Here is a 72089-nt window from a genome sequence, read left to right as displayed (position 1 = left end):
CTGCTAGCCGCTCCAGGAAATTTGCAATATGCCATCGTTGCGGTCAAGTATTTCTCCAAGTGGGTGGAGGCGATGCCACTCATAAACATAACATCGAGAAATATACATAAATTCTTGTGGCAGAATGTCATATGCCGTTTCGGAGTCCCGCACGAAGTAACAGTAGGCAACGACACTCAATTTGATAGTGCAGGATTCAAACACTTTTGCGAAGGTCTGGGGATCAAAGTGCTTTTCGCATATGTATACCACCCATAGTCTAATGGGGCCGTCGAGAGAGCGAACGGCATCATCTTCGCTGGTGTCACGAAGCGCCTGCAGGGACTGGCAAAAGGGAAATGGGTCGAAGAGTTGCCTAAAGTATTATGGTCATTAAGAACAACAGTAGCAAGACCAACCGGTTTCACACCTTTTTGCCTCCTCTGTGGCGAGGAGGCAATGACCCCAAAGGAATGAAAAAACAAATCATTTAGGGTCGTGAACGAACTAGAGCAAGGCAAAGAGTCATCGTCAAAGGATGCCCTCGAGGAAATGAGATTGCAGGCCGTTGAGAATCCGGGCAGATATCAACAGGAGACAAAAAAATGGAGAGACAAGAATATATCCGAAAAGAACTTCGTCCCCGGAGATTTGGTGCTTCGAACATTTGGTAATGCATCATCAGTGGGAAAGCTACAGAGCAAATGGGACGGTCGTTTCTTAGTCAAAAGGTCTTTAGACCCGGCTCATATCACTTGGCTAATATGGAGGGTGAGGAGCTTCCACATACTTGGAATGCAGACAACCTTCGCAAGTTCTACGCCTGACAGTGATGGCAACCAAAATGAAGCTTGTGTAATTTTTCTTTATGCGATTTTTCTTTTCATGTAATCAAATTGTACGAGAACTGCACTCTTTTCCTCACAGGGGGACCCCTTCGTTAGGGGGTGAAGTTTTTAATGAAGCAGGAACACTTGTAAATATCGATATAGTAGAAGTACCCCCAGAAAATATTGCTTATTTTGAGTATTGGTAACTTATCGTCGAAGTGCGCCAGCCTAAGAGCAGGGTGACACACCAATCGATGAAGTGAAGGGCCATAGGTAGACGGCACAACTAGAGGTGCGAAGTGTCAAAGAAAAGAGATGTACACTTTCAACCTTAAGAAAAAAATAAAAAAATAAATAAACATATATAAGAGGCCGAAGTGTCGCTCACCTAAGATAAGGCGATGCACTTTGAGCTAAAGTCAGGGGCTAAGAGTGCCTGCCCCCGCACTGAAGGAAAAACAAACCTTCGGAAGAGAGGCCGAAGTGTCGCTCGACCTAAGAAAAGGCAACGCACTTCGATCTAAAGTCGGGGGCTAAGAGTGCATGCCCCCGCATCGAAGGAAAAACAAACCTTCGGAAGAGAGGCCGAAGTGTCGCTCGACCTAATAAAAGGCGACGCACTTCGAGCTAAAGTCGGGGGCTAAGAGTGCCTACCCCCGCACTGAAGGAAAAACAAACCTTTGGAAGAGAGGCCAAGTGTCACTCGACCTAAGAAAAGGCGACGCACTTTGAGCTAAAGTCAGGGGCTAAGAGTGCCTGCCCCCGCATCGAAGTAAAAAACAAACCTTCGAAAGAGAAGCTGAAGTGTCGCTCGACCTAAGAAAAGGCGATGCACCTCGAGCTAAAGTAGGGGGCTAAGAGTGCCTACCCCCGTACCAAAAGAAAAGTGAACCCTAAGACAAAACTGCACTAAGAGCGTCCGCTCCCAAACAAAATAAATTTCTATCAGCCGAAGATACCTGCGACCAAAAATCAGGGAGAGGGGACGGCATTTTCGAAAAAGCAATTCTCTGGCAGTCGCAGGTATCTGCAGCAAAAAATCGGGGGACGACGTTATCCAATATTAAAAATTCATCTTTGCCGAAGCAACGCCCCACATGAATAATCGAGAATATCATTCTACGAAGAAGTCTTCGCTCTAGTAAGCGACAAGGCATTCCTAACATCCGAAAACATTGCGAAACGCCAATATGTCACTTCAAGCATGATGCCACCGAAGTGCACACAAAAGCAAAGTAGTAATATTGTAAATGCAAAATTTATTACGCAAAGTGGTCAACATCAGGATCAATAAAATCCTTATACCATCGACTAAAAGCAAACTGAAAGGCTATGCCTTCACTTGCATGAAAATGCATGGTTGGGGCCAAAGTGATGAGGACATCACTCTTTCGGATACACACACCAAGTATTCCTCCAACAATAGGTCCATTGACACGAGCTCGTGCACGTCAACTAAATCATGAGGTGAGCTCGTTCCTTAGTGTTCCTTTATATTTTGATGAGGATGGGATGCTACTGAATAATTGTGATGTATTGTTACTTAGGAACACGGGAGAAGAACAGCAAGGGCGCCCAAGCCAAGGTGGAGGCCCAATCCAGTTCGAGTCCGTTTCGGAGTCCAGGACCAGTCCGCACTAAAATCATCGCCCAGGACGCATACGGACTCCGTTTTTGACGTTCTATACATGGTTGGAAAGCTAAGGAGATAAGCTTTCTAACGGTACTGGTCCCATGTCCAAATTCTTTCTGAGTCAACAGAAATTGTCGAAACAAGTGGACATCCAGAATCTATCACGGTGCTGTGCCACCATCTTTTGGGCCGTTGGGCCGTGTATCGTGTTGGAGTCCAATAGGGACGCGTCCAGGGGTCCTTGGCCGACCCTAGTCTTTTATATACAGTAGCCGCCGCCCTAATTAGGGTTGGGTTTTGCTTAGACATTGATCTACACACAGTTATGAGATTTTCGCTTTTGTTCCGGACCGACTAGGCCGCCGCAAGTGTTTGTGGAACCCCGACTTCGAGTGCTTGAATTCAATTCGCAATATTTCAGATTGCATCTTCTACGTTCTTGCTTGTGTTCTCGGTACGCTTGCAGGGATTGAGCCTTCTTGGCGAGGTCAACCGCGCGACACGGTTGATAACCATCGGAGATGTGGTGTAGTGATTGCAAGGGAGACGATCTGTTCGGGTCGAAGCCTTTGTATCATCAACGTCGAGTTCTCCACCCACCGACTTATCACTACCTATCGGAAGATCAGGCCAACATTGCTCATCAACTGGTATCAGATTTTCAGGTTGCCTGTTAGGTAATTTCGTCTTCCCCTTTAGATTAGTCTGTTTTTCATTACCTAGAGTCCAGAAAAAGCCAAAAAAATTCCGTCAATTTCCGCTGCCCTAGAACCCTTTGTGACTTTGTAATTTTTGTTTTCAGTTGCACGTTGTTGAGTTCGTGTCCGTGGTCGAGTCTTGTTGCTGGTTTTAGAGTCGTGTTCTTGGTCTTTAGTCAACACTCCGTGCTGCTTTGATCACGCCGCTATCCCATCGCCACCATCCCCACCAACAAGTCGAGCCACCACATTACTCGATTTGCCACCGCGAGCCGCCTTGTGTTACTTTCCGCCACGCCAACCCTAGATAGGTCGCAAGCCGCCTTGTTTCAATTGCCCTGCCACCGCTGCCATCCTTGTTCATCTCGCAATCCTATTGCTTGCAATACCTTAAAGAGGTCAATTTCTGCATGAGTTGCTTGAAAAAAAAACCCTAACTCGATAGGGGTTCAGTAAAACGGGCATAACTTTCTCATACGGACTCAGAATCAGGCAAAAAAATTTTTCACGGACATCTACAGAAAAAGTTACATCCGTTGCTCCCCCGCTTCACCGGGTTCCACCGAAATTTTTTTCCCAAATTCGGCTTGGAAGATTGAGTATTCGAGCCGCGAAGTTTCCGCACGCTTTTCAAAGAACGTGCTTGATTTTCTGTAGGCCACATCTTGCTTCCGTTGGAGCTGAAAATTTCTGTGGTTATTGCTTGTGTGCTCCTAGTTCAGAAAAAAAATATATGTTTGCTATGTCTTTCTCTGATCATCCTTTTTAGCTTTATTTCAGCTGTTGTGCTAGGACTAGGGACACGTGATAGACCAGCAACTGTGATTCATACTTTGGACACTTATTTAACTTTGCTCTTCTAATTACAATTATTGCTAATCCTTGCTACCATATTGTGCCTTCCAAGCTCCACCTCCTTTGATCCGAACAGGTTCACTCTTGCAATCATCCCACGCTTCCACTGTTGTTCCTCCTTGCTGCGTTGGTAAGAACATTTGTAAGAGCGTGGTAAGACACTTGAGTGTGTGTGATTCCACCTTCCACAACCTAGTAGTTGATAGGGATAATATTTGTTGTCCTTTGTTTTCTACTAACCATGTTAGGTGATGGCTCTCCGTCGGATTTTAAGGATTGTATATCCAAGGAAGAACTCAACAAAGCCTTGCAGGAGCATACTAGGCTATTGACAGACATTAGAACAAGCATTGCTAACCTCGTCACGCGAGTCAACGACCTTGAGTTGCGACAGCCACCACAGGATGATGACCATTCACATGATGATGATGATGGTACTAATGATGGTGACCAAGAAGATGGTGAGGTTTTTGTTGGGCAAGATGCGCGTGCTGAGTAACGTCCTCATGCTGAACAATTACGTCGTGGCCAACAACAACGTCGTCAAGGTAATGGAGGTAATAATGTTAATCGCAATGGTCGCGATGATCCTTATTCTAAGATTAAGTTTTCAATGCCTCCTTTTGATGGTGCATATGATGCTGATGCTTATTTGAATTGGGAAATGACGGTTGATCAAAAGTATAGTTCTCATATGGTTCCTGAAATGCATAGAGTTAGACTAGCCACTTGTGAGTTCACAAATTATGCTATTATTTGGTGGAATGGTCTAGTTTCTAGTGGCTTAGAACCTGAATCATGGCCTAGACTAAAGCGTGCCATGCGCAATAGATTTATTCCTCCTGATTATACACGTGAATTGAAAAAGAAATTGCAGCGCTTAAATCAAGGTTCTAAATCTGTGCATGATTACTATCAAGAGCTTCAAATTGCTATGCTTCGTTGTAGTATACAAGAGGATGATGAGGATACCATGATTCGTTTTTACTCCGGGTTGAGACGTGAAATTCAGGACCTTGTTGATTACAAAGATTACAATACTACCAATAGATTGTTCCATTTTGCTATCTTGGCAGAAAAAGAACTGCAGGGTCGACAACAGGTGCAGAAATTGCGGAACAATTTTGGGAGTACATCTACTTCACGAGTACCACCGGGACAAGCAACAACATTCCCTTCTACATCTACACGATCTGCTGCCCCCTCCTCCAACACTCGGACGCGTTCAGCAGGAGCACCACAACCATCACGTGAGGTGAGTAAATCTACTGTTTCGCAGGATCCAATGCCACGCTCTTCTTCAGGTGCAGCTACCACGGGTCGTACAACGGGCATTGTGTGCCGTCGCTGCCAAGGTATTAGCCACGTCATGAAGGATTGCCCAAGCCAGCGAGCATACTCCGCAATAGCAGATGGTGGATATGTTAGTCATAGTGATGTCGAGGAAGAATATGCATTTGAAGCTAATCTTGCAGCCGATCATGACATGGATAGTGAGGGGGAGGAGATTAGTGGTACCGCTGCCACGGAGAGTTATGCAGCACGCACCTTCATTGTGAAGCGAGTTTTGAGTTCTCAAATGGGGCAAGCGGAGCAGCTACAACGCCATAATCTATTCCAGACATTCCTCATTGTCAAAGATGCACGTGTTCGTACCATAATTGATGGCGGGAGTTGCAACAACCTCTTGAGCTCCGATCTTGTGAATAATCTTTCCTTGCCAACACGTGCACATCCTCATCCATACTACATTCAGTGGTTCAATAATAGCGGTAAGGTTAAGGTAACACAATCTGCGAGAGTACATTTTTCTATTGGTTCCTACCATGATTATGCTGATTTTGATGTAGTGCCTATGCAAGCATGTGCACTTTTGTTAGTCCGTCCTTGGGAATTTGATACCGATGCTACACACCATGGTAGAAGTAATAAATACTCTCTCATGCACAAGGGAAAGAAAATCTCTTTGCTTCCTTTGACACCTGCTGAAATTGTGCAATGTGATAAAGCTTTAGCTGAAAAAGAAAAGAAAGAACGTGTTTTGGAATCTGAAAATCAGCAAGTAGCTCAATCTGTTTTTCCACCTAAGAAAGAGAAGAACACACCTAGGTCCGAAGGCATTAAGTTAAAGGGTGGTGTTATGCTTGCTATTAAATCTGACCTTGCTGAAATTCAAGATAATGATACTTTGTGCTATGCTTTCGTATGCAAAGAGGTTTTATTTTCAATTGATGATATACCTAGCTCTTTGCCTGCTGCTGTCACTAACCTTTTGCAGGAGTATAAGGATGTCTTTCCAGCTGAGATACCCCCGGGGCTACCACCATTGAGAGGGATAGAGCACCAAATAGATTTGATCCCGGGAGCGACTTTGCCAAACCGCGCTGCATATAGGACCAATCTGGAGGAGACTAAGGAAATTCAGCGACAAGTCCAAGACCTTTTGGACCGTGGGTACGTACGAGAGAGCCTTAGTCCTTGTGCTGTTTCTGTTCTTTTGGTTTCTAAGAAAGATGGTACATGGCGCATGTGTGTTGATTGTAGAGCCATTAATAATATCACAATAAGGTATCGTCACCCTATTCCTAGGCTCGACGACATGCTTGATGAGTTGAGTGGTTCTATTATTTTCACAAAGATTGACTTACGTAGTGGTTACCACCAAATAAGAATGAAATTGGGAGATGAATGGAAAACTGCTTTCAAAACTAAGTTCGGTCTATATGAGTGGTTAGTGATGCCTTTTGGTTTAACTAATGCACCTAGCACTTTCATGAGATTGATGAATGAGGTTTTACGTGCTTTCATAGGAAGATTTGTGGTGGTGTACTTTGATGATATTTTGATCTATAGCAAGTCACATGAAGAACACATTGATCATCTACGTGCTATTTTTACTGCTTTGAGAGAGGCACGTTTGTTTGCTAACCTTGACAAGTGCACCTTTTGCACGAATAGAGTTGCTTTTCTTGGCTATGTTGTTACTCCACAGGGAATTGAAGTGGATGAAACTAAAATTAAAGCCATCAAGAGCTGGCCGACCCCTGGGACTATCACACAGGTGAGAAGCTTTCATGGCCTTGCAAGGTTCTTTTGGCATTTTGTGAGAGATTTCAGCACCATTGCTGCCCCACTCAATGAGTTGACAAAGAAGGACGTTCCGTTCCAATGGGGGCCAGCACAAGAACAAGCTTTTAATACGCTGAAAGATAAGCTTACGCATGCACCTCTACTCCAACTTCCGGACTTTGGTAAGACTTTTGAGTTAGAATGCGATGCTAGCGGCATTGGAATTGGAGGAGTGCTACTACAAGGAGGTAAACCCGTTGCTTATTTTAGTGAGAAATTGAATGGGCCATCTCTTAATTATTCGACTTATGATAAGGAGTTGTATGCTTTAGTGCGAGTTTTAGAAACATGGCAACATTATCTTTGGCTTAAGGAGTTTATTATTCATTCTGATCATGAAGCTTTGAAACATATTAGAAGCCAAGCCAAACTGAACAAACGTCATGCTAAATGGGTTAAATTTATAGAGTCTTTTCCTTATATCATTAAACACAAGAAAGGTAAAGACAATGTCATTGCAGATGCGTTATCCAGACGTTATACCATGTTGTCCCAACTCGATCATAAGATTTTTGGTTTAGAAACAATTAAAGGATTATATGCTACTGATTTGGACTTTAAAGATGCTTTCGCACATTGTAAAGAAGGAAGAACTTTGAATAAATATGTGCTGAATGATGGATTACTATACCGTGCTAACAGGCTATGCATCCCAGCTAGCTCTATTCGCCTATTGTTCTTGCAGGAAGCGCATGGAGGTGGTTTGATGGGACATTTTGGAGCGAAGAAGACCGAGGATGTACTGGCTACTCACTTCTTTTGGCCTAAGATGAGGCGTGACGTCGAGCGCTACGTGGCACGCTACACTACTTGCAATAAAGCTAAGTCTCGCTTGAACCCACATGGACTTTATATGCCTCTTCCTGTTCCTAGTGTGCCTTGGGAGGATATTTCTATGGATTTTGTTTTAGGATTGCCTAGGACTAAGAGGGGGAGGGATAGTATATTTGTCGTTGTGGATCGTTTTTCAAAAATGGCACATTTTATACCTTGTCACAAGAGCGATGATGCTACAAACATAGCTGATTTGTTTTTCAGCAAAATCATTCGCTTGCATGGAGTGCCTAACACCATTGTTTCGGATCGTGATGCAAAATTTTTGAGCCACTTTTGGAGGACACTTTGGAATAAACTTGGGACAAAGCTGCTGTTTTCGACAACATGTCACCCTCAAACCGATGGACAAACGGAGGTTGTGAACCGCACATTATCCACCATGTTGCGGGCTGTTTTGAAGAAAAATTTGAGGATGTGGGAAGAGTGTCTACCCCATATTGAGTTCGCTTACAACAGATCAGTTCACTCCACCACCAAGGTAAGTCCGTTTCAGGTAGTGTATGGTTTTAACCCCCGTGCCCCTATTGATTTACTTCCTTTACCAACATCCGAGAAATTGAATTTTGATGCTAAGACACGTGCTGATTTGATTCTAAAAATGCATGAGTTGACTAAGAAAAATATTGAAAAGATGAATGAGAAGTATAGAACTTATGGTAGCCAAGGTCGGAAACATATTACTTTTGAAATTGGTCGCAAAGATAGGTTTCCTGATTTGAGAAAGTCTAAATTGCTGCCTCGAGCTGATGGTCCTTTTAAAATTGTGGCAAAGATCAATGATAATGCATATAAGCTTGAGTTGACTGCAGATTATGGGGTTAGTCCCACATTTAACATTTTAGATTTAAAGCCTTACTTGGGAGAAGAAGATGACATTGCGTCGAGGACGACTCCAATTCAAGAGGTGGAGGATGATGAGGACATCACTCTTTCGGATACACACACACCGAGTATTCCTCCAACAATAGGTCCATTGAGACGAGCTCGTGCATGTCAACTAAATCATGAGGTGAGCTCGTTCCTTAGTGTTCCTTTATATTTTGATGAGGATGGGATGCTACTGAATAATTGTGATGTATTGTTACTTAGGAACACAGGAGAAGAACAGCAAGGGCGCCCAAGCCAAGGTGGAGGCCCAATCCAGTTCGAGTCCGTTTCGGAGTCCAGGATCAGTCCGCACTAAAATCGTCGCCCAGGACGCATACGGACTCCGTTTTTGACGTTCTATACATGGTTGGAAAGCTAAGGAGATAAGCTTTCCCACGGTACTGGTTCCATGTCCAAATTCTTTCTGAGTCAACAGAAATCATCAAAACAAGTGGATGTCCAGAATCTGTCACGGTGCTGTGCCACCATCTTTTGGGTCGTTGGGCCGTGTATCGTGTTGGAGTCCAATAGGGACGCGTCCAGGGGTCCTTGGCCGACCCTAGTCTTTTATATACAGTAGCCGCCACCCTAATTAGGGCTGGGTTTTGCTTAGACATTGATCTACACACAGTTATGAGATTTTCGCTCTTGTTCCGGACCGACTAGACCGCCGCAAGTGTTTGTGGAACCCCGACTTCGAGTGCTTGAATTCAATTCGCAATATTTCAGATTGCATCTTCTACATTCTTGCTTGTGTTCTCGGTACGCTTGCAGGGATTGAGCCTTCTTGGCGAGGTCAACCGCGCGACACGGTTGATAACCATCGGAGCTGTGGTGTAGTGATTGCAAGGGAGACGATCTGTTCGGGTCGAAGCCTTTGGATCATCAACGTCGAGTTCTCCACCCACCGACTTATCACTACCTATCGGAAGATCAGGCCAACATTGTGCTCAGCTCGGCGGTTAACTAACGTCGAAGGGCTAAAAGATTTCCAAAATGCTTTGGTCCTAGTATTCATGGCATCGTGCGCTTTACACTTCGCATGTCAATACCACTCAAGCTTAACATCAGGATGACGGCGGCAAAACGATTCCCAGCAAGACCAAGACACAAAAAAATTGTCCCTCATCATGGTAACGGGGACAGCCTCTTCGGCTACCTGCGCAGTGTCCAAAGGGAAGGCCTGCGTACAGAGCGCAACAAGTCAAGAACATTTCGTAACAAATATAATATGTATTACGTCGTCAATTTATAATATATGGCCCCATCATATAAGGAATAATCAAAACAAAATGACACTTCACGCTGAATCATCACACCTTCCCAGTATCTTCGGCCACCGCGGTTGTAGCTTTAGACGAGGGATCATCCCTCGCCTTCTCCTGCAAAAGAAATATTTCATAAAAAAAAATGTACGACCAAAAAGACATCAAAACCAATAATATGAAGCAACATACTCGCTACCGGTTCATCTTCGTCTCTCGGAGGGCGAGCTCGCGACCGTGTTTACACCAATAGTTGGTGGTAAACGATCGGGCAGTGGTCTTCGACGCCCTCGTGACGGCCGAAATTGACATGTCTATCGGGTACCAGAAGGTAGGCTTTTGAAGCGCGGTATGATGGTCACAGCCCGTCATTTGAATTGACTGGACAAGACTCCTGGTAGCAACCATCACACAGAAGTCACCATACAGCTGAGCGGCCGTAAGAAGGCTCCCGCTAGTTTCACTGATCCAACTTATAAGTCGGCCCAGCCCGACAAGGTTGATTGTTGGGGGCGTCGCTGAGGCACCAATACCTTCGAAGGTATTGCTGATAGCTTCGCACGCAGCGACAGCCTTCAGCTCAAGCTCCCCAAGCGTGTTCAAAGCATCTTTGGAGAGAGCCTTCACCTCGCTTAGCTCTCCTTGCAGCTGCTGTGTCTTAGCACTCTCTGAGGCGCAAAGCGCTTGCACATCACATACTTGCGCTTCAGAAGACTGCAAGTTTTGGTGCAAGCATTTCACTTCCTCTTCGGCCACTTGTTTCTCCGAGCGAAGGGCGCTGAGTTCCTTCTCAAGTTGTTCCAAGCATGACTCAGCTTCCCTCGCTCGACGCGAAAACTCATGCTTCTGGCCTTTGGCTTTCTCAACACGCTTCTGTAGCATATCAATTTGCACGTCCGCACTCTGGGCGCGGGCTTCAGAATTCTCTGCCTGCTTGCGCTGAGCCCACGATATAAGTAAAGCCTGGGATGTCGCATGGATATGAGCAATTACCATATGGACAAAATAATAATAATGATAAACACGGAACATACTGGTATACCTTTGTACTTGCCACGTCAGAAGCGTCAAAAAGTTCATTGACAGGCTTCTGAGCAAGCGAAATTTCAAGCTCGGGGAGGACGAAGGTACTCAAAATTTTCTTCGCATCATTGACCTCCCCGGTGCTTGGTTCGAAGGATGAAGCCTTGAATGCCTCGGGCGCTATGGCCTTCGCGTCAAGTAGCCTGCTGTGGCCCATCAACCCTTTTCTGCCACGGTGCGACGCGCTTGGAGTTTACGCCATAGTCTCAGAGGAGGAACTCGAAGGCGACGACGATGAAGAATAGGCTACCACTTCAATATTTTTGGCTCCTTCGATTTCGGTTTCCCTGGTGGTAGGCTCAAGGATGGTTCCCATCTCTGCTAACTCCTCGTCGTCACTCAAAATCAGCGTGGGAAGTTCCACGCGAGAGCAAAACCCTTACTTCGAAGGCCGGGGCTCCTGGGTGCCTTCTGGAGTTTCCCACCTTGGCATGTTGCGCGGCACGGCCGAACCCTCCGGAGACATTTCCTCATGGGCAACATCAGAGGCAACTTCGCGTGGCCTCTTCCAAAGGGCAAGCGCCTTCTTTTTTTGACCACCCTGCGGTGATCGCTCGGACTGTTTTCTTTTCTTCAGAGAGCCAACAGGAACCTCTTCGTCGGCATCTTCCGCTGGGGAGCCATCTCTGGTATCCTACAGTACTACGCAAGCCTTCGGCCTTTCCCGGTAAGAGAGGCCTCTGTATTTCAGGACTCGATTGAGTCTTCGAACGAGGCCTTGTTCGGCACATAGCTGGACTTTGCCCGGTGTAAATTTGCCAACAAGCATTATAGCTTTGGCCTCAACGTCAGACACCGACAAATCTGAAAAATATCAATACGCGTAAGCAAGTGCCACCGAAGTTAATAAACATATATAGATGTTTTAAAGGCAGACAATTGCATACCTGTGAAGCTGTGCACGGAAGGACGAAGTCGGCAAAGCCCCTCGGGCCCCTTCTCCCCAAACTCCGGGATACTCCAATCCTGGCTAAGAGGCCAAACCCTAGTAGCTATAAATTCCTCTACCAGGTCGTGGATAGATACTTCGCGCACCTGGCGAAGGCTTCGAGAGCTGTTTATTGGGATGTTTTCAAGCGCACGTCTGGCGCACGGTTTCCCCTGACTTCCTCACATTTCGACACAAGAAACTCTTCAGCATCTACCTTGTGGTAGAACCACCACTGAGTCTAGTCGCTTGGCCATTTGTTCTTGTATACGACGACTGGCGTGGTTAATCCAGCGCGTTACGCGAAGTTCAAACAACCGTAATGAGCTTCGCTTTGGACTCCCTGGGCGAAGACGGGTTTTGGTTGGTGGTGAAGACGATGAGTGGCAGCGAAGGCCCTCGTGGATGCCTTCGTCCCTTTTGACCGAGCGACTGAAGCGAAAAGCCCCATCTTCACTGTGGCATTGGGTGTGAGCTGGTGGAGATAAATTTTGAACAACTTCAGCACTTTAATAACCATATCATTGCATGGCAGACAAAGACTTCCTCGGAAATATTGAACAAATACAACCGCTTCATCGTCAGTGGGCTCCGGTATGTCCTGATTGCCGAGGAGCCAAACTTTGGAAACATCGCTAATCAATCCCTCCTTCACGAGGCTTGCCAACACTTTGTCATCCACCTTAGACTGCCCAATCCAGTATGCCTTCGGGCGAGAAGACCTGACCTTTGCTACCATTCGGATTAACAGGGAAGCCTTGAACAGGAAAGGACGCGGAGAGCTGCTAGGGGGCTTCATCCGAGAAAGAATCAGAGGACTGTCAGAGGCCCCGTACGAGCGCGAAAGCTTCAGCAAAGGCGCGGTAAAAACAAGTGACCACGGGGCGGTATTTATAGCAAAGGGGCTGACAGTTAACTGCGCGCATCGGAACTTGAACCGACGAGGAAAATGATTCTTTGGTGTACATCGAGGGCATTAAATGCATATCAACTATACAGTTACCCAGAGGCCGCATTGTCATGCTAAAAAAACTTAATTAAAGGCAATTTCAATGAAGTGCATCCGTCACATTAGACTTCGAGAGGCCGAAGGGGACGGCATTAAGATAGATCTTACAGACTACAGGTTCGGCCCATCGAAGATAAACCTTACCAGTAGGGGGCTACTATTGGGGATGATCTCCCACCCCCCCTCCCCCCGTCTTCGGAGGATAGCTCGAAGTCTACTGGAAAGACCGCATGTTTTTCATTGCAATTTCGTTTCAGGAACTACATCTGAAGGTTGCAAAGATTGCGAAGCTCCATCGGTCGAAGGGTGTAAGCGCGCCCGCTGTCTCGGTTTCCCGTACTAGCAAAGACGGTGGTGAGCTTTCGACCAAGGCCGAAGTCCGTGCCAGCGGTCCTGATTGACCGCTGTGGGTGAAGGTAGCAGCCGACCTTCGCTCAGAAGCCAAAGGCCATAGGACGAAAGACGGGATGGAGAAGACTTAGGCGGATCTTCGGAGCCGAAGATCACGACTGGATAGTGGGGCCCACTTTGATCGTTCGGGGCAGAGTTGTAATTATGTAAATATGCTTACTTGTACCATAATACCCCTGAATATTCCAAGAATGTAGCAGGTAAAGGGATAGGACCTGTAAACCACGCCTGGAGTGGTCGACTACGGGCTATTAATAGGGCCATACTGTACCTGGAAGATTGATCGAAAAAAACTGTTCCACCCCAAACATGTGCCACCCTGAGGACCCTTCGGCATTCCCTTAAGCGAAGGTCCCCTTTGTTTGGGACATCGGTCCCAACATCATGCGTATGCGAATCTCCATCTACCCAAACTTAAGTTGTTCATGTCCGTTGCTCACCTTGAATAGCCTTACAAGGATGCCACACCGCCAAGAATGAATTCCACAAATTTGCAACTCCCTCCTCTATGACTCCATCCTTCAGCTTGTATTGATGAGCACCCATCTTTTCACCTATCATCATAGTATCGCCATCCTACATCACTTTTAAGGTCTTCTTATCTGGCACCGCCTGATACATTCAACCTTCTTCATTCAGAATTCAAGGCGAGATAGATTCCTCCTAAGTCCTAGCACACGCCGCACACCCTCAAGTACCACTTCTTGTCCATCATACACTTTCTATTTGATATTGGAATGTACTTCCATAATACAGAAATGTGTGCCATCCCCAAAGTGAGCAACTCCAAAGTCACCCTCGGTGTATGAATAGAACCACTCATTCTTAGATGTTGCATGATATGAATATGTAGAATATAACAGCCACGCTTCATTACAAGTCTTTTCACTCGACAGTACGAGAAGGTCACTATCATTCTCCAAGTCATCCTTCTTAGAAACCACAACATTTGTCACGTCCTTCTTCAATTCCGTACAATCTCTCTTTGCATGTTCTCTGTCACACCCTGATTTTCATATTTCTCAAATTTCTAAAATATTCCAAGATTATTGAATAGCTTCACCAGTAGAGGTTTAAAACCTATTTTCTTAATCAATCAATCAAAATAGGTTATTATTTTGTGTGCATTGCATGCTGAGTTTCGTTAGGAGCCAGGTAAATGCATTAGAGTTCTTTTTTAATTTTCTTTCTCTTTGGTGTTTTGAGTGAAAAAGATTTTGAAAAGGTTTTACAAAACTCAGTAGTGAATAAGTTAAGGATCTTAATGGTTGGAATTCAAAATCTTTGAATTCATCATCTATTCAATCCTTGATCATACCTGATCCTTCTTTAGGTCAATTCAAATCATATCCAAATCCTTGTTTAAAGTCAATCTCTCTTCTTTCTCACATTCTACCTAAATCTAAACTCAAATTCCTTATCTACTCCTATTCTTGTTCAACCTCATCTTTTTTGTTTCTCTAAATTCACTCCAAGCTCAATTCAAATTCAAACCCTATTCAAATTTCTTTGCAAAAGTTTCTTTTCTAAACTCTAATATACCTAAAGTTTCTTTGGGCTCAATATTGCTTAAGTCCAAACCCTTAGCCAAGTCTTCTAGATGGCCCAACAAAGGATCCACGAAATCTGTAAATTTTCGTGGAGTCCTGGACAGCCTCATCTTTGCACAATGTTTCGGAGTTCAAAACGGCCTCAAATGCAAATCTTGACAGTACCAAAGTTATAGGTCTCGTCGAGAGCTTCGATTTGGATAATAGAGCTAGGAGTTATGGCCCCTGAAATCAGTGCTGCGCAGATAAGTTTGAGTTCAAACAATTTATCTTGTTACACATTTTTGGAAATCAAGATGGCGTTTTCGAATCCGATTCGTGTTCGGTTTGGACTCCACCTCAACCAGCCACCTCTAGCCCTATAAATATGAGTTGCACGCCCTCTTCTATCCCTATTTCATATCCCCAAGCTCTAAAAGTCGCTGCTGCCATGTCCGTGCGTCGCCAGAGCGCCGCCGTTCACCGTCGCCCGTGATGAGCTATGTCGTCTTCTCCGTGAGTCCTCCTTCCTCGACCATCAAAGCAAGGTAAGGACCCCTTTTTCTCCTCTCTTACTACTATTTTAGCATCATACTAAGTCCCTAGCTAAGGCCTAGCCCTGGCCAAAGTCCAATCTACGCCACCTCGGTCGTCGCCATCGCGGATAGCCGCAGGACAGCCGCGTTGTAACCGATTGGCATCGACGTCCTAACTGACTAGAGGTCAAATCACCAAGCCCTGTCACCGGTGCATGTCCCATGATGTTCTCCACGCCCTCACAAACCAGGTCGGCCAGTAGAGTAGCCAAACCACCGTAATCAAGGTCGACATACCCGCTGTCCGATTTCTGGATGCGTTCTGCACACACTGGATTTGCATTCGCATTCCCCATCAATCTGAAAGCCATAAGATGCACCAACCACGTCACAGCGTGTCCCATGGAGTCTTCTACATGACCCTAGGAGCCCATCCACGTTTGTGCAGCGACACAACCAGGACGCCATTGCCAACCACAGCACGTCGCAGCCATCACCCGTCTCATCTCTGCTGATCGTTCTTCCTCTCAGTGGATGATCGAGCCAAAGCTATGCCGTAGCATTGTGTTCCTGGGATATATGAACATCTCTATTCAAACGGTTTCTCAAATTTCATAGCCAATCTCCTGTAACGCGAGCGTCTTTGTTCCAGCATCTGTTCGCGGTCACCACCAAACCTATAAGCAGTCATCGTTGTTTTGCCGCTACCTCGGATGACCCCTTCCAAAACCAACCATACCGCTGAGTTAGTCTTTCCTCATTCTACGCTATGTTTCCCTCGTTTCACTGAAACACCACTGAAGCCGACATCGATGTCTGTAGCCATATGCCCGATCGCCATCTTCGATAAAACCCAGACCACCACCGCTACATAGAGTCACCAGTAGTATCCTTAACCTAGAAGCACAACCTTCGGGTTTTTTTGATCCATCATAGGTGATCGATACTAGATCTCAGCGTATCTCTTCTTTAATCCAAGATGGTACTTGCATAGCATGCCAAGTCAGCGCCACATCATTCTTCTTAGCCTAGTTAGCAAAGTCTAGTCCGCCCTACACTTCTTTAATCTTGCGTAATGATGTTGTCAAGCCGACACACTGATTGTGTGATAAAACCTTTCCCATTGGAAGATAGTTCCAGAAAATCAGCATTTTCTTTTCAGTCTAATCCATCTCTCAAAAGCTGTTCTCTTTTCATCTTAACTTCGTTTTAGGCGATTATTGTGTATAAACGTTTCTAAAATCATCTCTATCCAACCATAGTATTTTTAAAGTATTTTGATGATGTTTGGTATGTTGTTCTTAGTGTTTGCTTTGTGTTGTTTGTCGATAGTTCTCGCGATTAGTCGATAACGTTCTGGAGCAGTTCGAGGGACTTCAAGACCAAGATTTCTACAACACTGAGTAGCATTGGGTAAAAGGCAAGTGTCCTTGATCATATTGAACCTATGTTTTTAAATGTCTTGTTTTACAAAATTGCATGCAGTGTCAATATGATGGGTAGTCACCTATGTTAGGGTTTTTTCTTAGATTTTCCTTTATCATCCCTTGGAACCTAGATGGTTTACGGTTAGGTATTCTTGTTGGGTAGATTGCTTAGCCATGCTTTTTGGGATACTAGGAAGTGTCACAATCTTGACTAATGAACATATGCAACAATGGTCGTTAATATGTTAATGGTATGGCAACATGGAACCTTAGGCCTTGAGCAAAGTGGTTTTGATGGTTGTCATGGTTATGATGTTGACTTAATGTTTGCTCAAGTAACCTAAGTAAGGACCGGTTCGTGGAGCAACAACCCAAGAAGTAACGTACCAACCACGAGGCTGATATGGGTAAGGCATGATGTACTAATTAGAGTCTTTCCAGTGTGTGTTGTGTCAGCGCAAAAGGGGGCTTCTGGGTAGGAGTTGAACTCGCGTAAAGCCTGGCGGTGAAACCTAGTGGGTAGATGCATACTGGATTAGTCTCTGGTTGGTGGCAAATGTCATACAGTGATTCTTGGCGGCACACCACTGGCGTGTGTTAAGTGTTTGCGCAACAAGGTAACATGGAATTCACTGACTCGTGGGAAAAGCTAGACAACCTCTGCAGAGTGTAAAACTGTTATAACAGCCGTGCTCACGGTTATGAGAGATTTGGATCCTCACATTATTAGAGGATTGTAGTTATGGATTTGGTTGTGGTTATGGTTCTGGTACATGGAGTACTAGATGGTTGTGGTTATGGTTCTGGTACAGGGAGTACTAGATGGTTGTAGTTTTGGTTATAGTACAGGGAGTACTAGACGGTTTTATGGTATGCAAGGTGGGGAGCCTTGTATGCTGCGTATTGGACTATATGGGTTACATTCACTTTATTAATTGCTTATTGCTTTTGAGTCCAAATATGTTTTCATTACTCACATTTACGCAAAAATACCATTTGTTAGCCTATTCTTGATATAAGCCCGCATATCATTATTTTTCCCACACTTGCTGAGCGCATCATGTGCTCACACTTGCTATTTTTCCTACACCATGCGACATATGTGCTGCTGCTCAGTGAGTGAAGATGTTGAACACTATCAAGACGAGGTTCTAACATTCTAGGCGCGTGTCTCCCAATCGGTTGCCTGTGGTGTTGTTGGACACCAGTGCTTCTGTTTCGCTGCAGATATTTTCATAGAAGATAATATATGTCAATTGCTCTAAGAGTTTAACGTTTATTTAATAAAAGTATTACTTTTGTTACTTCACCTGTGACGTCCTTATGTGTGTTGAACATCCTGGGTACATATAAGCCGCATCTGGTTTTGGCCATTAAAACCGGGTGTGACATTCTCAATCCTTGCATTTATAGTATTGTGACCCCTTCTTCTTCTTCTTCTTCTTCTTCTTCTTCTTCTTCTTCTTGTCAGTCTCCCTGTCTCGATCACCCCTGGCCGGCAAAGCGTCTCTAGATGAACCCTCACTAGCATTGTTCTTCCTCATATGTTCATGAGCAAACTACGCCACAATAATATCATACACTTTAACTACATCTTTACAGTACATCAAATTTGGGACCAAGTGCTCATAAGACCTTGGCAATGAACAAAGAAGAATAATTGCCTTGTGTTTATCATCAAGTTTCGTCTCCACCTTCATAAGGTCAACTACAACTTAATTGAAGATGTTTCTGTGCTTAGCAACATCCGACCCATCCTGTATCTTTAGCCCTAGCAACATCTGACCCATCCTGTATCTTTAGCCCGTATAGTTCCTGCTTTAGATACAGCTTCTAAGTCAATATTTTAGATATGAATTGATCGGACAATTTATCCCAAATATTCTTAGGTGATGACTCATCCATGACATAGTACATAATATGATCGGAGAGACACAACCTTATTGTTGCCGCTGCTTGTACTTGTATCTCCTCCCACTTGTCAATAACCATTGTTGCCGGCTTCATCATCTACAGAGCCTTTAGGATACCCTGATGTGCCAGCAAATCCTTAACTCTCGTATGCCAAACCGTGAAGTCGCCATACCCGTCAAATCTCATCACCTCAAATTTGGACGCTATCGACGTCATATGTATGTTGCAACAGACTATCAAATCCCTTTGCTCACGCATACCTCATATGTCTTGAACGCACCACCGCACGCTCGTTCACGTGCCCCACCTGGACGCACCACCATGCACACACGGAACTGCACGTACCGCCTGTTCATGATCTGCTGCCCTCGAGCTCTGTCGACAACCATGCTGTCCACACACTATGAAGTCAACCAGCTCCATCGCTACTCGCCGTTAGTCGTCAACCATCGCAAACACCGATTTCCGAACAATAGATTGCAGTTTATTTGGCAATCTTTAGACTTCTTCTTCGGTTGCCTCAATGTGCTTCTCTGCGCGTTGCTCTCAGTTCTATTGCCCGCTGCTATTTATTAGCCGGCCAGAGCCTTTTGACCGACTTCAAAACCGATAGCCAAAGTTCCGATTCCAACTACAGGACGACTCTCCCAGCCGAAGTCCCTCTCGAGCCCGACTTTCATTGCATCAAATACCAGCCGACCCTCGACCACGTTCCTTCTGTGCACGTCTCACCCGTGCTGGACCCCACGCCCGTAGCCTAGCTCTCCCGCCGAGCTACTGAGCCTCTGGACCGCTCCTCGGCCTCCCTAACAGAGCGCATGCTGGGCCCCGCAAAGCCCCACACAGCCCTGGTCCCACGCAGCACGGCTCACGAATGAGCCTTGGCTCCCAGCCGTGCGCACGTCACCTGGCCACATCCCAGCCCGCGTGAGACCGTCCCACTTGCTTAGCCAACCTCCTTGTCCTGATGTGTGCCCACGAGATTTGTTTACTTTTATATTTTCTAACTTAAAATATATTAAATAAATAGATCTCCCGTGAAAACATTTGTAAAAATGAACGACTACCATCCTCTCATAGAGGTGGTTAGGCCCTTACCGCCCTCTAAGAGAGTGAGAAGCAGTCCGATTCAGCCACCGCGGCGGCGTGGGCCCTTACCGCCCTAAACAGTACTCGTCCAATTTACTGTTCATGACTCCCATTTCCTCTCTCTATTCAAAACAATAGTTTTCTGCTACTTTAAAACTTCTAAAACCTTTAGTATGTGTTTCATAATCCATATGCAACCTATTTTAATTGGATTCATCCAACAAACCTGCGTAGAATTTAAATTAAAATTCTCAAAAAAGCTACTTTTATAACTTTTAACAATTATTAGGGTCTCAAATAAATTTTCAAAAATCTAAAAAATTCACTCATATTTTTCTTATATGATTGGCTAATTTCTAAAATTCTTTCTAGCCCTAGGTTATATGATGAAAAGTGAGTCTTTTGTAATGCTCTATTTATATGTATTTTTATAATTTCATGTGATATTCTTCTTTTCATTCAATTTTATATAAAATTTAGCCCTTGAAAATATATCCATTGCAAATATTTTTTATGTATAGGATGGAAGTATTTTTTATTTATAGGATGGAAATAATTTTCCGAAATTTCATGTGATATTTTTTTCACCATATAACCTATGGCTAGAAGTAATGTTAGAAATTAGTCCATCATATAAGAAGAATATTAGCAAATTTTGTCAGATTTTTGAAAATTTATACGAGATCCTACCAATTGTTATAAGTTATAAAAGTAGTCTTTTTTAAGAATTTTAGTTTAAATTCTACGTAGGTTTCTTGTATGAATCCAATTAAAATGGATTGCACATAGATTATAAAACATGTACAAAAAGTTCTATAATTTTTGGAGGAACGGAAAACTACTATTTTGAATAGAGCATATGGGAGAAGAAAAGGGAGTCATGAACAATAATTTTGATGAGTACTGTTCGTCCAGAGAGGTGGTAAGGAAGGTAAGAGCCCACGCTGGCACGGTGACAGAGCCAAATTACTTGCCGTCCTCTCAGGGGGCGGTAAGGGCCTAGCCATCCCCTGACAGAGCGGTAGACGCCTATTTTTACAAATCTTTATACCAGAGTCTATTTATTTAATATTTTAACATAGAAAATATAAAAATAAAAAAACTTGTGTGCCCACAACTTCGCACACCAAGCCAACCATCCCATGCTGCCCGCTGCATGCACATGCCCCTAGACGCTATCGGCTGGGTCCCTGCTACTGGGTCTCATCCACCCCCGCCTGGGCAATCCAGACGGTATAGCCGAGCACCCGCGCTAGGCCGCTGGCCGTCGAGCCCCACCCATTGAATTTTTTTCTATATATTTTTTATATTTGCAAAATTACACGACAATTTTTTTAAAAAAATAACAGCAATAGGCTACCGTTGCCCGTTCATCGGGCGAAAGCAAGGTCTCGCCCGATGAACGAATGAGACCTTATGAGCCCCAGTTGGCATGGAATTAAAAAACCAGCGAGCGACACATGTCGCTCATTCACTGGGTGAGACCTTGTTATCGTCCGGTGAACGGGCGAACCTTTGTCTCACCCATTGAATAGGCAACAGAAAGGTGTCACCTCATGAACGGGAAACACCTTAGTTTGGCCAAAATAATTTAATTTGCATCGTTTTTTTTTGTTGAATTGTCCATTGCCATTAGATGTTAGTGTGATATTTTGGATACTCGGATTTGACGGTAATGAAAAGTTAAACACGGTAATTTTGATGGGAACTCAGACATACACGGGCGTTGGACTATACGATACACAATCATTATGACCTAAACAAGTACCTCATCTAAACCTAACATGTCTTAGGGAATGAAGTCTGGGTATGCATGATGTGTCTACACACTAGACTAAGTTAGTTGTACAACCAAACTAAGTTAGAAAAACAAAAAAAGAAGTAATAAACATATATGTACACAAATATCATAGCAGTTATCCTAGGTCTGCACCACAACAGCCCTAAGGTCGGACAGTCGACATCGTCTACATGAAACTGGTACGCGCTATTGTCAATTGTAGTGAAAATGGCTCTATTAGGCCATGATTGTGATTTTGGTGACTAATGGCAATATATTCATTGGGACTAACATGTTTGTCAAGAATATGTGTTAGTAGATCTCATAGATAAAATACATTAAGAAGCCACCATAGCTGGGATAAAGCTTGGTTGAATTAGAGAAGTCCGAGGAAAAATGTATTCACCACATGATCGGTGCAGAAGAAGTTGAACTCATCGGAGCATCTCTAACAAAGGGGGAGAGAAGGTTGAAGCCTTGACTAAATAGTCCAATGTTCAACAAGGTATAGCATCGGAGCTTTATCTGCAGAGAAGAGTAGAACTGAAAAGCCACCAGATAGTCTGGTGTTGATGAAGAAGGTGCACACTGGAGTATTTTTGCTCAGGACAGAAGAAGTTGGACTCACGGGAAGGTCTGGTGATCAGCAAAAGATATACACTGGAGCAATTCTTGCAAAGAGGGTTGCAAGTATTGAAGATCAGAGAACCACAGACTCATACATGATATGTTACTAAGAGGGGAACAAGATCATCGACCACATGCTCAACGGCTCAGCGTCCTATGATTCCACGAGGCAGTAGAAGACGATGGCCCGAGAAGGGCTTACAGCTGTCCCCAGGAATCACCAGGCCATCAAGTGGTCAAATGTCGAAATCTCTTTTGGCGAAGACAACTGCCTTGAGTACTTCGTTCATTCAGGCCGCTTCCAAATAGTGGTCAAGCTTACGATCAATAACTGTAAGGTTACCCAAGAGCTAATCGATAGAGGAAGTTTCCTAAATATCCTCTTTTTTGGTGCACTCAATGCAATGCAGATCTCTTAATCTGCCATCAAACCGATTACTTAGGCCTTCCATGGCATAGTACCTGGATCTTAGACCATACCTATTGGCTAGATATCGCTTCCTGTCACTTTTGGGAAGCTCGACAACTTCTGACCAGATAAAATTCAGTCCAACGTGGTTGATTTTGAGATGACATACATTGCCATCTTAGGACGACCAACCCTAGAAAAATTGATGATTGTTGCGCACTACGCTTACCATTGCGTGAATATTCTTGGGCCTGAGTGAGTCATCACCGTCTAGAGCTGCACCAAAGTAGGTCTACACTGCGACAAGTGGAGTACCAAGACTAGAATGTCCGAAAGGAAACCCAAGAACTCAGGGATCTAGTTCTACGACTGGATTAGAACCAATGTAATAGCAATAAGCTATCTCCAAAGCATGAGCATTTTAAAAAATAAAATAATATTTTTCCTAAAATTTGAAAGCTTTTCTAAATTTATTTTAGAGTTTAAAAAGATTTTTTTCTGTGATGAAAAATGTATTTATAAAATATTAGAATAGGTTAAGGAATTTCAAGGTTGGATAAATCCTTGCTCTATTTTTCCCATATCATCCAAAAATCCTCCGTGGACAATCTCATCTCACGTCCGTTTTTATCCAACCCAATGTGAACTTCATTTCCTCAATATTTTTCTCTCTAGCCTGTGGCTCCAGACCAGCAACATGCCATCAACCTTGCATCATGTTGGATTACTAGCAGGATGGCCCACATGCGTGCTAAAGCCAGCCCAAATCCGCTCACTTGCATGTGCATGTACCTGATCATTTCCACCTACTTCCAAACGATGTCGTCCATTCGCTTGGCAACCATGATCGCCCAGCTACCCATCTCCATGGCACTTTCCCTCTGCTCTCTCCCCCATAATTTCTTCATTCAATCCCCCACATTCATCCAATCTTTATTTCCCTCAATTCAAGATTGAAAACTGCTGCTCTAAATGTCTCTAATGGCCATAATGGCAATTAAAGCTAGCTTCCAATTACTCCTTGTCGTTAGCCTTGTCTTCTCACTCAGATTCGGAGTTCATGATGGCTTCAACTGCAAATTTTGACAATACCAAAGTTGTAGGTCTCGTGGAGAGCTTCTCTTTGCACCTATGGAAGTCTTCATTTGGATAATAGAGCTAGGAGTTATTACCCCCGAGATCAGTGCTACGCAGATAAGGCTGAATTCAAATAGTTTATCTTGTGATGCATTTTGTAAATCAACGTGGCATTTTATAGATATTCCAATGAATACCAAAGTTCTATAACTTTTTGAGTACTACAAGATAGAGTCTGAAAATGTCCAATTTGGTATTCGGACAGTGGAGATATCATCCTTGAACCATAGCTGTCCGTTTTGTCCTCCACCCGTTCGTTTCGTATTCCATCTTCGGCCGTTTCCTCTCCCCATTTCATGACCAGGCACACCCAGGCTATAAATATGAGCTCCACACCCTCCCTTGCCCCTTCCCATTCCTCCCAAATCATAGCCACAACTGCTGCCTGCTCGTGCACTGCCGCCACCACCGTTCAACATCGTGCCGATGAGTCATTGCCCATGGAGGAGCTGCCCCATTGTCCCACCACCGTTGATGACGTCTCTGCACTACAGCATGTCATTAACACCACCGAGGATCCTCTCCGTACCCCTACTTGCTAGACTGCGCTACCGTGTCGACGGTGTCACCGCCGCTAGTGACGTCGTCATCTCTACGAATCCTTCTTCCCTGATTGTCGTAGCAAGGTGAGGACCCCGGACCAACCCCTTCCCCTGCTCTTTTCCCCTATATGGATGCCATTTGTGAGCCCTAACTGAACCTCCAGCCCCGACCAAAGCCCTCATTGCTCCAGCTAAACTTGTACGGCCGCCGAATGGCATCGGCGTTCCCCACTGGTCATATGTTGGACCACCATGCCCTTTTACAAGAACATGCCCCTATATGTTCCGCACACCCTCACCGACTAGATCAGCTTTTAGAGCCCTGAAGCTACCAGGATCACGATCGTCGTCCCACTGCCCCGGTCTGGACTTCTGTGCGTCCAGCGCAGGTTCAGATTGCGTTCCCAGCGAACTAGCACTCAAATCCATGAGTCCTTTGTTCGAGTCATGCCTCTTCCATCCATGTACATCCTACCAAATTGGTTTGTCCAAATCTGCAAGAGAGCCCTTGTTCTCGATGTCGCAATACCTGCTGCCCAGTGCCTGCTCTTATCCAGCGCACCAAAAATGTCAGCCACATTCCCCAGTGGACCAGAGCTCAAACCACTGATCCCTTTCACCGAGACGTGCCTCTAATTATCCTCAATAATCCCTAAAAGCAGTTCAGCCAGAAGAGCATCGACGCCGATGATTTTGTGCTCGCTGTGCCGCTACCCCCTTGTCTTGCTGTGTTCGGCGTGTGCACTCGGAAATGCATCTGCGTTCCCCATCAATCCAACAGCCGTCTTGATGCACCAAGTGTGTCACGGCATGTTGAATCACATTTTTTGCTCAACCTCTCAAGGGTGCTCCCGGATCTGCAGCATCGCAATGCGAACGCAAGCCCCAATCCCAGCACCGTCATCCCAAGCCACCGCCGCTTGATCTCCTACTCTAGTTAGTTCTTGGCTATTCTACCTTGTCAAGTCGTGTTCTAAGAAATATCAAAACCTTATATTTAAACTATTTCTTAAATATCATAGCCAATCTCTGGAAACAAGCATGTCTTCTTCACTGTGCCTGTGCGTGGCCACCACCATACATGGAAGCGTTCGTCATTGTTTTGCCGGTACCTCAAATCTCCTCTGCCAGGACAAACCATAAAACCAAGCTTGCTTTCTCGCATTCTACACCATGCTCTCCTCAATTTTTTGCAACTCACTGCTGCCCATTATCGACGTCAGTGACCGCCAACCATCGCCTTGTTCCACTCCGTTCCAATTGTCAGTTAGGGTTTAATAAGATCTCACCTACCATCTTGATCGGACATCCTTTTTGTGTCCAATCTAGCAAGACCCTAAAATTGTGACACGCCACCATCATATCATCATCGCATGCACTGAGCCCTTCATTCTCTTCCCTTCCAATGTCAGGTCATTGCCATAGTTTGGGTTTTCCTTCAAAAAATAATCGGTTGAGAATATTTTCAGAGAATATTCTGGCTCCTTTTTCTTTTAAACCCTAATTTAATTTTCTAAGAGTTTGTTCTCCTTTGTCTGAACTCCGATTTGAGCGGTTATTCTGCCCAAATTCTTGTAAAATCCTTTCCTATCCAACCATAGTGTCCTTATGATGTGTTGTCTATGTTTGGTGTATTGCTTCTTAGTTGTTTTGTACTCTATCTTTTGTCGGTAGATCTGGTGAGTAGAATATGATGTTTCTGGAGATTCGATAAGCTACATAGTTGATACTTCAAGCTATGGCAGAACCAAGTTTATGAAGATCACTGCGCAGCATCCATACAAGTGTCCTTTAACATCTTGCACCTAGTTTTAGGAATTTATTTTAGTTGTTTATCCTTCATTACATGCTTGTCTAAATTGGAAACCTATGAATACGGTTTACTAGCTTTTGTCTGGTTATCCTCGTCGCCGTTGATGAGTCATGGGAACAAAAGGGTAGATATGCTAGTCGCTGTCCTGGTTGGAATAGAAGTTAAACTTGACTAACGATTATGCAACATAAATCGGGTATGGTTATCTTTTGTAGCAATATGGTATAGAGATCCTAACAGTATGGTTGGTTTGAGGATGGTGCAAGAAGGCGTATGTGTTGTGTCGCATAGTGGGAATGTGTCTGTTGCTGTGTGGGATCCTAAGTACTGATTCTTGAAGCATGTAACGTTGCTAAACCGCACAACCACAAGGCCTATATGGGTACGACCTAGTAAATTAATTAACCAGCCCTCTGGTTCTATGAGCACCATTGGACGGTTGAGTGGCACAAGAGGGGCCTTTTGCAGTGATGGAATCACTATTAGCGGTGAAATCGTAGTGGATGCTTGCAGGTCAGCGGGAGTTTTGTAAAGGCCTTGTAGTGATCTCTCGACACACACCTCAGAAGTGTGTAAGGTACCAACAGGTATCGAAAAAAGAGTTGATCATGACTCATGGGTAAAGTGTGCAAACTCTGCAGAGTATAAAACTAATCGATCAGCCATGCTCACGGTTAAGAGCGGGCTTGGACTACTTCTTGATTAGATGGGATCAGGATTCTCGTATGGATGGTCGGGTAGCCAGGTAATGGGATTATCTGGTGAGTTTTGGTAGTCGGATATGGAATATCTGGTGAGTTTGCTAGTCAGATGGAATCCGACGAGTTATTCCTCTTGTTTAAGTTGTGTCTTAACATTTAGTAAATAGGATACCTATTCCTTGTAGTTATATGTTAAGGTTACTTAGTGCAGTAAACCAGTGTCTAACCTTTTCTTGACTTAAGCCACATATCATACTTTCCTACACTTGTGGAGTACATTGTGTACTCACACTTGATGTTTCCAATAACAAATGCTGCTCAGTGGGAGAAGTCTATGTGGAGATCAAGAAAGCTGAAAACTACAATGAAGACGGAGCGTCCTAGGTTGCATTGCCCCCAGTCGATTGTCTGTGGTGTGCCCTGATGCTTTCTTTGGAGCTTGTTCTTCCCCTGTGGTTTAAAAACTTTAATATTTATTTTAATAAAGTTGTTTTGTTTGATATAGAACTTTATATCACTGATAATGTCATCGCATGTATGATGAAACTGATCCTGGCATACATGTGGAATGCACCTGGTTGTTCTTTTGAAAAACCAGATGTGACAATCGGTGAAGTCATACTGGATCATATAAGTTAGCAATAGAAGATGGTACCATATGTAACGTTGATTAGATCTGTAAATTTCATATGTAAGTTCTAAGTGTATGTTTCTATTAATAAAGGTCATATTGCCCAAAAATTTGCATGAAATCCCTTTTCGACCTTATCTAATGTCCCCTGCACATTAATGTCTGCCAACGGGTAAGCCGCTATTCAAGTACCTCTATGCACACGTCCACCCGAGATTACATAAAGTGTTTTGCGATTCTTTGCATTATTTGCTTCCATACTTTTAGACTGCCTATCCAGAAATTCAACCCAGATATATAGTCAGGGGGTTAATGGGTACAAGGTACTAAAATTGAAAACAACATATTGTGCATACACCAAAGTGGATTCCAATGAGATGGGATGGTGTTCTAGGTCATGATCTTGAGGTTGTGAAAAGGTTCATTATTGAGTCCACGAGTGCCCGAAAGCTATGATGGTTTCCACTCAAGTTAGACCTATGGCTCACCATAATCGAAGGGAGAAATGATTAAGGCTAAACATGATAGGCTATCAAACGTGTTTCATAGTTCCTAACAAAATAACAAGTTCATACTACAAATTTCAGGAAATAAAAAGTCCTAAGGAGACAACGCGTAGGTCATCATATGCACATATCCCTTTGCCAGCCCATACATCTCATGGTAGTGTGCCCTCAAGGTAGCCAACACACGGGCGACCACCTCCTTCACATCTTACCAGGCCTGGTTCAAGATGTTGTCGGCCATCATTGGCCAGAAACCTCTAAAGGCTTTGGGGAGTCTTGTCACCCGGTTAGCTGACCCGGTGACACTGAAGTCCTCCACAGGCTCCACCTGGATATTGACTCCATTGAGAGCATCCTAGAGCATCCATTGAGAAGCCTCAAGGACACCACGAGCCCCGAGCCTTCTATTCTCATGGTCTACATCGTCATCTCACCGAGACTACACGCAATGAGCCCTCGATTAGGTTCATATCAGATCTAGGCTAGCCAAGACCCCCTCCCCCATTTTAATTTGTCTCAAAGGTCAATACAAGACCACATGACGTAGGGCTATTATCCTTCGGGAGGCGTGAACCTGTATAAATCTCTGTGTTTTGGCGTATGATTCAGCTATAGTGACTATCACCTCCTTCATTCAACTATTCGTAAGATCAGCGGTTTACTAATAATTGATAGCTCCTCTTCCCCTACACTACAACAAATATTCTAATCTATGATGAAAGGTATATGACATTGCTGTAAACTATTATTGGTTTATGAAATTTTTCTAGAAAGTGTCATAAGAATTAATTTGGGGCTATAAACTTGCATTTTAGTGATGAATAATGGTACAACCATTACTAAGGCCAAACAAAAATCATCACAGACCGATACACCTAAGTGTTGTGACTAAACAATTTTATAATAAGAGTTCGGTTAACACTTATGACAAAATTCTATTGTCAAAAAATTCTAGAGTGGAAAAGCAAGCATGGCCCACCAGTCAGCTAAGGTACCACATGTAAGTATGGGGTGAAAAGTAGGGAGGCATAATAGAAAAAACAACCCATCCAAAGGTTCGAACCTAGGACTGATCGGATCAAGACGGTCAGCACTACCACTGAGCTATGGAGGGAGTTAGAATCATTGACATCTAAAATTTTATATATACATAAATCTGTGGCCTACCTATCAGTTGCAGGCTAGAGCAACAAGTCTATTTTGGGACTTGGCGAGAAAACAGATCGCGACCCCAGCACTGAGACAGCAGTGGACACCCTAAATAAAAAGAGACGACGGCGATGATGGCGCACTCTGGTGGCGCAGACCAGAGATGATAGTGCGCACCTCGCAGTGCAGATTTGTGGCACCCCACGAGGGGGCGCAGCCAGGCAGTGCCCCACGGCGGCACATCCCAACGGAGACAGTGGGGCTCCCTGATGGCATTGCCTTGCGGTGTAGGCCGGTGCAGCAGCCATGCCTCTGGGGCGAAGCTGTAGCCTTGGAAGGGATTGTCTTCCTCAGTAGTGATGTTTGCGCACATAACCCACCATCCGGTTGCAGCAGCTAGTCCGGTCAGTCTTCCAACGAAGGTATGGATTCCCTCTATTTAGTATTGGTTTCAATTACATCCCTTGCTTCTTAGTGCCTTGATTTTGCTTGAATAATGGTGATATTTAGAACGTTGCACATGTCTATGCCATTTCAGATTGTACATTGTTTAATTTGAGTATATTCTAGTAAATAATTGAATTGAGAATGTGTTTGTGGATTTTATGATTTCTTCCACTACAACAGAAATGGTCATCCGTGCCGCCCCATCAGTGCCGGTTAGGCACAAACCGGCACTGATGAAGCACTGATCGATGGTCGAGCCCGGTTGAACTGGCACTAATACTTCAGTACTGGTTTGTAACTATGTTCGTTTTACAGGTGCTCTCCATCCTTCTTCTCCGGCCGACCGGGCACCTCGCGAGCTCTCCTCTGCCTCCACGCCGACTGCAGCCACCTCCGGTCACTCTCAGACCAGGCTGAAGGTATGGTGACATCCCCCTCCTTAAGTAGCTCATGCTCTCCTCACTTTTCTCTATTTCTCGCCGGTTCACCTAGATTGTAATAAAATGAGAGGAACTAATTTTGTTGTGTTTGGAAAAGAGTGAAACTAAATTTGTTAAGATTATAAAATACGTAGAAAAATAATTAGAGCTCGGAAAAGGGTGAAACTAATTTTGTTGTGTTCACATTGATGTAATATACATGTTAAAAATACAAGCACACTTGAAAAGTGTACATAAATTCCTTTATTCCATTAATTGTGCTGTAAATTATTAATTCCATAACTAATTAAGATGAAATCCAAAAATGACGACACCAACTTTGTTAAGCTTCTTTTATCATCCTCTGTACAGAAAAACACCATCAAGTCATGAAGCAGTTGATTAACATAATTTCTTGGTTAATGTTTTACTAACCATTTACATTTCATTAATTTAAAAACACATAAAATGGAAAAACATTGTTCTTAAGACTTCTCTAGATAGATTAAAACCTAGCTCCAATTTTCCAGTAGTGATTTAAGAAAAAGAATATTCAAATCACCTATAAATAAATTAAAACCTAGCTCAAATTTTCTAGTAGTGAATTAGTAAAAAAAGATTAACATATTGAATATGAATATTGTGCTGTAGGGACGGCAAATCCACCCGCTAGTCGCAAGCGGACACGGCAGTATTTAGAAGGTGGGTCCTCCGACCGAGACCAAGTGCCGGAAGGTGATGGGTCATCTGACATGGAACAATCAAGATGTGAGGTAATTCAATAAATTAGATTTGCATTTTGAAATATTGCATGGTTATCATTTCTTTGGTTTTTTATTGATTGGTAAAACTAATGATAATCATAAATTTGCAGATGGACCGGACATGGATGTACAACTCTGACCGTCGCGGCCAAGAGTTCTTTCATGGCGTGGATGCTTTTTTGAGGGCTACTGTGGCGTACAGAAAGCCAAAAAAGAAGAGTGATGATCAGTATATATGCTGTCACTACGTTGATTGCAAGAATGAGAAGCAGTTCTCAGGCATAGAGTAGATCCGTGCACACTTGCTTCGCAGGGGTTTCAAGCCTGGCTATATCCGCTGGACCGCGCACGATGAACATGAGGAGGTTGTGCATGAAGAGCAACGCACAGTCGAGGAAGACAGAGGCAACAATATGATAGCTGACGAAGACATCGATATGTTGGCGTTCGAAGATACTTTTGTTGGCAACAATGATGACGACCTACACAAAATGTTGTGCAATGCGGAGGGAGACTTCACCAGTGATAGGCAACACAAAAAGTTCGAGCGCATGAAGGAGGACATTAAAACACCGATGTTCCCGGGCTGTAAGGAAGAGCACAACAAGTTGCATGTTGTGCTGACATTGCTGCAAATGAAGTCTAGCAATGGTTGGTTCGATAAGGGCTTCAACGAGTTGTTACGATTCATGAGAGACTTGCTTCCAGAGGGTAACGAGTTGCCTAAAAACACGTACCATGCCAAGCAGATTATCTGTCTGTTGGGGTTGGATGTAGAGAAAATACATGCTTCTCGAAATGACTGCATGTTGTTTCGCAACGGGGATGCAAACTTGGAAGCGTGTCACGTTTGCAGTGTATCAAGGTACAAGCACAACGTTGACGATATCGATAGCAACAACGTAGGGGAGAAGATGAAGGATAAAAGACCCCCCGCTAAGATGGTTTGGTATTTCCCTATAATCTTCCATCTGAAGCGATTGTTTGCCAACAAAGTGAATACTGAGTTGATGCGATGGCACGCCGAAAGGCGCAAGAAAGATGGAATGCTTAGACACCTTGCTGATGGAATGCAATGGAGGAACTTCGATATAGAATACAAGGAATTCAAAGCCGAAGTGAGGAATATAAGGTTTGGGTTGAGTACGGATGGGATGAATCCTTTCGGCAATAAGAGCAATAGTCATAGCACTTGGCCCGTGACTCTTTGTATCTATAACCTTCCATGTTGGATGTGTATGAAGCGGACGTTCCTTATGATGCCTTTGCTGATCAGTGGCCCGAATCAACCTGGCAACGATATCGATGTGTATCTCCAACCATTGTTTGATGATCTCCTTGTACTATGGATAGATGGCGTACGGGTGTGGGATGAATACAAACGTGAGCATTTCAACCTACACGTAATGTTGTTCGTAACGATTCAGGATTGGCCTGCTCTTGCAAACCTATCGAGAAAGACTTTAAAAGGCTACAATGGATGTGTCTGGTGCTTGGATGAAACAAAGGGGTTGTGGCTGAAGAATTGTAAGAAAATGGTATACATGGGTCACCGTAGGTTTCTGCGCCCGGATCACCCATACCGTAGGAATAAAAGAGCTTTTGATGGGCCAGTGGAGACTCGTCGTGCTCCAAAGCTTCACACTGGGTAGCATGTATATAAGATGGTAAAGAATCTTAGAGCTGTCCTTGGAAAGGGGAAAGGTAGTACAAAATTCCGAGCTAGAAAACTCGCTCCTATGTTTAAGAAGAGATCAATTTTTTGGAACCTACCTTATTGGAAGCACTTGATGGTCCGACACATGATCGACGTCATGCATGTGGAGAAGAATGTGTTTGACAGCTTGATTGGTACCTTACTAGACATACCTGGTAAAACAAAAGATACACTCAATGCACGGTTGGACCTGGAAGATATGAAGCTAAGGAAAATTCTGCATCCTAAAATCCTAGGCAACAGGGCAAACGAACTTCCCACGGCTTGCTACACCTTGAGCAAGGAAGAGAAGATGAGCCTGTGCAGTTGCTTGCATGGAATCAAAGTTTCGATCGGTTACTCCTCCAACGTAAAGAGATTAGTGAACATGAAAACTTTGAAGTTAGTTGGCATGAAGTCCCATGATTTTCACATGATGATGATACAGTTGCTTGTTGTTGCAATTAGAGGTATTCTGCCGGATAAGGTCCGAGACCCAATCTTAAAGTTGTGTTCGTTTTTCAACGCAATTTCACAGAAGGTCATCGATCCGACCAAACTAACAAAGCTGCAGGAAGATGTGGTCCATACTATATGCCAGCTTGAGAGTATTTTCCCTCCATCATTTTTTTGACATAATGCCCCATCTCATTGTTCACATCATGCATGAGATAAAGTACCTTGGCCCCGTGTTTCTACATTAGATGTATCCTTTCGAAAGGTTCATGTCAGTTATGAAGAAATATATTCATAACTGAGGTCGGCCGGAAGGCTGCATGGCCTAAGGCTGGGGAACGGAGGAGGTCATTGAGTTCACCGTCAAATACATGGATCTGAAAGCAATTGGTAACCCTGTATCTCGCCATGAGGGAAGGCTTAAGGGGAAAGGGACGCTAGGTCACAATTCAGTCCGTTCCGACGATTATGTTTCATTCACCCAAGCACATTTCACAGTTTTGCATCAAGCAAATGTAGTGGACGCATATGTTCCAGCACACGTGCAAATGCTACGGTCCACAAACCCAACAAGGTCAGACGATTGGATTGCAAGAGTGCACAGAGATAATTTCGGCAGTTGATTACATAGATACATGATAGATAAAGATACAGATGATGTACTGTTGGAAATGCTTGCTAATGGGCCGTCAACTATGATTCATACATACAAAGCATACGACATTAACGGCTATACATTTTATACGAGAGCACAAGACAACAAGAGAACTAACCAAAATAGCGGTGTCCGTATTGATGCGTATGACCGCGGTGGCAACAGGGAGACCTACTATGGATTCATAGTGGAGATTTGGGAGCTTCAATATGGAGAACAGTTGAAGGTCCCCATGTTCCGGTGCCAATGGGTTAGTCTCCCAGGTGGAGTGAATACCAACAAGTACGGTATGACTACCGTCAACTTCAAACTCGTTGGATACAGAGAACAACTATTCGTGCTTGCCAATGATGTTACTCAAGTCTTATATGTAAAGGACACAGACCCAGTTAACAAGGAGGAATGCCATGTGGTTCTACAAGCAAAAAGAAAGATTGTCGGTGTTGAGGATGTCATCGACAAGGAAGACTACAATCAATTTGATGACCTGCCTCCTTTCAGAGAGAATGTCGACCTACCTCTCATTGATGACACTGAGGAACCTACATACATACGCCGTGATCATAACGAAGCTATAATCGTTAAATGAAAGCAGCTTTGATGTAATAATTAATTTAGGATTAACTGTAATTTGTATCAAATGATGTAAAAAAGTGAGGCCGACATTTTGTAACAAGTTGATGTTTTGTGTTATTTCACTCAAAATCGATCTACAGCCAATGACCGCCTCAAACATTGTTAGATAGCTAGTTAAATATAAAAAAGTGTATGCTTTGACTGTTAAAATAATTATCAAAAAGCTAATTAGATAGCTGATTTTTTAACATAAAACAAGTTAAAATAGTGTTATAAAATTTATTTGCATTTTCTAGAATTAAAAAAAATCAGAATTAAATTACATTTTCTAAAACTATTTTCCAGATTACAACATTTATTTTATAACATTAAAACTATTTACTGAATTGTAAGGGGAAAAATAATTATTAGTGTCGGTTGAATTAAGGAACCAGCACTGATCTTCTACTATCGGTGCCGGCTTAGGTTTATAACCGGCACTGATACTCCAAGTTTCAGTGCCGGTTGGAACAAGAAACCGGCACTGATATGGGGCTTATCGGTGCCGGCTGTGGTATATAACCGGCATTGATACTAGTATCAGTGCCGGTTAGAAACTACAACCGGCACTGATACTTCTCCACCATATATACGCCAAACACTTACCCGTGCGCTATCCTCATTCGCACCATTCACCAGTTCAGCCCGCCGCCGCTCCTCTGCGCTGTGCCAACGCGCTGCCCTGCCGAGCCCCGACACGCCGCCCATCGTCCCGACGCGCCGCCCTGCCGCTTCGTCCCCGACGCGCCGCCCCATAGACAGCCGCCGCCTCCATCCGTCGCCACCCCGACGCCGGCGGCCTCCTCTAGACGCGCCACCAAGGAAAGCCCCAATGCATTGCCCCGTAGTCGGTCGAGCCCCGACACGCCAGCCTGTAGTTGGCCGTCGCCTCCTCCCGTCACCACCCCGACGCCGGCCGCGCGAACTCCTCCCCAGTGGCCACCTCCTAACACGACCCTAACACCGGCGACCTCCGCGCGAACTCCTCCCTGGTGACCTCCTCCGTCTTCTTCCTCATGGCCGGCCGCCCCAGCCCCCCTCTCCATCGACCGCCCGAGCCCTGTAGGTGAGCCTCTGCATGTCTTTTAGTAATTGCTGTAGTGTTGTACATTTGAGCACTGCTGTGTTTTAATTTCCATTTGTCCTCGTTGGGGGCGTTGGCCGCTTTATGTTGGGCTATCTATGACATTACTTTTGACAAACATAAATATACAACTTTCATGCAAGGGAGTTTATTGGCTAAGACATTGGGCGCTACAACAAAATGAAGAAGAAAGTGAGTCATGCCAACCTTTGGAGGTGGTTGCTATAGAACTCTTAGTCAAGCATAGGTAAGAATTTAGCAATAGACTGTGTTGCTTGAGATGTCAAACACTCTATGGCTGAGACTTCAGCCTTGAGCTGATGTGTTGTAATAAGGGATAGGACTGCATGTTTGGCAAAGTGTGATATATCAAATGAAAGGCATAATAAATCTCACTTATTAAAAACTGTTTGGCAGCACCCACGATAATTAACAACAATTTAATTATTGACAGTAAATCCCTCGTCTGACAGCAAACATATTTTGAGAACTGTAGTACACAATTCTCCATATCATCAATCAATGCACCAAGATTTCCCAAGCCTAGGAAGCTTTCTCTTTTGTCCAGATCATATGTCAACGCAACATGACTTCGAAAAGTCTAGGCAATGCTCTTTCCTTTAGCCAAACGGCTACAACCTGCAGCGTTGTATCCTTCAGATGATTGATTAGCACCTGCACATGTTTGAAGTCGTCATCACTAGTCAGTAAGTAATGTTTCTCTGGAACAATAATAATGTAACTAAAAGCAGCACAAACCTGCTGCAGCACTATTTCCTTCGGCCGACTGACTAGCACCTGCAGCACTCTTTCCTCCAGCTGATTGCACCTGCACATGAATTTGAAGTGGTAAGGAATGTTTCCTTCAATCATATATATGAGATAATCATCCTTGCAAAAAAATTATATGATATAGTCACCATATTTGTTATTGAAGAGAAGACACTACCGGAGACAGCTTCTTTGCCGAGTGCCTCAGGCACTCGGCAAAGGACGATATACACTCGGCAAAGGCTTTGCCGAGTGCTACACTCGGCAAAGGGCGCTCGGTAAAAAATTTGTCGGCAAAGACCTCTTTGCCGAGTGCACTTTATCGGGCACTCGGCAAAGGTTTTGCCGAGTGCTAATCTGACACTCGGCAAAGGCTTCCTCTTTGCCGAGCGCCAGTGAATCAAATACTCGGCAAAGGTGGCGTCTGTGCCGAGTGCCACCTGGAGGACACTCGGCAAACAGGCCATCTTTGCCGAGTGCCTGGACCGTGGCTCTCGGCAAAGCATGTTGTCACTTTGCCGAGTGTCATGGCCATTGCACTCGGCAAAGTGGCTGAAAACAGCCTTTTTTATTTGTTTTTGACATCCCATCCAAACAAACAGATATATATATAACAAACATCACCAACATCACATATATATCATCAACAGCACATATATATCACCAACACCACATATATATCACAAACATCACATGTCTCACAATATATCACAAATAAGTTCACAAGTAATCCAAGTGCTCCATCATCTACAACCATAATTGCAAATAGAAGTACCATTAACAACCACAAGTATCATCACCAAGATGGTCAATGAAACTGATTTGGTGAATGATTCGCTGAAGCATGAGGATCGTTCGATGCCGCCGATTGATTCTGCACAAAGGAGAAGAGATTGCATGTGTGAGACAAGATAAATATATACCATACATGAATAAAACTTTCATACTCCACTAGGTTTGACCGTAAGCATGAACATACAAACTAAAACATTTATACTCACAGGAGTAGAATAGTGAGGAGGTGGAGGTGGAGGTGGAGCGAATAGCGAAGGTGGCGGAGCCACACCCGTAGCGGCGCCAATACTTTGCATGTACTGAAGAATCTCCACCATCCTCCGCTGCTCGGCCTCCATCATCGCCTGCATTTGCTCCCGTATCCTCCTCTCTTGTTCCAGCTGGGCCTACAATATATTCACCCTAATGTTACAATAATGCAAAGGAAAGGTATGAAAAAACCAATGAACGACGAATAAACCAGGAATAACCTCGAGTGCCTCCACCCGGTGGTGTGAAGTGTCCTTCCGAGGTCGTATGGCCGGGCTCGTGCTCGTGCTGCTTGCTCGAATCTGGGAGAGACTGGGAGTAGCGGCCGAGTCGATTGCGTCGTCGCCAATCCAGTATCGCCCATGCTTCTTGCCTCCTCCCACCCTCATGACGACTTCTCCATCAAGGTCCTCGGTGCTCGGATCGTACTCTGGCCCATGGACCTCCCTTGCCATCGATGTGTACTCACTAAGGCGGTTGTGGACGGTCGCATTGCTGTACGCCTCGGGCCCGTCCTCCGGGTTGTAGTCGACGTCGGACGTCGCCTTGCCCTTGTGGGCCATAGCAAATGCCTTGAAGATGGAGCAAGGCTGGCCACCATGTGACGCCGACTGCGAGAAAAACAGCAAGATGATTAGAAATCATGCAGAATTGAGCGTTAGAATAAATAAATGAATTCGCGTACCCATGTTTGTGCGTATCCGCTGAGGTTGCGGCTGCCTTGATGGTGTGCTACACCTGGCATCATCAAACGCCGCTCCCGGCACAAGTTGTGCGTCTCCTCCCACTCGCGTGAGCACCACTTGTCCACCATCTGTTCCCAGCACTGGGGATGCGCGGCGCACCAATAAGGAATCATCTACAGGCCATCAAGTACATGACATATCAGAAGATGAAATTAAGCCTACTTAATCTCAAAAGGAATCAGTATTAATGTTCTGTATTTACCTGCAGGTACTGGTCCCGGGTCAGCGTCATGGTTCTTGCGTCCCTTTTGGTGACCTTCGTTCCAACGACGGTCCCGTGGTAAGTTACGACGGCCTGGATGCGCGCCTCGTAATGCATGTCCACGACGAGTTTTTTGCAGCATTTGGTAGCCACCGCATCCGCCCTGGCCTCATGTCCGTCTTGGCATCTAAAGAAATCCTGCATACAAACACGAGGTATCCATTCATTATTTCAAGAATGTCCAATAAATACGATGTATTGAGCAATGTAGTGCGAGGAAGACTTACCCACAGCTCTTGCTTCACCCGCTCCGCCTTGTTGTTGAATACCCTGCGGGCCCGATCTGCAGCATCGGGGGCGGCGGCGTAGTGGTCAAACGAGTAGGCCGGCCCCGTCACTCCGGCGTACTCAACCAGGCCAGGGAAGTGCTCCTTGCACAGAAGACTGAGGATGCCATTGACTTGGCGTGTGTGAGCACCTCCACTCGCCACAATCGTCCAGTTCCTGCCCAAGTGATTAACAATCGTCCAATTTCTATTTTGATATTCAACATATCATATACAGTAGTGATAACATCTAAAGTTACTTACTTTTCCCCCTCGGGTCGAATCAGCGGGCGTCTCTCACGAGGTATCGGTCGCTGAGGGAGGCTCGCGGGACCTCGCAAGTAGACGCTCGACGAACTAGAGGAAGCGGAACCCCCTGCTGTCGCCTCCTCCAGCGCGTCCTCCTGCACGTCCTCCTGTGCGTCCTCCTGTGCCTCCTCGGCGTCCTCCTGGGGCACCTGCTCCTCCTCCTCCTCCTCACGCGACGGGGCGGCAGGCGACGACTCCCTCCTGCAGCTGCTCCTCCTTGTCCTTCGGTACAAGGACGTTAGCTTCCTCATCCCACCGCCCACCATCTTTGTTCAATCACCTGCAATTAAAAAGAGTAAACCAATAAGCACAGATAAACAAGAAGTACTTAGAAAGAGATGCAAAATAAACAAAACGTAATTACAAAATAACATAGTATTACATGTATTAGAAATAATCTTCATGATCGGGATTAGCTGGATCATAAGTCTCATCATCACTATCAATCATGTCGAAATAATCAACACTATCCGAATGAGCAATGTTGCCATTGTCATTGTCTAAATGTAATCGCTCAAGCATTTGTAAGTCCTTCACATTTTGCACCTCATCTCCAACGTCCTCTTCAATAACCGTTTCATTGTCTACTTCCATTCCGATCGCTTCGGTTAAGTCTATCTCAAACCTCCCTTCTAGTCCCTCTTCTTGAAAGAACTCTCCGTCATATGTGTTTGGGTCTAAGTTGTAATCTTCATCGTTTGGGATAGGCACTTTACCGTGTGGCGATACCCTGTGCACAATATCCCAACCCTTAAGATGCCTTATGGTTTGACACGCATATGGGAGATAATAAACTTGCGTGGCCTGTTGGGCCACAATATAGACATCGTCTCCTGGTAAGACGGAATCCTGTCGAATTTCGACTAGCCCAAGATTACAATATGTCCGTCTCGTTACTTCAGGATCAAACCAATGGCATTTAAATATGACAGGATTAAAAGGTTTGGAACCATGAAACTTGAGTTCGTATATTTCTTCAATTCTTCCATAATACTCGACCTCATCAACGCCGGGCGTAAAAACTCCGGAACTTGTGGTTCTTCGATTGGGCCGACTCTGCTCGTAGCTTGTTGTGCGAAAGCGATATCCATTCACGTCATAACCAGAAAATGACCTGACCCTATAGGCAAAGCCATCGGCAACCTGTCTCAACTCGGCACACATAGACGCATCCCTCTGGCCCTGCAAGCTCAAGCAGGATACATCGTTATATTATTCGCACGTACGAGTAACTTGGAATGTCAAACTACGTACGAGCTAAATTGGACGGTACCTTCCGTTTGAACCAAGAAATGAAATCGGGCATTCCATTTCCCGCACCCTGTCTAAGAAGGGTATCTACCTGCTGCGGGGTAGGATCCCTTGATTGACGCCAGAATTCATGAAGAAATTCCTTGTACCAACGAGAAACAAGGGGGTTGGATGCAGAATAGTGACGGCGTATTTAACAAGTTCGTTGAGAACTTACTGCATGTACGGTGCCACTTCGTCAAGGTTGGTCAACACGTATAGCATGATATGGCGCCACTCTTCATGATTCAAGGTCTTGGGGGTCGATGCACTTGCGCTTCCGAGTTGGCCTCGGAACATTAACGTCTGGATCCATTCTAGTACTTCCCTCCTTTGGGGCTTGCTCAAGACAAAATCGGCCTTAGGCCTTCTCCATGTCTTGCCGCGACTAGGAGGCTTCATATGTTGGTTTGGTCTATCGCATATCGTTGCCAGATCCACTCTAGCCTTAACGTTGTCCTTTGACTTGTCAGGAATGTCCATGATTGTTGCCCAAAGTGCCTCGGCAACATTCTTTTCAGTGTGCATTACATCAATGTTGTGTGGAAGGAGAAGGTCATCAAAATAGGGGAGCCGAGTCAAGCCCGACTTATGAGTCCACATATGTTGCTCACCATATCCCACAAAACCACCTTCTGGATTGACCTCGAGACCATCTATCTGTTCACGAACCGTGGCACCAGTCATTATCGGTGGTGCAGGGTCTGTCACTACGACACCTTTCGTAAAGTTCTTAATGTCTCGTCTGAATGCATGGTCAAGAGGGAGGAATTGCCGATGTTTGTCAAACGATGAATACTTGCCACCCTTCTGCAACCAAATGAACCTCAGACCTTCCTTGCATACTGGGCATGGGAACTTCCCGTGAACACACCAGGCGCAGAATATCCCATACGCCAGGAAGTCATGCAGGGAGTAGTGGTACCAAACATGCATTTTGAAGTTTTTCTTTGTAGCTCGGTCGTATGTCCATACCCCTTCCTCCCAAGCACGGACCAATTCATCAATCACTGGCTCCATGAACACACCCATATTATTCCCCGGGTGTCCAGGAATTATCAACGACAAGAATACGTTCTGTCGTTGAAAGCATATGCCGGGGGGGAGATTGAGGGGGATAACGAACACGGGCCAACATGTGTATGGGGCAGCCATCATTCCATAAGGATTGAACCCATCTGTTGCCAACGCAACACGTACATTACGAGCCTCTTTAGCTTTCTCATGATGAATGCCATCAAAGTGGGTCCATGCTTCACCATCGGATGCATGTACCATCCTGTCAGGATTGTATCGTTTGCCATTTTTGTGCCATGTCATCTGTTTCGCGGATTCCTCGGTCATGTATAGCCGTTGGATCCTCGGTATGAACGGAAGGTGCCGTAGGATTGTCACGGGAATGTCAAGCTGCCTCTTCTGGCCATCACCAGAATCTACCTCCAGGAACCTAGATGATTTACACTTTGGACAGTACTTTGCTTCCACGTATTCTTTCCTAAATAGGACGCACCCCTTCGGGCAAGCATGTATCTGCTCATACGGCATCTTAAGTGCACGAAGGAGTTTCTGTGACTCGTGCATGCTCTTTGGCAGAAGGTGACCCTCCGGAAGCAGGCTGCCAATAACTGTCAACATACCATCGAAGGCGTCTCGACTCAGGCTATACTGGGACTTTAAAGCCATTATGCGTCCAATGGCATCCAGTTGAGAAACCTTTGTCTGACCGTGAAGGGGTTTCTGTGCCGCGGCAAACATGTCGTAGAACGCCTTTGCGGTTGCCTCTGGCTCCTCCTCCGTACGTCCTTCAGCGAACTGTGCCTCGTGATAGTCATTTAACATGTTTGCTACCCCGGCATCAGCATCATAATCCTCGACGCGTGGTCTCACCACCTCCTCTCTCATACGATCGGCTTCACCATGGTAGACCCACCGGGTATAGTCCGCCGTAAATCCATTCTTCCAAAGATGTTCCCCCATGACCTTCTTCGTTTGTCTTTTCCTGTTTGCACATTTGCTGCAGGGACAGCAAATTTTACTCGCTCCTTTAGCAGCCACGCCAAATGCCCGTTCCAAGAAAGCATCGGTCTTGTCAATCCATTCATTGGTGACCTGACCCTGACTTGCGCGGCCCGTGTACATCCACTCACGGTCCTCCATCCTCTAACATATATAGCGGCGAGTAATATAAACATCAATTGCATCTACACGACGTTCCTACTATCTAATAGGTGAGGATAGGTCCTAATCCCACGCGAGGATCCATAGATGAGGTTAGTTTCCATGCTCTACTCCTATTCGAGACAGAATTTCGGCAGCACCTCCCCGCTGTTCTCCAAATACACGTCCTGCTAGGGAGAGTGTGTATCCGGAGAACAACAGGGAGATGATGCCGAAACTCTGTCTCGGATCGGAGCAGACCATGGAAACTAACCCCACCTACGCATCCGCGGGCTGTCCAAAAAACGTGGACAATTCGAAACAGATACGGTTTTAGATATGGAAATATCTGCATATTTCCAACCGTATCTCTTTCGAACGGGAGACGCCTAACTGGGTTACGTGATCTACGACCATGATACGGAAAGAGGGGTTATACCTAGGGTGGCGGTGGAGTCAGGCTAGCGGGGCCGTGGCGGGTCAGTGCAGTGGCGAGGCGACGCGGTGCAGGCAGACCCGCAGCGGCAAGGAAGGCGATCGGGGTCGCCGAGGTACTCCGGCGCCGCTCCGACTGGCTCTTCTCTGCAAAAAAAGAAACATAAAACTGTCAATACAAAATTTCGGCAGCACCTCCCCTGCACGGTGAGGTTTCCAAAACCTGCAAGAAAACCAACGGCACGATGGCCGACATGCACATATATATGAACGGCACGATGGCCGACATGCACAAGTAATACCATCACTACAAATACCGCAACTACTAGTAATACTACGACGACGACGACGACGGATGGCATACCTAATGGGCGTCGTAGGGCAGCGGTGGTGAAGGGGTCAGGGCGCCGGTGGACAAGGCGTCGGGGACGTGGCAACGGCGGCCGGGGCGCCTCCTCCTCCTCCTCCTTCTTCTTCCTCCTTCCTCCTTCTTCCTCCTTCTTCCTCCTCTTCCTCCTTCTTCCTCCTCTCCTCCTCCTCCTCTCTTTCTCCTCCTCCTCCTCCTCCTCCTTCTTCTCCTCCTTTCTCCTTCTTCCTCCTCCTCCTTCTCTTCCTCCTTCTTCCTCCTCTCCTCCTCCTCCTCTCTTTCTCCTCCTGCTCCGGCGGCGCTGGCGCGGGCGGGCGCGGCCGGGCGCGGGCGCGGCCGGCGCGGGCGCGGGCAGTCGCGGGCGCGGGGGCGGCGCGGGCGCGGGGGCGGGGGCGGCTGGCGCGGGCGCGGGCGGCAGCGGGGAGGTTTTGCGTGTGTGCGGTGCGTGGGCCGGCCGGGGGTTAAATCCCCCCTTTGCCGAGTGCCCCCGATCTGGCACTCGGCAAAGAGGGGTTTTCTTTAAAAGATTTTAAAAATCTTTGCCGAGTGCCCCCGATCTGGCCCTCGGCAAAGAGGGGTTTTTTTAAAAAAAATTGAAATTCTTTGCCGAGTGCCAGACGTCCTGGCACTCGGCAAAGAGGCTCCTTTGCCGAGTGTCATTTTTTGACACTCGGCAAACCCTAATTGTTTTTTCACTTTTGACCTCCAAACTTTTTCTGCAGTCCTCATACAATACCTGGTACTCCATGTTCCAATGTGGCACATTTCTCGGACTTTTTCTATATTTCTTTAATTTATTTCAATTAATTGAATTTTCTTGGATAATTCAAATTATAACTGCTAGTCATTCGAATAATGAAAAAAAAATGAATGGAAAAATGATATTCATGTTATTTAGTATAATGTGAGGCCGTATCCAGGAACAGACCACAAATTGCGAACATCTTGTTCACGAAACATGACCACGAACTTGCGGGCGAGTTGTTTTTAAATTGTATAAAAAGCAAACGAAGTCCGAAAATCATGAAACTTGTCAAGATGTAATGATATCATATGTGGAGGCTGTGATAAAAATTTGAGAAGGTTTTGCGCAAGTTGTCACGTACGATGCTTGCAAACCGAAGAATCTCCGAAGAAACCTGGATAAACTTCTTCGGTTTGCAACGGTTACAAGCATCGTACGTGACAACTTATGCAAAACCTTCTCAAATTTTTATCACAGCCTCCACATATGATATCATTACATCTTGACAAGTTTCATGATTTTCGGACTTCGTTTGCTTTTTATACAATTTAAAAACAACTCGCCCGCAAGTTCGTGGTCATGTTTCGTGAACAAGATGTTCGCAATTTGTGGTCTGTTCCTGGATACGGCCTCACATTATACTAAATAACATGAATATCATTTTTCCATTCATTTTTTTTCATTATTCGAATGACTAGCAGTTATAATTTGAATTATCCAAGAAAATTCAATTAATTGAAATAAATTAAAGAAATATAGAAAAAGTCCGAGAAATGTGCCACATTGGAACATGGAGTACCTGGTATTGTATGAGGACTGCAGAAAAAGTTTGGAGGTCAAAAGTGAAAAAACAATTAGGGTTTGCCGAGTGTCAAAAAATAACACTCGGCAAAGGAGCCTCTTTACCGAGTTCTTTTTCTCTGGCACTCGGCAAATAGCCTCCACGAACTTGCTCAAAAGTGAAAAAATAGGGTTTGCCGAGTGTCAAAAAATGACACTCGGCAAATTGCCTCTTTGCCGAGTTCTTTATCTGTGGCACTCGGCAAAGAGCCTCTTTGCCGAGTGCCAGATGTTTACCGAGTTCTTTCTCTCTGGCACTCGGCAAATGGCCTCTTTGCCGAGTGCCCGATAAAAAGCACACGGCAAAGTCTGGGACACTCGGCAAAGAAGCCGTCTCCGGTAGTGAGAAGTTTCTCAGTTATATTATAAAATTTGGATAATATTTGCCTATAACGTAATATAAGGTAATGAGCTACAAAATTCGTAATAGTTAATGCCGTACCACAACCTTCCTCACTCTGATCATCTGGCTTCTGCAAAGACCAACACAGATGAATATATTAGTATAAATTGATCGATGAAAGTACCTGAACAACAAACACATGGTAATACAAACTTATATAGTCAAAGAAAAAAAATTATATTATTTGGCTCATTTCAGAAAATATTACCTTTTCATTTTCCATCACACTCCACAAATGATCCACACGATTGAGGACTTGTTTCACCGACCGAAATCTGCCTTCACCTTTATGAATGAATGTCTGAATGAAAGGAAAAAGATTATTCATTAGTTTAGATAGTTTACTTTGTACCGATGGTATGATAGAATATACTGTTATTGCGCCGATAATATGATGACAAACATTAGGCACTATTTGGTGACCAGAGCACGAATTTATCTTTCTGTAAAGGTTTCAATCAACAAAAATGATCTTTACAGAGATAACTGAAGTTTCAGTATTAGTGCAATTTCCTTGGACAGAAAAACTTAATTATGTCAAACATATGCTGTAAAAATTTATTTCGAACACACATTAACATTCTGAGAGCAAAATAGATGGAAGAAACTAAATACGGAAAAAGTACAACTAATTGATCAATAGATTCTATTACAGCAAGTATTTATATTTGTTAATAACAAAACGATACATGATAAAGATTGTTACTATGCTGAGTTACATAAATTTCCTGTAGTATATGCAACCTTACAGATCATTACAATATGGCATAAGAATACAACAAAGATCATATATAAGAAGTAAAGAAGTGTAAAATCTATACACCAAGGCTACAATAACAGACAATAAAAGGAAGTCAGAAATAACAAGTTTGCACTCATGGATGTAGTTAGATTTGTTTCCTGCTATCCGTATGTGATGTGTATGGATATTTTCATTGACACATTATCCATATAGTTCTTGTCATCTGAATGCAATGATCAGCAAGTCAGTATTAGTATTATAGACACCAAAATGGCATTTCCAAATCTTGTCAAGCATTAAGCATTTCAATAGGGTGATTTTATTTTAGCTTTAACTTACACGATAATATAAGCTCCTTGAACTAGAAAAATAGTTTCACTGCTCCCTCAGCTTTCAGGCGTTTGATCACATGTTGATGTTCACTAACAATTGTTACTGACGTGTGTGATGGCATGCTGAAGGGGCCTCCCAACCTCTCATTGGCATGGTCATCCAACCCCTACAAAGCACTGCCACCCATCACATGTTCCCTAATATCACTAGTCACTGCAACAACCAAGAGGTGAGGGAGGCAAGAGTCTGGTGGTTGTACTCCAAAGAGAGTAGCAGATGATAAGGGTTTGCATTGCACGGAGGAAGCCACATAACTAGCATGTGGAACAGAGAGGTGAGGACGAGGGATGGCAGCCACAATAAGTTTGATGACAGATGCCGGAGTGGGAAGGTTGGTTGCAAGTATAACGGTATGAGTAAAATAGATTGCTTAATGAGTAAAATTCATTAGTCGTGGTGGTTCTGGGATGAAGTGCATTGGAGTTGCATAAGCAGTAGTGTTCAAACACATCGGGAAAAGGTGGAGATCTCTCAATGGTGGTCACAAAACAGAATGCGGGAGCTTCAAAATTAAGAGGAATTGGGTAAAAAATCAATTGTGGATGTTGTCAGTGGCTTCCCATGAATCTGACTGTAAGGTCTGGGTTCTTACCCAACCATTTGGTCAGCAACCATTTGGCCAGGCATCATTCCAGAATGAGATTTTACGGCCATCGCCAATTTGGATTTTAGTTACGGCTGCGAAGAGCAGCTGATGTCGTCACTTCATTCACTGTCTTTCGATGTCTCACTGATATGTAAGTCTAACTTTAGATTTCAGTAGCACCATGTGGCTGAAAATTAGCTCAAAGGTGAGCCAATGCGAGACGAGGCTATGCATTTGTATCATCATCCCACTTCCACAAAATGAGTGAATTTAAAAGTGTAATGTTTCAACATGGGAACAAGTTATCGAGATATAACAACTCTTCTCTAACATTTTAAGGAATAATGGTTTGGACCTAAAATAAAGCTATACTTGTGAATTCAGACATATATTTCACTAATCATCGTACCTATTTCTTTTTCACAGGTTCTGTGGTTTCATTTGGAAGGCTGATAGGATAGGTAATTTAAAAGATATTCTGCTGAATATCTTTTCTTTCTATCACAATGACTGATGGATGGGCGTGGACCATCGAAAAGATCGATGATATAGCTGTAGACCTAGAAAAGATAGCTAACGAAAGCTTCGATCCATGTTTGTGCAAGTGCTCCATAGATGCGAACCGGCTTGTACTCCAACTTGAGGAGGTAGTGAGAAGCCTTCAGAAGTTGGCAATTCAATCGGCCGAGCTCCTGGACCGTCAAGATGTTGGCCACCTTGAGGGCGAGGATGCACATACTAGCGTAGACCCGAACGACGTTGTTCCCTATGACTACACTAGTTCTGAGAGTGTGACGCCATGTGACGATAGCGATGAGTACTGGTGGTTGCCGAGTGAATCTAATTAGTAATTTGAATGTGTGTGTGTGTGTCTATATTACTTCTAGTACTGGTGGTTCCCAAACTGTTTATAAAGTATGTTGTATCAGGTTGCTTGTCGTCATAACTTGTTATATTAAGTGCTATTGAGCTGCTAGTACTGAATGGACATGGATACTTGGTTTTGTTGACTACTGGGCTACTAGTACCATGTTAAACTATTTTATGACTCGATATTACTTGTCGATGTTGCAAGAAATCTGAATAGATGGAATTTTTATGTAGGAATGGCTCGTACAAAATAAAGTCGTTGCCCACGGACGTGCTCCCCAATACAAGGTCCCTCCTCTGACTAGGATCCAGTCACGACTGATGCTCAGGAGGGAAGCCCAAGTGCATACCTCAATCTGAATCAATGTGACAATGATGCTCCGGAGGTTGTGATCACTGATGCTGGTGAGGATGGTCAGACCATTGATGCTCCGGAGGGTCGGACCACTGATTCTGTGCCGGATGGTCAGTCATCCGAAGGACCGAGGCATGGTCGAGGTCCCAGCAAGATGCCTGAAGGCCGATTTGTCATCACGGAGGTCAATTCAGTCGGAGAGCCCATAAAGCCTCTACAAGTACTCGGGCCATTTATGACAGCATGCGGGTGACTCGTAAGGGACCACGTCGCAATCACTTACAAAACTTGGAGAGGCAAACGAGGTGACAAGTGGGCGGTTCCCGATACGATCAAGGATTTCATATGGGGCAAGTTGTCATAAAAGTTCGAGTACTCTGAAGGATGCAACATGGCCATAGCGATGCATCAAGCCCTAGTCATAATGGGAAGAATTTTAAGGGTAAATTTTACAGAGATTATCACTTGAAGGGTCGAACGCCGGACTGGGATGATTATCCGATAGTGAATGATTTTTGGAATGATTTCGTGGGGTACAGGGATTCGGAGGAAGCAAAAAAGATAAGAGAAGCAAACAAGACTAACTCCCAGAAGAACATATACCCCCAAAGAACCGGCTCGTGTAGGTATGTTAGGAAACTTGACCAGTGGGAGAAGATGGAAGAAGACGTAACTAAAAGCGGTGTCACACCTGCCATGTCTGAGTTGATTCTTTGAGCGAAAAACTACCTGTATGGGAGAGGGGTGACTCTTGCGCCTGATGGATCCTTATGCTTCAAAAGCGAACGAGAACTGGAAGTCACGCAGAAGTTTAGAGATGCCCACGCCCAGTGTTCCCAGGCCTCCTTTCGGGCAGACAGGGAGAACGACAAGCTGACATTGGCACTGGGAAACAAGGAGCACACCGGTCGCACACGCGGCAAGGGTTTGAGGCCTTGGAAGGTCGGATTCAAGGAAAATGCCGACACTTACAAGAAACAAAGAAAAAAATGTTTTAGAAATGAGGACCATGCTAAAAGAACAACTTGCAGAGGAGAGACGAATGACAAACACAAAAATAGAAGCAGCTATGCAGCAAGCCAGGCATCAAATAAGGCAGGAGATGTTAGCTGCCACAGAGAACGCTTTGGTGCCTAGCCCTGGTGGTCCCCGGAGCAGCTGCATGTCCATTGGGCTTCAAGGAGAAGCCTCAATCCATCACCCCGTGGACGACACCATAGAAAGCACACCATGCAAGCGTGTCGTGCCAGTCTTGGGTGTTCCCACCATGGTGGCTAGGGGTCTGGCTGAGCAATGGGTGGAAGGTACCCTCTTCAACGATAGTCAGATACCACAGGCATATGCCAGGGTACATGTGGACACTGTAATACAGAAGTACCGTAAAAGCAAGTTGGATTACCCTGGAGAAGCGGGGGAAACAAGGCTCTCAAAAAATGTAGGCCATTATGTCCTATGGAGCAAGCGCGACATTCTGTTTGGCAAAGACACAGATGAGTCTAGGTCTAGTTCGGAGCCGTCGGATGCACCTAGAGGAACTACGCCTTCGCCTTCGACTCTATAGCCACTCAGAGGATCTACGCGTCCGCCTTCGCCTCCACAGCCACTCAGAGGATCTACGCCTCCGCCGCTTTCGCCTCTCCAACCACTCAAAGGACCTCCGCCTCCTCCTCCTTCACCTCCACAGCCACGAAGAACATCTCCAACCCCTTCGTCGCCACGGCCTTTCCCGCTGCTGAAGCCGGTAGCACCTGCAAAACCTCAGAAGTCGATGTCATCTCAAAAATCGACGTCGTCACAGCAATGAGAAGCAACTAAGAAGCATCAATCAGCATCTAAGAAGCCGGCATCTCCTCTGCCTTATGAAAGAACTAAGGAGGAAACCAAAAGAATAGTGCACGGCGAAGTCACTACACACTTCAAACATAAGGAGCCAGAGAAGATTCCTTTGGATCCAGCAGTGGTCGGCAAGTTTCTTGACTCTTTGATGAGAAGACCTGGGCCTCCACCACAAAAATCTAACTATGCGCGCATCATGGGTAAAAGGCAGTTAAAGAAGACGTTGATCGATAAGGTTAAAAAACAACAGGAAAAATTAGAAAGAGACTTCCTACTGTCGTCTGGATTGACAAAAGAAACGCTTTATGATGAGTCCAAGGCTGAAACGGGAAAATTGTATGAAAATTTAAGCTTGGCGAACTAATGGTCGAGCACCTCTTGGAGCTAACAACCCAAATGCGGAGATTGCATGCCTGGTACTTGGAACAGTAGAAGGCTGGTAGATGTATGTTCGCCTACAAATATAGATAGTGTGATTTCCTCCATGGGGATGGCGAATACTGGATTCATTTCGACAAAATGTATCAATTGTACCACCAAGACGCCCTCGGTGTTCAAATCATGAGTTTGTGGACTCTGTAAGTGTCTTACATGTATAATTCACTGTATATATTCTTGTGCTATTAGACTGAATGTCTTAACTTCTTGTGTATGTAGAATGGAGATACATACATGTGGTCAAAAGGGAATCACTCATGTAGCATTCCTCGACCCAATGAAGATAAACCAAACGACGGTCGCCACCGATCCACAGGCAACTGAGGATTATGCACTTGAAGCTATTCAAACGCACCAATTAAAGTGATACATACTTCTACCTTACAACTTTGGGTACGTATTTTCCTCCATGTTTGTACTACTCTTTTTGACCATCACGATATTAGGACTTACGACTAATTAACTACGGTGACATATGTGTAGATTTCACTGGGCCCTCTTTGTCATCTAGACTAACTACAACTGTATCATTGTCCTCGACGGGAAAAGAAATCCAGCCACTGAATACCAACCCGTCATAGACTTGCTACAATGGTAAATTAATTATTTCATTAACGCTCTAGTAAACTTGGAATTGATTGAATCTAAGTCTAGTTACGGTCAATAATCAAACTCGTACAGGGTGTACACGAGCTACGTCAAGAGGAAAGGATGTCACTTTCCGTTCCGAAAGGAATGGAGAATCGTAACAGACTTTCCTTGTAGGCTTCAGATCCAGGGCAACGATTTATGTGGCTACTATGTTTGTGATTTCATGCATGGATGGACCGAAAGCAATTATAGCCAAATAGAAAAAGCTGAGGTAAGTGGTATAGATATTAATGTTTAATTTTTAGTTCCTACTAGTGTTCAAATAGATTGATTTCTTCAATTTTGGTACTTGCAGGACCTCCAGCTGGAAACAGGTATTCTCATGCAGTGGAGAATCAACGCAATTCAGGAACAACTCCGTGGGTTCATCAATGACCAAATCATTCCAGAGTTGGGGTGGTACCATGTTTCCAAATGGTGTATTGACGGATCCGGCCCTTCAAAAGCCCCGTGGAGTTCGTTTCCTAATTCTTCAAAAGGCAAAAAATGTAGTTCAGGGTCCTCGGTCAACAAGAACAATTGAATGATATCGTTTCTTACCGTTTTCTTGTATACTTTTGTTAATTATGAACTATTGTTGAAAACTATTATTAGTTATAATTTGTAGTCAATGACATGTGAAATAACATTGTTACGTATGCATGAATGAGATGAGATGAGAATGAATTATGTATGTGTGTGTGATACATTATGTGTTGAGATTATTATATGTGCATGTGCTTTATGTGATATTTGCAATGGCTACATTTTAGGGGGGGTGGTCTATCAGTGCCGGCTCAATATAAAAAACAGGCTCTGATATGTATAATATCAGTGCCGGCTTTTACTAAGAACCGGCACTGATATTCTTTGTATCAGTGCCGGGTTTTATTCTTCAGCCGGCACTGATAATCATTATCATGCCGGCTCAAAAACCGGCACTGATAGCCCATGACTATCAGTGCCGAGTAATCAGTGCCGGTTCAAAAACCGCCACTGATGGTGCTTTTGAGCCGGCACTGATGACCATTTCTGTTGTAGTGTTCTATCATGGAACCATTTTTTTGTTGATATATGTTGTATGGTACAAAGATTTATAAAGCATGCACATTAATGTTGATTTATTCTAGGCATTGTAATGAGCTGTTAATTTTTCCTTATTTGAATGTTTGATAGATGGACAAAAGTTGGAGAAATGGTAGACAATTTAGCAAGTCACATATTGATGGTGTCAGCGATTTCATGAAGTTTGTTAGGGAAAGATTTGGTGAGAATGAAGAAGTACTTTGCCCATGTCGTAAATGTCTGAATCGGATTCATTGACCTCAAGGACATTTGGACGATCACTTATATATTTATGGGATGGCAAGCACATACAATAGGCGGATCCATCATGGAGAACCATTTGATGCTAGAGTTCATGAAAATGCACATCATCAGGATGAACATATTAGTGGTCAAGAGGATGTTGCTTTCAATAAGGATGAAAACACAGATGATAGAATTCCTGACATGATAGAGAAGATGTACACAACTAAAGGCCATGGTGGTAGGCAAACAATGTTTGCAAGTGTAATAGAAGAGTTAAAGTGTGAACTTTACCCTGGATGTGATGGTTTTACTAGATTTTCATTTGTTGTGAAGTTACTTCATATCAAGTCATTCTATTGGACCAGCAATGTTGCATTTACTACACTACTAAAGTTGTTATACTTACCATTGCCAGCTTGCTCTCTTCCAGCATCTTACAATGAAGCAAAGAACTTTCTTCGTTCCATTGGATTTGGATATGATTCGATCCATGTGTTCTAGAATCATTGTGTCTTGTTTTTGAAGGAGTGTGCAAAAAATGATGAGTGCCCAGTATGTGGTGCATCAAGATGGAATGATGTAGAAGGAAGCAAGCACATTCCTGAGAAGGTATTGAGACATTTTCCATTGATTCCAAGGCTGAAGGTGATGTTTGCTTCTAAGAAAACATCGTAGAAGGCAAAATGGCACAAGCTGAAGTGATTGCTGGTGGAGAATGAACTTAGCCATCTAGCTGATGGTGACGCATGGAAAGACTTCGATAGAAAATTTGAGTGGTTTGCAGAAGATGCTAGGAACTTCAGACTTGGCCTTGAGACCGATGGTTTTGATCATTTGGCAACATGACCTCTAAATAGATGAATATTTATAAGACAGAAGGCATTTTGTGAATTGATAAGAGAGGTCAAATTTCTAGATGGATATGCTACTAACTTAGCAAGATGTCTTACTGTTGATGGATGCAAACTCCAAAGACTGAAAACTCATGATTGTCATATCCTTCTCCAAGTATTTTGCCTGCTGCCGTCCGAGTAATCATGGATAAGGAGATATATGAAGCAATTGCCGAATTGCGAAACTTCTTTTGACAAATATGTTGTAAAACTCTGAAGTTAGATGTTTTGCATAAATTGAAAGCTGAGATCTCAATCATTTTGTGCAAGCTTAAGAAAATTTTCCCTCCTGCCTTCTTTGATGTTATGGTCCACTTGGCTGTTCATTTACCTGATGATGCAATCCTTTGAGGCCCAGTACAATATGGATGGATGTATCCAGTCAAAAGAAGGCTATGTACATTGAAGCATTTTGTGAGAAATAGGGCAAGACCTGAAGGATCCATTGCAGAAGCATATTTTGCAAATGAGTGCTTGACATATTGCTCAAGGTACTTTGATGATGTTGAGACACGATTCAATTAGGAGGGCAGGAATAGAGAGTATGTTGATTTAAGAAAAGATGATCTATCTATTTTCTAGCATAGTGTTGATTTACTTGGAGCCTCGAGGGTTACATATCATGAAGCTGATTATGACAAAATGGTTTGGTATGTGCTAAACAATTGTCCTAAGGTTGAGCCATATATGGAGTATGTAATCCCTTGTACATTTTCTCAGCTGGACAAAAATGAAAATGGGATAGATGGGAATGGAAAAAAATGAAAACAGATTGGAAAAAATGGGATACAACATCAGAACATGATGAGATTTTCCCGTCCCATCTTCATCCCTATTTACAATTGCATAGCTTCACATTTGGCAAATTGCCCCCACCCCCCATGTTTTGCTTCATGCTCCGCCCGTGAGAAGCCACCCTGCCAAAAATTCATTTTGCACACATTTTGCTTTACAAAATTTCATGCACCAAAAGCCACCCCGCCAGACACCCATCCAAAATGATATGTCAAATGTCTATTTTTTGCATGCCTTCCCAAAATCTTCCCTGGACATGCCACACCACAACAAGGGTGTTTTGGTAAACAACTGAGGGCAACTGGCAAAATATAAATCTTCCCCTCACCTTCATCCCCAATCTTCCCCTCACCGTTCCCTACCGCATCCCCACCATCCCCAATCTTCCCCTCATTGTTCCCTGACTAGTCCCCTTCTCCCTCCCAACGACCACTGATGATCGATCCTTCTCCCTCTCAAGACCCAGATGACACCAAGGCGGAAGGTGCCACCAATTGAACGAGAGTTGGTAGGTTGTAGGTTGATGAAAGACTGGGGCCGTTGCTTTTTGTTCTTGCTTTTTAATCTTGTTTGCTTGCTCAATTTGGCCATTCACATGTTGAAGAATGTTGAATTTATATGTTTGTAGCTTATTTGTTTGACCCATCGAAGAGGCCACCAGCCAAGCAGTCCATTAGAACAGAACCATCACCAATTAGTATGTTCTATCTTAAATAATGTATACCAATATTGTTACTTACATTAGTTGCTGTCTAAATCATTATTAACTGGAATTATACCTTTCTCTTCTGAATACTAAAAAAGTGACGATTATGCATATGAAATTCTTTATACTACTAAAATGTTCTATCTTAAATAATGTATATCAATATTGTTGCTTACATTAGTTACTGTCTAAATCATTATTAACTGCAATTGTACCTTTCTCTTCTAAATACTAAAACAATGACGATTATGCGTATGAAATTCTTCATACTACTGAAATGCAAATAGAGCTTGGATGTAGTAGTGCTATATTAACTTGAAATTGTATTTAAATCTCACTGCACACACACAATACTATTATATACTTGGATTCTTACATTGAGTTGACTTGCTTCTACATGTATTTCAAACAAACAATCTTACACTTATTAATTTTTTACAAATGTATAAAAGCTCCACTTACCGAATATGAGAAAACAAGGGCTCAAACTATGATTAGGAACAATCAAGTGTTACAAAGACTTGGTGTCACTCCATTAGCATCAATAGTTAATAATACATTTCAAAAGAGCAAGGGTAGTGGTCCCAAAGATTCAGGTTCTTTGTATGACCCTCAAGAGAACGAGGACTCTGAACAAGGGAAGTTGGTAAGGTATTAATTCTTCTTTGCATGTGCAAGTTTGGACTATCACTGTTGCTGGGTTATTTGTCATTAGCTTTGATTATGCAATTTGTTTAATTTGGATCTAATTCTTCTTGTATTCTGCCTATTGAGGCCTCACATTTTCTAAGGATCTACCTAACAAGAGTCCCAAGTAGATTGGCAGCATGTCTAATGGTAGAGCAAGAGCATCAAAGAGAGTGGTGGCACCTGAGCAACAAGTGCAACCTACTAGAGTCACTAGACAGAAGACAAGGGAATTGACTTCACCTGAGGAACTTTTCCACAGTACGAGTCCAGATCCACAAGAAGTGCCCACCCTAAGACTGTCTACTGCCACACATGATGCATTGGTATCTGCTAATTCTCCAACCCAACATGAGTACCAAATCTAGATGAGCGATTAAGGCAAGTGATTGTATCTCCTTTGTGCAAGGCAAATATTCTTTACACTATTGCAAATAGCAACTAAATGATTTACACTAACTCTATGAATGTAATTTTGTCAAGTGCACCAACTGCCAGTACACAACAAGGGAAAAGGGGAAGAAGAATGGGAAAAGATCTTGATAGGATAAGCAGAGGGTTATGCAGTTAGATTACAATCCATATTTCTGACTGGAAGAGACAGCCGTAGGCACCTATGTAAGCTACAAAGCTTGCATCAGAGGGTGGGATCATACTACCAATCCTTCCACACTATATGGAGTACAAGAAGAATGCATCTCATCTTACAAACTACATTGGCAAAGTTGTTGTAAGTATATCACCTCTTGGCCAAAAGTGAAGTCAATTTCTATTTACTTGTTCTGTCAAAGTTCATTGTATCCTTTGTACTTTCTTTTCCTGATGTTCATGCTCTTAATTACTAGGGCCAATTTACCATAGAAACCAATAGTAAGGCAGTGAGAAATGCATGTGCTGATATGCTAAAGGGTGGACAATGACAGATGAGGTACATGCTGAGAAAACAGTACTTCAATGGTGTACCAGCAAATTAAGTGAGAACCACATCGCCTGTGAAGTGTTTGATTGATGCCCAATGGAGAGAATTGGTGGAGATGTGGTCAAGATCAAAGAACAAGGTATGAGTTTTGTTCAACTGAATTTTGGATTTGGATTCCTCCTATGTTACAAATGCTGTTTGTCATTCAGATAAAAATGTGCAACAAAAAAACCATTTTTTTCGAACACATGAATTTAGCACAAACCGGAACATATGGATTAATGGTTAAACAAGATGTTTGCTGCTAAACTACACACTTTCTGTTTAATGAAGTTTGGACATTATTGGGATGTCACATGCATATATGGCACTGTTGCTTCTAAATGTTGTACCGTATTTTCATGAAAGTGGAATCCTTGGAGTATTTACTATTTTTATTAGTCTATCTTACACAAATATATCATCTGCAGGACAAGTATATCAAAAACCAACTGAATCGTAAGAATGTTTAGTTTCAGCAGCTGATAGGCTCTCGGTGCTACATTGTACAGGCCCATGTCATGGTAAGAAACTAAACAAATGATGTTTGTGATCACTACTCATGAAATCCTGATCATGTTCTAAGCTAACAGTTTGAAATTGTTTGCACCTCATTTTAGAACCAAGACAAATATAAATATGTAGAGCCCACCATAATGCTTTTCAAGGACTGCCATTGCAGCAAGAATATTGGTTTTAGTGAGCCAGTAAAGAAAGCTATTGTAAGTCCTTGTTTCCTTTTTTTTCCTTTTCTACATGAGGTACACTTGAAAAACAATTGAGTACAAGATGGAAGTCTGAGTTATAACCCTTCTATTGCTAGGCTGATATGAAACCAATCATGGCTAAACTAGTACAATATGGAAAGGAACCCAAGTTTGCTACTGAAGTTTTTTTCTCAAGTTCTGCAATCAAGTACATTTCTTCAAAATTTGGGCCTTTAGTCAGCCTCCAAGAAAATCTCCAGAGGTGGCATTTCTTCGTAGGTAGAAGAGCTTCAGGTTGAACTTGAGACTGAGAAACAAGGAGCAACAGAACTTCGACAACAAATTGATGCTCACCAGCAAGAGTTGGATACCTGGAAGAAGTAGGCACAAGAATTAAAAATAGCAATGAAAAACCAGTTAGAAGAGATTGATAGTTTGAAGAAGACAGCACAAGAAACTAATGCCCTCCATCGTCAATTGCTAAGCTTCAGTCAGGGTTAGGTCCATCTACTGCCTAAAATTACTAGGTTCTACTTACCAGTTTGATGTAGCTCCAATTGTTGGTGAACTACTATGGTTTCCATTTCGATGATTTGGAGACCTGTGAGACAATATATTTTATGAACTTGTGGCTATTTCATTCTACCTAGGGTTTGTGAACATTGTTATTATATTTTGTTTTGTGGGAGCTATGCAATTGTACATCATATGAACTATGGAATTAGGGCTTATAAACTAGTGTTGACACTCAAATTTTTAATGCGAACACCAGATAGTCCGATGAAAACTTGTTTTAAATGCAGGATCATCTGGTGCGTTCAAATTAGAGTTTACTCTATGACTTTTAGTCCGATGAACACTCCAATGTCATCACAAAATCATACAGTGTATAGAAGATGGAGGAGAGGAGTTATAGCGGAAGATTGTGAGCATCGGACAAAGAGAAAAACTCTAGTAGGTCATAAGAACATCCGGTGTTAAGAAGGATTTCCCAAAACACTTCTGAGTAATTTTACAACATAAACATAAAACTCTAATGCTAGCATTTTGTTCACACTGATTTATCTGATGAGAACAAAGCTTGAAGTCTAGGGTTTCTTAAGATTACATTCAATGGATAGATCGGAGATAGCATTTTGTGCTTCAAAATGGGTTTAGCAAAAAACTAAATTGGGCCTCAAAATGGGTCCAGTCAAAACCGAATTGGGCCTTAAAATGGGCTTACACCACATTACTTGGTCTTAGAAATCAACATGGGTCTTTTGCTGAATCATGACAACAAAATTTGTCACAACATTTTGCCACGTTAGATCCATAATCCGTCACAACATTTTGCCACGTCAAATCCATGTCACTAGGTTGTAGAATTTATGACGATCACTATCCACATGGCAGCACTGCAGCCACCAACTTGTGACATTTTTTGCTTCAACAGTGATGATCCATAACGTCATAAAAGTAATGATGATATCATAATTTCTTTCATGAAAAAGCTTTAACTCATCCCTGAATTTGATTAGAGATGCAAGAAAGGTGAGAAACAAATTTTTCTCATACAACCATCACAAATTCATGCCACAACAAACATACAATAATTAGTGATGAAAGCTTATGGTCACGGAATAACATATTTGTTGTAGTGCTATCTCCATTGTATGTGTTGGATGAAATTTGTGTTCTTCTCCTCTGTTTAGGTGATTTTCATTTTTCCCTTTGGGATGCGATTTTGGATGGATTTTTTGAGTCTCAAAGGTGCTAGGATGTATGAGAACCTATCTTGATCAATCTGGAATCAATCCCTCTCACGAGCATCATGAATTTGGAGTTCTTGCACTTATTTGTCCCTCTCCTCAGTTCCTCCTAGATTCATGAACTTTTTGAGGATTTCTTCATCTTTTGGTATGGATCCTTTTTGTGACAATTCCCCATATCTTCATGTACATATGGTTAAAACTTTATTCAATTTGGAGCTAATTTGATTGGACTTCATCTTTTGGATCTCTTTGTTCCATCGGTCGAACTGCAGAAGTTGGTCCGAAAAGTTTGCTCCGGACATCTGTTCCATGTTCGAGCGGTCAGATCACTATATCCCACTATCAGACCACCAAGACAGCCCGAGAGGTTTTCGCTCTACTAATTGAGAGGTTCCCATCGATCAAACCATGATATTTATGGTCAGATCATTGGAGCTTTGTTTCTCTTGTGTTTCCAGTTCCGTTGTGCTTTGAGACTTTCCTAGCATAGATCCTAGAGTCATTAGTTCGTCCTAGCTATGTGATCTTGTCCAAAGTTAGAAGAAAGATACTTCGGGTGAAAATTAGGAAAGGACATCCATTTCGTGAGAAATTGGTGAGGTGCCTATTCGCAAGAAACCCGTTGGGTATCTTTTTAGCCAAGGGGTTCTAACTTGGAACATTGTGTAACAAGAGAATCAAATCTCATATGACATGCAAAGTGCCTCTGCAAATTAGGTAACCGCATTTGAGGACAATTATAAAGCTCTCAATTTTTCTGTTTATTGCACTATGTAGAAAAGAATTTGATCCTGTAGCACATTTTGAGACCACACATGCAATTTGTACCAAGCTTTGCACATACCATGAGGGCACTATTGGGGGGAAAATAAACCAGCCTGAAGATAACGGTCGAAGATCACCATCCAGGTCCCTCCGGAGCCTCGATCTTCGAACCCTCTATTAAAATCTCTATCTCCGATATCATCAGATCCTTTCACGGTACCCGTTTGCACCTACAAAACCTTCCCTTGGCTTCGCCGGATCGACCTCCCGAAGCCTTCCAAAACACGGCCTCCCGAAGCCTCGGTCCTCTGAAGCTTCGGCCTCCCTAAGTCCCGGCCCTTTGGAGTCCCGCTTCCCAATGTCTTCACCTCCCTGTTCTATGCCTCCCAAGGCCCCCGCCACAGGATGATCAGGCCACCTTCCCGAAGGCAGTGAGGTGAGTCCGCAGGCCCTGTGAAGATCTACCGAGAGGTGAGCGTCGATCGTGCTTTGCCTGCAAGGAAGTGACCGGCATTAAAGGCCTAGGCTGATGGGCGCCACTCTAACACCCTGGCGTGATGAGGACTATCCTGACACCCCTGACAATGTGGCGCTGGGCCGTAATCGGCGACCGGCTCACCCCCTTCATGGGGCAGGTACCACAATAGTTAGTACAATGGATATTTTTCTCCCAAGAAGGGTAGAAAGTAGTTATCCGGGATAAGGCCCAGTAATTCGGTCAGATCCCAGATATTTGTACATTGTGATAACTTGTACGCCAAGCTATGCATGGCCCTGTATAGGAGCCCTGGTCACCTGGGAAGGACACAGAGGACGAGAGGGTGAGACGGACATAGAACACGCATCACAGCAAACACTGTGATACTCCCCCAGATCGATCTATTTTTTCTACCATCAACGCATTCGTGGTGTTCCTTCCTCTTAAACTTTGTCTCCAAGCTTGAGTCTCCTCCTTAGAAGAAACTCTCGTCGTACTTGTTGGGGCAAGACAAACTCTTACTCCAATAGGCACTAATCAAGTAAAATAAAATGCATAAGAACTGTGAGGAACCGTACAAACAGTATTCTACTTAATCATCAGGAAGATCATTATTCATTAATACCACCTCAATGATTAACCAGAATACCATCTCGGTAGTCCCGGCACGTGTTTTGTGCCCAAGATCGGAACACATGTCTTTCCAACATGTATATCACAACATAGCTTAAGAAAGAGCGAGTAATTAAAGTTATATTACAAGTTCTTAAGCATGTAACCATTTGCAACAGTTTACATAAAGAGAAATTATGCAGCGGAAGGTTAAAACCTTAACCGCAACCAAAGGCGAGTGGAATCATATGCCCTTCGGCTCCACCCCAAAAGCTATGCCTCACCAGAGTAGGATGCACTACTCTTGCCCACCACCTGCATCGGCGGGCACGAAGTATCCAAACACCGCCTCACCCTCACCAGCAGAACCTGAAAGCGCAGGCATGAGTATGAAGGTACTCGCAAGACTTAATCCATATAGAGCACATATACTTAGCTCGACTCCAAGGACTATGCATTGAGCTATTAGCAAGTGTAGGCTACAAGGTTAAGTAAAACATATGCGGTAAGTAACCTAGACACATATGTGTGAGCATCTATACTTAACTCCAAAAACAACTACATTTCTGCCCTAAAACCCACAACTTGAACATCTATGTATAGCAACCATAGTATCTCATCAACAAACCACCAACCAAAACCATCACACCATAACCTTATCCCACATTCTTAAACTCTACGATCGATACAAATGAAACAATAGCATGCTCATGACCGAGAACACGGCATTTTGAAATGTTTTTACACCCTGCAGGGGGTACAACTTTACCCATATGAATCGAGGACCATTTGGCTTGTGCTACTCACAAAAGTACACACAAGAGGGTACTCGAGTCAACCTTTCTCATACCCAGAACCACCCACTTGCAATGCCCCTATGGCACCGGGGTTACTGCGAGCGTGTCCCGGACACCTCCGGCTCCCCGCCACCTTGCTTCTCCTTTTCTTTTTCTCTTACGCGTCATAGAGCCGCAAGGCAAGTGTCGGCACAACATATGATAATCGGCTTACCTTACCATTAGATCAGCATGTGGTGAGTACGAAAAGTGCTAGAGCCAATTGTACCGACGGACGACCTTAAACGATGCAAGCGGTCTATGGCATCCAGGCTCCTCTCCCAAACTACCTAGAGGACTCCTCTTAGGCAGAAGATACCCCTAACACCACCCACATCTCACCTCAATCTCACATCTCAACCATTCATCTCAACCTCATCTTTGTATCTATGAACAATGACTAAGCCCTAAGCTCGCGAACAACGGCAGTACCATTGCTTGACTTCTATCGAGAACCTAAGCATTGCTAAGCATTTCGAATAAACCTTAAAGCTAGATAACAACTATATCAGCAAGGCTACACGGATAAGGATTCATCAATAAGTCAAGGTAGTGATAATACATCAATATAGGTTCTAACCCTGTCAACTTGACACTGGACTCAACACATGCAAACATACATAAAGCATAATTTATCAATTTTAGACTCCATTTAATTTGAACAAAGGGTGCAATATGCTTAGATGCTTGTCTTGCTTCTTTGGGGTTTGCCCAATACTTCCCGAACAGAACTCGCAGAAGTGGTGTGCCTTGATGTCACCTTTGATCACACTCGCGTCACGCTTCGGTTCTTCGGGCACTACTGAAGAACGCATGCAATGATGAGCACGAATGACATGCAAAGACGGATGCTTCACGGTGAATGACAGGGTGAAGATGCAATGCATCATGACATGAGTTTAAACCATCAAATATTTCTTGATTTGGATTCATTATTAAACATTTAATACTTTTCTGAATTTATTGAGCTTAAATCCAAGATTAGCCCTAAATAGACAATGAATTCATCCTTAACATGAGGGTGATTATTTTTAGTGAGCAGGGAATCAATCAATAAGATTCACAAAGTTGATTTCATTAATTTTGGAGCTACCAATAATTATGGATTAATGAAGCTCAAAACCATTTTATTAACCCATGTAATTTAAATACATATTTAATAGCTCCCAGTATTTTTAACATATAGATAATGATCATATAAATCTAAAAAAATTGGTTTTATGATTTTTGAAGCTATATAAAATTTTCTAGGCATTTTACAAGGTTCAGCCGATTAAACAATGCAAAAACAACTCTATTTCGCATTTTCTGGAATATCAAAATTAAAAAGGCCCAAATCCTTTTTGCACCCAGGCCGAGCTAACCACAGTCGCTGGCAGCGGGCCCGAGCGCTTTGACCCTGGCCAAAATTGACCTGGAGGCCACGCGGGTACACTGCCAAGCCGGCCGGTGGCTTGGCCGTACTTCGCCGGCGGCGAGCAGCGGCCTGAACGGCCAGTACGAGGGCACTAACAGCTCGAGCGCGACACGGGGATCCCATTCAAGGCACACACGGCCAGCGGGCCCGGTCGGAAAGGGGTCAGCGGTGGGCTGCCATGGGCGGCGGCGAGCTACTCCCGCGGAGACGAGTGCCGGCAATGGGCCGAAAGGGAAAACGCGTGCGCTATAGCTATACTAGGGCACGAGGGAGCTCAATGAGCTTTTGGTCGGCCGGGAAGAGCTGTGCGGTGGTGGGCCAATGGCGAGGTGTGGATGGAGCCCGCCGGTGTTGGGGAGAACACTGTGCGAAAGTCGATTCGGCCGGGAAAGATAGGGCTTCGCGCGGAATTCAGCTCGGGGATGCTTCGTGCGGTGGCGTGGGTGTGCGTGGAGAGGATGACGACCACGAGCTTCATGGTGAGGGACAGACCAGAGTTGTGTGGCAGCTGTGGTCACCAGCTCAACGGGGCGATGGCTCGTCTAGGCAACATCTTCTCACGGCGGCGCTTCGTGCTGTAGGGTCCTCACGGATGAGCTCGCGGTCTTGTGGGCGTGCTGCGCCGTGGTGTAGAACGCGTGCGAGCGTGGCCACCTGAGGCACTGACCACGCGCGAGCTAATGCAGTGGTAGCTGCTTGGCCGAGCTAATGTAGTGAGCTGCTGCTGCGAGTATGCCGGTGTGTATGTGGCGTGGGTGATAGCTTGCAGGAGAAGGAAAGGAAGGAGAGCAAATGGCTTTTGCCCGCTCGGTTGCTCCTCTGCTGGGCTCAGTGGAGAAGGGGATAGAGAGAGATGGTGTGCTGCATTTTTTTGCTACTCCCGTGAGGAAGGACCGGGAGAGCTTGAGGTGGCAGGAGATAAGGATGGGTGATTGCCTCACTTAGTCAAGAAAAACGGCAGCCAGCTCTGATCTGTGTGCTGTCCAGATGAGCGAGAGAGGGAGCAAGGCATAGCATGAGGTGGCAGCTTTGCTCAGGGTCAAGAATGGCTACGTCGGCCTGCTCTGCTGTGAAGGAAATATGAGAGAGAGAGAGAGAGCAGTACAGCAATAGAGAAGAAGCTAGATAACTTTTGGTGTTAGTTTGTACTAGTGTATATATTTTCCTATTTGTTTTCTCAAATTTTTCTGGTGGTCTAAAAGTCATCATAAATTTTGAGGTTCAATTTTGCTGGATTGTATAATTCATGTGCAATCCATTTTAACTCGTTTAACCCAAAAAGACAGAGCCAAATTGAAATTAAAATTCACTACATTGGCAACCTTTTCTAACTTGTGGTAATTTTTATGCCTTCAAACTAATTCCCAAACATTTGGGAAAAATCAATAATATTCCTCATTTAATATGGACTAATTTCTAAAATTATTTTCAACCTTATGTTTCATAGCAATATTGTGAGTTGCTTCACAAAGCACCACTTAACATTAATTTTCACAATTTAGGTTCAATTGAAGTTGCATGTTAATAATTGCCCAAAACAATTAAACATGATGCTAATGATGCTTAATGACATGCTTAAGCCATTTGGACTATCACAAGAACACATACAATAAGGAATACCAAACCTTTGCTCAAAAACCTAGAGAATCACTATATGATACATTTGCTAGGTTTGAGGCTACTGTGAGTAGTAACTTGAGATCTTTTGGTGCACTAGCCTACATAGAGAATGAGAAGGCTAAGCTATTGCTCTATGCTTTAAATAAAAATAAAAAAATAGGTGTTAAGACTTCTGCTCTAGAGGAAATACCCAACTTCAGTGAACTTAATAATGAGAAATTGTTTACCAAATTTAAATCCCATGAACTCTCTAGAATTTCTAGGCCTAATTCTAAGAAGCAATCTTCATCCAGCATGGATTTGATTTCTTGTTCACAAGGTGTTGTTAGTGGTAATGGTGGTAATGCTTTCATTAGAATTAACCCCTCACACAACATGTCTTCTATGAAGTTGTCTTTGATGATGGCTAATATAATATTACCATATAGAACTATCCTATAGGTATATAAATCCCCAATGGTTTCCTCGATTCTCAGAGCATATGACTGTATCCATGAAAGGAGTCCCTCGATGTATCGAAATTGCCTGTAGGTTCCAGAATATCACTTAAACGAGGAACTTTATCTCTAACTTTAAGGGTGATTAAATCCTACTCGGAAAGGAGTCCATATGCTAAATGGCAACCCCCATATATATATGGAGCTAGGGGACCCTAAGGAAGACATAAGCCCATTGCCCCAACATATAGAAGCCTAAAGCCTCAAGCCCCTGAGCATGCTCTACTCACAATCTACATCAACATCTCACTGAGACTACAAGTAAGGAGCCCTTGATTAGGTTTAGATCCATCTAGGCTAGCCAAGACACCCCCCTTGCAATCTATCTTGAAGATCAATACAAGACCATATGACGTAGGGCTATTATCCTTCATGAGGCCTAAACCTGTATAAATCTCTATGTTTTAGCATACGATTCGGTATTTGTAAGATCAGCAGTTCACTAGTCGTCAACAACTGGCATCGTCTTTAGGGTCATGACCAATGACATAGAATCTTTATCATGCAATATGTCACCGACTCCACCCAAGTCTTCACCGAGAACCATTTTCTCGGATGAGGGGTTCTACGAAAACTTTACCCTCTCGACCGACAAAGATCCTATGGTCGATCGGGTGGATCTTGGGGATGATCTAACTGGTGACAATTCCAGCAACGAGGTAAATCATTTTATGGATATGTGCGCCAAAGACTATGGCATTGATCTTGAATCGCTCGATGACCTAGACGATCACACAACCGACATTCGACACAAGTCAGGATCTTTCCTTGCCACTTTCGCAACATGGATTGTAGAAGAACCTATCTGGAGGCATCCTCCTACGATTTTGTCATCAAGACAAAAAAAAAGGAAGTTCTTATCTCCTACAGAAGAAAGACTGTAATATGCTTTGCAGCTCAACTTCCTGGCCACAAACAATGTAGCCAAGTATGAGGATCTGCTCACTTATCTTCAAGTACCTTCTGTCCTTGGTATCCGCTGCCCTTTTGTGAAAGAGGATCCACAATTATTGGCAAAACAGCTTATCAAGCAGTACCAAACATCGGACAAGACCATGACAGATTACCTTGTGGAAGTGAGATACATCCTGAGAAAGGATAACTGCCTCACCGATAGTCTTGCCCAACTAGCCTCCTCAAGATCTCGATAAGGTCATCGGAGGATGCCTCTAGATAGGAACTTTAACAATCCATGTTGCTGGAAGCCGCAGGGCAAGATCCCGTCTTGCGACGAACGTAGCTTGTGCAATAATCTTTGGTCACCGAGCGATTCAAGCTCAATGTTGTAGCCTTTTGCACACTAATCAATAAAATGACTTACCTCATTGCTGGAATTTTCACAAGTTAGATCATCCCCAAGATCCACCCGATCGACCATCAGATCTTTGTCGGTCAAGAGGGCAAAGTTCTCGTAGAACCTCTATCCAAAAAACTAGTTCTTGGTGAAGACTTGGGTGGAGTCGGTGACATATTGCGTGATGAAGATTCGATGTCATTGGACATGATCCCACGGACAATGCTAGTTGTTGATGATTAGTGAATCGCTAATCGTATGAATACATGAATGAAGTAGGAGATACTCCCTATAGCATAATTGTACACCAAAGCACAAAGATTTATACAGGTTTATGCCTCCTGAAGGATAATAGCCCTACGTCCTATGATCTTGTATTTATCTTCGAGATAGATTACAAGGGGGGTCTTGACTAGACTAGACGGATCTAAGCCTAATCGGGGGCTCCTTACAAGTAGTCTAGGCGAGATGTTGATGTAGATCATGAGTACAGAAAGCTCGGGGGCTTGAGGCTTTTGTATGCTTGGGCGATGGGCTTGTTTCTTCCGTAGGGTCCCTTGTTTCCATATATATAATGGGGTTGTCATGTAACATCCGGAGTCCTTTTCAAGTAGAATTTGGTCATCCTTAAACTTAGGGATAAACTTCCTCATTTAGAGGATAACTTCCTTCTGACTTTCCATACATCCAAGGACTCCTTCCTAGATACAGTCGTATGCTCCAAGAATCTAGGACACCATAGGGGATTCGTATATGTATAGGATGGCTGTATATGATAATGTATATTACTCATAGTCAAAGACAACTTCATAGAAGACTTGTTGTGTGAAGGGTTAGTACTAATGAAAGCATTACCACTATTACCACTAGCAACACCTTGTGAACAAGAAATCAAATTCATGCTAGAAGAAGATTTCTTCTCAGAATTAGGCCTAGACATTCTAGAGAGTTCATGAGATTTCAATTTGGCATACAATTGCTCATTATCAAGTTCACTGAAGTCAGATATTTCATCAAGAGCAGAAGTCTTAACGCCCCGAAAAAATTTATCTGAAGCATAGGGCAATAGCTTAGCCCTCTCATTCTTTTTGTAGGCTAGTTCACCAAAATATCTCAAGTTACTCACATTAGCATCAAACCTAGCAAATGTATCATATAGTGATTCTCTAGGTTTTTGAGCAAAGGTTTGGTATTGCTTATTGTATGTGTTCTTATGCATTGATTTTACGTGATTAGTGCCCTCATGGTAAGTGCAAAGCTTGGTACAAATTGCATGTGCAGTCTCAAAATGTGCTACAAGATCAAATTCTTTTGTACCAAGTGCAATAAATAGAAACAATTACAACCGTAGAGTTGTCCTCAAATGCGGTTACGTGACGTAGTGCTCATGAAGTGCATCTGCCAGAAACAGGGTAGAGAACTACTCGAGGAAAGTGTGGAGCTCATACCTCCTTTTGAACCCTGATTGGAAAGGCATTAAGATGAGGTTTCTATTGGCCAATGGTTCTCCATGATGTAAGCGAGATGATTTAAACATGTGCCAATTGCCAATTCTACAGCAGGCGTGTCCACCTACCCGCCTAAGCCTTATAGATGATCCCCTTATCGTGGTAATTCACAACTTAGGGGCTGGATATTCTAGGGCCCTTCCCAGTAACACCTAGGGGCTTCAAGCTCCTTTTCATCTCCTTCAGTATTTCTAACAAGAAAGGACTCAAGTGTTGATATGATCAGCCAAATATCAATCTCTACAGATGTCCTACGACTAAGACATCCGACAGCAAATCCTCCAAGTTGGAACCTAGTGCTACAACATGTTCAGAGCCAACGTAACATCAACAAGTTATCCTTGGGTCTCTTAGGAATGGAGGATGGATGAGACTTCAATAATTCTTGGAACATTGACCAACTCCAAAAGTTTTATGTGTAAGTACTAAGAGTAAGTTTACACTAGTAAAAGCTCATATTTCCCATATGTTCGCTTGCATTTCTTTGTGTTCCTTTTTGTCTTCCCATAAACTAAATGTTTAGCACCCGTAAGACGGGGGTACACCAGCGATAAAACACAATTTGAGTACCTTTATCTATCGCGTGCAGCCAGATAATCCTGAACAAGGTCACATGGGACTTGAATTCAGAAAACAAGAGTTTCTATGACAAGGGGGGAAGTATGTGTGTTCAATTCAGTTCTCTAACATCATTTGGTTGATTCATAATGGCCAGATGATAGTTTTTATCTTATAATTTTTGACTACCTATCCGAGTTTTCTTCCTAGATAACTAGTTGGGCCAGATGAATACAATATACCAAGAGCTAACGACAACACATTATGCGTGTGCCGAAGCGACATCCTTCACGTGGAGATGTGACTAAGGTTCCTTATCGTGTCCACAAGTGTCTTGGGTCTATGATGCCTCCCACTCACATCAGATATAGCGTTAACCCGATTAAGCTCCTCGATTAGTAATGAAGTCATCCTACCGTAGACAAAGGAGGAAGGAGTAGCACTAAGCATGTTAGGTTGTTGGTATCGTGTTCCCAAGAAGTTCCACCATATTCTTTTACATTATTCTTTTACATGATTCTTCTATTGGCCTCCCACTCACGTCGAATCTAGGGCTCACCCGATTAAGCTCCCTGATTAGTAACAAAGTCATCCTACCCTAGACGGAGGAGGAAGCGAGCAGCACTAAGCATGCTAGGTTGTCGGTATTGAGTTCCCAAGAAGTCCCACCATTTTTATTTACATTCTTTTTTGTTTTTTACTAATAAAAGAATAAGTTTTTATTCCCAAGGATAGGGTACAGAAGCAAGCCTAAGCAGAATCAACGATTCTTCGACTGGCCACAAAGGTGGTTCCGAGTAGTACTCTAATCTATGATCTTTTGTGCCAGGGTCCCATAGCATTTTATGTTCAGGATCTCATATGACACGTGTGGGGGCTATTGGGACAAAATTCCAGGAGAGTTGGTTAGTTTCCAAATGTCATCGTGATCTTTTGCCACGAAAGATTCTCTTCACCACTACGCTAAATTTCCACCATGATGGTTCAACAACAACAACAACAAAGCCTTTCTTCCACCATGATGGTTCAAATATAAAAAAATACTGTCAATCAAGGAGTCACATCTCCCCATCCTTTTCAAGATACCAAAAGGTTGGGATCATATTTCTCGGTGGACCTAGAATCCTTACTCAAATGAGGTACCTACTCGGAGGCTCATGTAGCTACCTAGAAGTGTCTAAAATCTCGACTAGCTGACCCGAAGACTTCTGGATGCTCAGATAGATGTACATCCTACCGGAGACCTGAGTTATCACTCAAAGAAATAGCTTGTCAGGATGTTCCATCACAACCTCACTTCATGTATTGATGGGGGCTTGACAATGAGTAATATAAAATTACCATATGAACCTCCTAGAGTTTCCTAGACTCTCGAAGCATATGACTATATCCGGGAAAGGAGACCCTGGACATATGGAAAATGTCCACAAGTTCCAGAATATCCCTTAAACAAGAAAGTTTATTCCTAAGTTTAAGGACGACCAAATCCTACTCAGAAAAGAGTCTTAATGATACATGGCTACCCACATACATATGGAGCCAGGGGACCCCACGGAAGACACAATCCCATTTCGCAAGCATTCAGAAGCCTCAAGCCCAGGAGCTTTCTGTACTCATGATCTACAGCAATATCTTGTCGAGACTACATCCAAGGAGCTATCGATTAGGTTTAGATCTATCTTGGCTAGCCAAGTGTGAGGACCCGTCCAAATTGCATTCGAATTAATCAAATTGGGTGATCATCCATTAAAATGAGAGCTAGCACACGCCTATCTCTTGATGTTCCACGTGCTAACCAACATCTCGGAGCAACAATCGAAGCAACTAAATGATTAAAATGAAGGCAATTTCAGTAGTCTCGATATGTGCATTTGGATAATTCCCAGGAGAGATATTATCCAACACATATCTCTACCAACATGTACATCACAACATCACGATTATACAAGGGTTAAAGTGATTACATGTTGGTAAATTAAACAAATGACAAGGTATTATCTAGCATAAATATATATAAGTCACAGTGGAAATAAACATCTAAAAGAATAAAAAGACCGGTGACACCATTTTCCCACAAGGCAACCGACCGAGGTTAGTGGTAGTTTAGCAACTACTTATCACCGCACTGCTCTCAGTGAGGCACATGTATCCACCACCTAAACTTCACCTACAAAACAATCAATAAAGCACAATGAGTACAAAGGTACACACAAGACTTAGACACATGGGTATATATATATATTTCCGACTCGAAGGATAATGTATTTGGATGGTGGCAAGGAAACTAAGCCATAAGTTGACATGTTTGCTCAAATGCAATTTTCATTGTCTTAATGTGTACGCACCTAAGTATAATGACTTAGACGACTGAACTGACATGTCCCTATTTTTCCCAAATCCTACCCTTAGCTTAAAGAATAACCTTATATAAGTGATCAACCTGAAAGATCACATCAACCTTTCCCTTTCATCATCTCAAGAACATCATGACCGAAAGCGTAGGAGTTAAAATTGGTCTTACACCCTGTAGGGGGTACATCTTTACCCACACAACATGAGTCAATCCTCTCGGCCCTCATGACAACCTTTCTTATATGTGTTGCATCAGACTGGCATATGCCTACGCTTTCGAGGATACCTAGTTTCCAACATGCCTCTTCTTCATTGGATACCCCTAGGGTCCTTGCTACCCCAATATAAACTTTTCTATCTCATCATTTTTCTTAACATACCACAGGGCCATAGTTAGTCGATGCACACACATACAATATTTAGCTCATCCTTCCCATACACGGATATGCGTTAAGTACAGTAAGTGTTGGACACAGGAAAACATAGATATGGTCCTTAATCAACTCAAGCGGGGCTACAACATCTGAGACTCATTTCTCTTTTGTCCCTACCTCCCCCTCAAGTCTCATAACCAACACACTTACTACATTGACTTAACCATCATTGTAGAGTTTGTATTACATTTCCTACAACTCGAGAACAATGGTGACATCCATCGCTCAACTTCTACCGATACGCTAAGCATAGCTAAGAAATTTATCAATCACTTGAATTGATTCTAATCGTTACCCAGGGTTACAAGGATACGGTAACATCAATCACAAGGAAGGTAATGCAACAATATAGGATCTACCCACTTGACTTTCCTAACTCAAACTCACTTAATGCAACTAACCCATACAACAGTAGCAAGTTAATTCACATGACCATTATAAATAACGGTGCAATATGATAGATGCTTGCCTTGGTTTACCGAAGCTTCATTCATGTCCACTTTCGTTTCGATGTCGGTCTCGACTTCTTGAACCGTCATTGTGTCACTCTCTAATCATTGGAATAACGTGGCAAATAATTAAAAGAACAAGATAAGAGATATGCTTTATGATGCATGATGACAAATGAGATGAAATGTAACATGTTATGAAAACATTTGCAAAAGAACGCTAATCGATTAGGATAGAAAAGGTTTAAACACCACATGAGGCAACAAAAGTTTAGTGGGTTCGGAGTGGCTGGCGATCAGACTAGGATGGGTGACAATCAGATCACGAGGGTTGGATAGAGGGGAATTTAGTATTGAGTAGCCATGGCAGTCAAACCGAACTCGTGGTGGGTAGACCATGTGGTCTGGCTATCAGAACAGCCAAGTGGCAGTCTAACTCCTGACTGTGAAATCTGAACTTGAGTCTAACCAGCCATGTCCCAACCCAGTAGTTAGACTGGCCCAAGTGATGATCAGACCGCTA

The 72089-nt window shown here is 43.7% G+C and overlaps 1 protein-coding gene, 1 long non-coding RNA gene and 1 pseudogene across 2 annotated transcripts; 1 reads left to right on the top strand and 2 right to left on the bottom strand.

The window, feature by feature from the left end:
* Positions 1-34998: 34998 nt before the first annotated feature.
* LOC133900190 (glycine-rich protein DOT1-like) lies at positions 34999-35412 on the bottom strand. The gene has a single exon (XM_062341315.1). It carries the CDS (start codon positions 35410-35412, stop codon positions 34999-35001), a length of 414 nt encoding a protein of 137 aa, XP_062197299.1.
* A 582-nt stretch (positions 35413-35994) lies between these two features.
* LOC133900399 (uncharacterized) lies at positions 35995-45428 on the bottom strand. The gene is made up of 4 exons (XR_009906532.1): positions 45294-45428; positions 45125-45155; positions 36210-36279; positions 35995-36125 (listed from the first exon to the last, which is right to left on the bottom strand). It is a non-coding gene; the product is annotated as an uncharacterized LOC133900399 (long non-coding RNA).
* Positions 45429-47312: 1884 nt separating this feature from the next.
* Positions 47313-57493, top strand: LOC133900189 (uncharacterized; annotated as a pseudogene).
* Positions 57494-72089: the final 14596 nt, after the last annotated feature.

The sequence above is a fragment of the Phragmites australis genome, chromosome 19 (genome assembly GCF_958298935.1).
Source record: "Phragmites australis chromosome 19, lpPhrAust1.1, whole genome shotgun sequence".
NCBI classification, from domain to species: Eukaryota; Viridiplantae; Streptophyta; class Magnoliopsida; order Poales; family Poaceae; genus Phragmites; species Phragmites australis.
This window is presented reverse-complemented; position numbering and strand designations above follow the sequence as displayed.

Excerpts from the sequence above, each read along its gene's own strand:
- LOC133900190 (XM_062341315.1), bottom strand. The coding sequence starts at position 35,412 with ATGGAGAGGGGGGCTGGGGCGGCCGGCCATGAGGAAGAAGACGGAGGA.